Source organism: Amblyomma mixtum, chromosome 3 (assembly GCF_055824585.1).
Source record: "Amblyomma mixtum isolate Tamu chromosome 3, ASM5582458v1, whole genome shotgun sequence".
Taxonomy (NCBI): Eukaryota; Metazoa; Arthropoda; class Arachnida; order Ixodida; family Ixodidae; genus Amblyomma; species Amblyomma mixtum.
The window spans coordinates 289,799,035-289,871,123 of NC_143014.1; positions in this window are offsets into that span (position 1 = coordinate 289,799,035).

Consider the following 72,089-nt stretch of genomic DNA (forward strand, 5'->3'; position numbering starts at 1 on the left):
TTGATAGCTTCTGGCTTTCATAGAACGCCTCAAATCTAACACTACTTATAAACACGATGGCATTGCAGACCATGCTTAATAAAAGTAAAGCAACCCTGCAGTAACTCTCTCGGCCCTTCGCTTTATTTCCGTCATGCCAACAATCTGCAAGATCTACGAATGCATTCTCACCGCTAGGTTGTCGTAGTGGTTGGAATCACATTTTTGTTATCTGGAATTCTAGATTGGTTTCCGTCCACAAATCGGAACGGAAGACTGTCTCAATGCTCTGGCTGCTGACATAGTTCCCTATTGTTCATGCCATCATCGGGATCGACATCAAAAAGGCATAGACAACATTCTTCGTTCTGCGATTCTTGCCTTCCTGGAAACTCTTTACCTCCCCCGCCGGTTTCCCCTCTCCATTCTCGCCTTTTTAACAAACCGAACCTTCAGTGTACGTGTTAATGGGAAATGCTTTCGTTACTTCATCTTCAACGAAGAGTGCCCCAGGGCCATGGACAATCGTTACACCGGCAACCTTTGCGACTATCTTAGCAAAACTGGTCTTCAGTCTTATTTAATTATCTTACATTCCCTCCCCTCCTTTCTCAACGTGTACCTTATGGCACACTTATCGAAAAAAAAGTAAAAAATCAACACCTCCATGCTCCTAGGCCCGCACTGTTGGAAGAAACCGGGTTGAGGGCTCGGCACTGGCACGAAATTCATAGTCTGTCGCTCGTGACTGAAGCGTCAACTGCAGTGAGTCTGTGGCAGCGGCCAAAAACTCATCTCGCAGTGCGTACCGCATTCGCAGATTTTACCTCCTTCGGATAAGTAGCCTCAAAGAGAAGAGGAACAAGGGTCCCAAGGAAAAAAAATATATTGTGAGCAAGTAAGCAGAAGTACGCGGAAGTGACCTCCAGCACAAAAATTTTTATTTTCCTGCTATGGTCAATAGCTGTAAACCCTTCCGAGTCACGAAGAGCTAACCTTTGACATATGCAGGCATGACGGGAAGTCGCGAAATGGTTATTTTCTGTCATAGGCAATTAAAGTTTATTAAAATCGAAAATCATGCAGTGACGTTTTCACAAGACACGGTCTGAAACCATACGTCACAGCGGGCTGCACGGTAGGCCTTTGAGGGCCGCAAGCGTAGGGCCACGCGTTTGAGATGTGTGGTCTAAAGATTCCTAAGCAGCCAGAGTTCGGCGTATGCTATCCGTCGCCGCTCGCGATCCCGTCACTTCAAAAGATCCTTGAATTTCTGAGAAAGCAACATCTCCACACAAAGTGACGCTCCAGGTCTAACGAAAGTCCATGTCTTTGCGATCTCTTCTCGCTCTCCATAATCTTTCTTTTTTGCCTGAGTTCACGCTTTCACTGAAATCTTGTCTTTGTCTGTAAAACGCTCAGTTTTATGTTAACTTTTATCTTCGAAAAGACAGTTTGCGGTTTCCGCAGTTTACAACAGATGGTGCCACCCATCCCCGTTGCGAATGTTCGGATTTCTGACTGGACTTCATCTGGCCAGCATACTACTGAAAATCTGCCTCACTTACTATAACAGTTGACTTTTGGAGTAGAATGAGAGTTCGACCTCCAAAAATGAGCGGATTTAGCGAGCAACTGTTTTAACAACTTCTCCCAAAAATCCTCCTAAATACGGCAATGGCGGCTTTCCATCATAACTTGGACGCTTTGGAGAGTAGGCTGTCTGCCCATCGCGCAACTCGGGCTCCCGTAGAGACACTGCAGAAAGTTCCAGCGGGAGGCGAAAAAACGATGCGAGGACCGGTTTGGAGACTGATGGACAGGCGCACCTGTATTTTGGCGTGCATGCGCAGTGAAGAAAAGCCAACTTTAGATGGCGCTGCCTCGCTCCGACAGCAACTGGAGTCACGCTCTAGACAAATGCTGCTGCCCCCTCTACTAGGATAATATAGAAAGTTAAATATAAAATCAGATAATATAGAATCATTCGCTCCTAATAATTTCCGCAGTGCGGCCACGAGCACCATTGAAACTAAACGAGAGATTCGGCGACACTTGGTGAGCTGATGGACGAGCAAAAGCTCACGTAATATTCAGAAAGCTCTAAAGTAAAATAAAAACAAAGAAATTCAAGAACCTTTCGTCCTCACCCGAAAAAGACAAGTGTAAGCAATAGCTGACAAGTATAATCAGTAGTTCCGTTTATATCTGTATGCTTTTTACAAAAGAAAAAAAAGTTTACTGAACTTTTTTAAAGTGACAGTTAAAGGGACCCTGAACAGATTAGATCGGCACATTGTAGTGCAACAGATCTGTAAAGGTAGTCTTTGCGAGTATTCGAGTCAAATTTGAAAGCTCTGCGCGGACCTTATAATTTAGATTTTTTTTTTAAATTACTGCTCGTAGTAGCTCGGAACCGATTAAGGTGGCACACCTCACCGCGCGTCCCCTACCCCGATGACGTCAGTGGGCAAAACAGCTGGCCTTCAAGCTCGTTTTGTCTACCCTCTGACGTCATCGGGGTAGGAGACGCGCGATGACGTGTGTCGCCCTAATCGGTGGTGAGCAATTTTAAAAATTATTTCTAAATTTTAGGTTGCGCGCAAAGCTTCCAAATTTGCCTGGAATACCCACAAAGACCATCTCTACATATCTGTTTTATTAAAATATGCCCATCCCAAACATTTCGGGATCCATTTAAGACTCTCGTTAAGCAGAGAACCGAGCGGCACCAGCGGCTGCAATTGCGAGAAATTGCGGATTGGTCGAAAAGGTAGTGACATTACTAGCAAGCGGCGGATTTGAAAAGTGATTAAAAGATCACATAAGTTGTGAATAACTGACCTTATTATGACCCAAACAACATTAATATATATGAAAATGTGAATTAAATTAAATGGAATGAAAAGAAAACCGGGGGAGAAATGGGAATCGAAAGAGCGCCTTTTGGATCCGGTTTTATAACGTGACCCTTACGCCACCGAGACGCCTTTGTTCGGATTAAAGGGAGGCCTCGTGTGTATTCTCCAACAGGGATTGTGTCTGCGCAGTGATACACAAAAATGACTCCAGGCCGCTGAAGGGAGTAATTAAGGCTATCGACTGATACCCTTAACGGGCAACCAAAGTGCCCCCGGAATTTTTTTATATTGAGCTGGTACTATTTTTGTATTGAGCCTACGCGGAGCACAAATGCACACTTTTCTAGCCTTTTCCTCCTCAGCTGACCTGATAGCTACTTAGCTTTGTAGCCGCTCTCCGCGCACTGACCATCTTCTCGCCAAACAAGCGGTGGCACCAATATACTTCCGATAACGACGAAAAGGTCACGCCAGCTCTCACGTGCCCTTAAGCATGAGGACATCATCATCAAGAGTGGCTCCCGCTGCGACGTCCACCTGCTACGTGTATCTGCAGCCTAGCTGGCGCGCACCACTACAGAACAGCTTCTGCCGTCCAAAGTGAAACGTTTCCGCGTCGCAGTTTCCGCCTAGCTCGCAGGACATACCGTGCATCGGCACTGCATGGTCGTGACGGAGTCGCAGAGTGTGTCCTGCCTCCTTCCACCACCACAGCACCGCCATCGCACCTGCACTAAGCCTACCGGCCAAGAAGACAAAGGCTACGACGGTCGCGCCATCCAGTGCTGTCTCTAATTGCCGTCCGACTCGGTGTGCCATCGCCACCAGCCATATCACGTAAGCCATCGCCACCGCGCCTGCCTTGTGGTCTTCTGGAAATAATGGAAGCATAATGATGCGCCCTGCTTTCAGCCTGTGGCTGTGAGACATGGTCATGGCACACGACATTCGCCTCTACCCCTACTATATTCGGCGGAAACAGGAGCTTCTTCCCGGTACGCTTGAGGCGCGTCCATCTGACCAGCCTCGAGGACATCCTGACACTGTCTTGGCGGTGGTCGCGGACTTCTTGGACTAGCAGCAGCTGCGCGGGGCTCTTGCTGCCGCTGCCAGCGGTGGCACACAACGGCTCATGCAATCCGACGGCCACAAAATGCACTTCCGAACGGAGGGCTGCGGAAGGCACCGGCGCGGTCATTGTAGCCAGGACATAGGTAAGCAGTCTGTGGGCAACTCTCACATATAGACGACACCGCTGCAAAACACTAATCCTGTATACTATTCTTTTCTGCCGTAACTCCCGATTTTGACGACTGTGCTCCCCTAAAGCAGGAGTGCAAAAAATTCTGGATTATAAGGTCATCGTCGTGAAGCGTATCGAACCGCGCACAATCTCTCACGCACGACGATCTTTTTAAAAGCGACCTTGCTCTGTTTTGCGAGCACTTAACTCCCGTGGCACAAGAACAATTGGAGGGGCACTTAAGCTCCGTCTTGAGGGTGCGACGCCATAGCGTAATGGGTTAATTGATGTCCATATATGCGGAATTAGTCATTCTTGACTTCATATTAACAGATCCCTAAGGTCATAATGGCCGGACCTGCCATCACCGGGCAGTGGTACACCGCCTAACCGCTGCACCACTGCGTCAGGAGTGGTATAAGGACTGCCAAGGATCGATGAATGTAAAGTTGAAAATGAACGCGTGCAGGCGGTCGGTGGATCCGAATGCAACCTGATGCGGCAGCTTGGAGGGTGGAGGCGCGTGCCGTGGCAGGGCGGCTACGGCCTTCACGGAGTTGCGCGTAGATCACAATGGGTGCGGCTGCATCGTGACGGCGGCTACGTCGAGCCGTGCAGAGGAATTTCCAGCTGCTTGGCATCGTGTTAACGCCGCAGCGCGCGGCGCCTGCGCTCACTAAGTCAGTGAACGGGCTGAGGCCTTCTAACGCGTAAGCAGTGTTAGGTGTCTCTGCCTACTTTTCGTTGGCTTCCTTAAGCAATCCGGTAACAAAAAAAATTGACAGAGGCTTAGCTTGCTTAAGCCCGGTAGGTTGCGAAAGCAAACGAGGCTTTGTTGTTGCGTTGTTGTTGCGATTGAGAGAAGAACGAAAAGGAAAGTGCATTGGGTTGAAACACCTTATATATACACATCCACACGTAATCTTCTCTTAGAGAGAGGAAGGGAAGGAGAGAGAGAGAGCAGCAGCGGCGTGGTTACCCTGGGACTGCGGCGACGAGCCCAGCTGGTCTCCAGTTTTCTCTCTGCTTGGTGTGACGTCACCACAGCAAGCGCCTCCTCGAGGCTGCGGCGCGCAGCAGATGTGCGGCGCACCGTGGTTACCCTGGGACCGCGCCGACGAGCCGAGCTGGTCTCCAATTTTCTCTCCGCTTGGTGTGATGGATGGATGGATGGATGGATGGATGGATGGATGGATGGATGGATGGATGGACGGACGGACGGACGGACGGACGGATGGATGGATGGATGGATGGATGGATGGATGGATGGATGGATGGATGGATGGATGGATGGATGGATGGATGGATGGATGGATGGATGGATGGATGGATGGATGGATGGGAGCGCCCCCTTTGAAACGGGGTGGTGGCACTTGCCACCATGCTCAGCTTTTCTTTATTATTTTTTTGTTTACTGTGTTCGCAATTCTCATTAAGATTTGCCATCATCTTCACCTACGGTTTCCTACAATTCTAACCTTATGCCACATCTCTGCTTTTCAGCCACCAATCCTCCAATCGCTTTTTGCTAGCTTCCACTGCAGATCTATTCACATGACCATTGTTATCTTTAAACCCTAGGGCCTCAGGAAGAGTGACTTTGCCTGCACGGACATCCGGATGGATATCATCACATTTGATTATGAGGTGTTCAATTATTTCCACAGAATTGTGACGTCACCACAGCAAGCGCCTCCTCGCGGCTGCGGGGCGCACAGATGCGCGGCGCGCCGTGATTACCCTGGGACCGCGCCGACAAGCCGAGCTGGTCTCCAATTTTCGCTCCGCTTGGTGTGACGTCACCACAGCAAGCGCCTCCTCGCGGCTGCGGCGCGCAACAGATGCGCGGCGAGCCGTGGTTACCCTGGGACCGCGCCGACGAGCCGAGCTGGTCTCCAGTTTTTCCTCCGCTCGGTGTGACGTCGCTACGGGGGTCGTCTAAAGGTCAAATGTGGTTACCGCCGTGACCACGCTGATGGCTCAAAACCTAGCATAGTATTGCTTTCGCAAAAAAAAAAGAAATAGTGAGCTCCATTTGGGAGGAAAGCGCGCGAACCAAGCGTAGTTTGGGAAATTTTAAGATAATATCGCCGCGTATCATGATACTCTAAGCGGCTAGGGATTCTTTTTGTTTACATTGAGAACAGGAAATAGATGGCCATAACTTATGATTAACTGTGATTTTAAAGGGCATAACGGTAATTAAAAAGTATTTTTTTGAGCTGTCACTACAGTAGCCTCCTAAAATGCTTGACTATAGCACCTGTAATGTTTCTACACGCCCGGAAGTTGCAGTGGGCTGTCATTGCAATACCTTTAAGCTAGTGTCTTCAAATGGGATAATTGGCCGTCTAAGTGCGAGGAATAAACGAGAGAGCACAGAAAGGCTGCATAATGTGGATTCGTTTCACTGGACAAAGAGGTAAATTCTTAATTTTGTCCAAGCGGCCATCAGAAACCTTGGGCGCCAAGGCGGCCCCGCGGCTCTTGGTTGCCTACATGGACACTCCTATTTGAGATCTTATTCGCGCAGCTCACGTTCTTCCATCTGGTGTCTGTGCTCATCATCTCGCAATAGTCTGATACAGATGATTGGATGAGTTGCCCCACTGTGCTTTTCCTCGCACGAATTTGTCGTCTTTGCCTACGATCGTCTTTCACCTTGCCGCTTAACGACCGTGTACGTTCCGTTCTTGCTTTAGACAAATGCAGTTCCTTTTGAATCCCTGTGAAGACTTCTATTGCCCCATTACATGGCTTGCTTCAATGCATTTTGTACTCGCTATATTTAGAACAGCTCCGTTGTAGCTGTCTTCTTTCATGAGTCATTTCTATTTTCGTCTCTCTTGTCTTCGTGTTGGGGATTATCGTCTGCAATATCCCTCCTCAGGATACTAGCGACGCTGCTACCTGCCCGCCGAATGAGTATAGGACGAAAAAATGCCAGTTTATTTCTGCCGCATAAATTATGGAACCCCATAGAGTTGCAAAAGAATCTACAACTGCATGCTGTATCATGTGATAAGGAAGCTGCCTGGAAAGATATTTACCAGCTAACAATTTTTCATAGCACCCCCTCTGGTGCGAATAAAAAAAAAATCTTATATTTCCCTATCGAAAAAGTCGGCTGAGATAGTTAAGGCTGCTTACTTGTGAGAAGGCGAAAGCCCGCCCGGTCGCTTTGTGAAGGCACTCGCCGCGCGGGGTGATGTAACCCGATGCCACGTACCTAGCAAATTCTACCTTTATTTCCCTTAAGGGTGTGCTATAAGCGTATGACGCGATACCTAGTGGGTTAATGCCCATATACGCACACACAACGCGCGCGCGTGTTTGTGCGTATACACACACAGGCACATACACACACACACGCACACACACAGTAACGCACGCTAACACGCATGATTGCCTCCACGTACATTTGAAAATAAAACCAGTAAAAAAATCCTCCCGAAGGTTGAGTTCATACGAACATGGCTGCCAGGCAGTGCTCACTGTGATGCTTAATAAGCACGAATTCCTTTATTTTTCCCGACTACATAAAAGCGAGAAATGGCACCGTATGATATATGATGCGCTATGCGGGAATTGTACAAAACACCGATTAAAAATGGGTCACTCAGGAGATAACGTTGCCACAGAAATGAAACGGCCGTTTGTGAACCCCTTGCACAACTTAACGTAGCGTGCCTATGCCTAAAGCGAATATTAAAATTGTTCCGTAACTAATCGCACCAAATACCTTTATTTTAAAAAGAACTCTGAGTGCAGGCACACGGCGGAAAAACACATGTTGTTGATTGCATGTACCTGCGACGTGCCGCTTATTTAAATCCGTGGCTCAAGTAACGGGAAACCTCCTGTGCATGTTATGTCGGTATAGACATATTTGACAGCTAGTCAGCTAACACTAGCCAGATGGAGACAAAAAATTAACTTGAAACGGCAAAGTAACCTTTCAAGCTAACCTTGACATTTAAGCAACACAAAGATTGCACATACTGTGAAGAATTTGAAGTTGAGCTCGAAGCATATGGCGTCTATATTTAAGTGAGGGAACGAGGTATGAACCATTTCTCAGTACATTGTGTAGTATAAAGTTTGCCTTTGGGAGTGAAGTTAGCAAGAATGTCAAAAAATTGATCCTTGTTATTTTGGATTGTTTGGATAGCGACTAATAGGGTGTTTTAAGAGTTCATAGACTGGTGTCAGTGGTATTGATTCAAAAAGGGGCCACAGGTGGGCATTGTTTGAAACGTTAGCAATGATGCGAACAACATTTGTTCCTGCTTTTTCAATTTTACTGTGTTCGAGAATGTTGTTCTGCCTCATACGAGATGACAGTAGTTAGATTGAAATATAATAATTGTAACCATGCAGTAATACCCTAAGCCTCTGGGGTAAAATTATGCTCACCCTGGATATAATTTCCACTACCATTGAAAGTTAGTGATGAGATTATTCCTACCATTTCGAGCATGTTCTCATCAAATGTGACACCAAGGCTTTTTGTTAAAGAAACAATTTCTAATGTCTTCGAGCTAGTGTTAGAATGGGACTAAAACCAAGCGTTTTGTTTTTCTAGCGGAATAGCCTTGGATTTTGTGGCTTTAGTTTTCAAAGATCCCCCTTACGTGCTTTCTAGGCGAAAGGAGTAATTTTTGAATTGATATTTTTTCTTTCATTTCCAATGACACACCTACTGATTAGCATACAGTCGTAAGGTAAAGTATACACCTTTATTTGCGAAGAAGTAACGTGGTTGTATGGCTAATGAGTTGCGTGCTCGCCTCGCAACCCGAAGGCCGTTGGTTCTTTGCTCCGAACCTACGGAAAACATTTTTCCTTTGCTGATGACGGCATTGAAGGTTTTGTGGAACACTTTTCCTGGATGCCGACAATGACACCGGATTTCGTTGCCAATGGGTTACGTAAGGCTTTCTCCTTAAATATTACAGCTGTCCAAACCAGGATTTTCAGGATGAAGAAGTGTTTGTGACTGGGCTAGTAGGAGCGTGATCATATGCAAAACATGCGCTGCTTAAATAGACAAAAGCAGAGTTAAAAGCAACGCGAACGGTTAAGCGCAATCTACCAACTGAGACTGAGAAGACTGCATACACACTTTTGGTGCAGTGAACTTCCAGAACTTGTCCGCTGTTTCAGCGGTTCGCTTTCTGAACATTTTGCAGGCATACCTCCAGTCCCTTTTTGCGAACTTGAAGGCTCATATCTTGGTCGAAGAGATGAAATATGTATAGGTTTATGTATTGAACCTGTGTTAAGTGATCTGCATTTGGTTAGAGGCAGCCGAATGCTCCACCCAAAACTAAATGAGCGCGGAGTCGTAAGGTCTTTCAGGTATGTTGACGACTTCCTGATTTGCTTGCCTCGGAATATTTACTCGGAAGCTAGAACTGAAGCTATCTTGGATCTCTTTCCGCGTGCGCACCAAGGGCTGTAATTCACAACGCAGGCCCCTTTGAATTCCCAGCTCCAGTGTTTAGATCTCAGAATGATGTTTCTCTGCCACCAGACATGCTGGTTTTACAAGAAGAGAGGGCGGCAAGGCATCTTTCCTAATGACTCTCGGAGCTCAAAAGTGCCAAAAAGAGGACAACACTGTCTTTTGTGAAGCAGGCCCTGAATAAACCACGCCCATAAATGACGGACAAAAGCTTGAAATTGCAAATGAACAATCTGAGTGGCTGTGGGTACCCCAGGAGGCTGCTTATTGCTGTGACCGAGACTCGTCTGCAGGATTTAAATACGAAAATCCAGCTTTCAATGCCTAAGAGGAATCAAGAAAAGAAACCCTTTGCGGTCTTGCCCTACGTTCACGGCATCTCACACAGGTTGAAAAAAAATGGCAAGAGGTTAGGTGTGAAGATCATCCTCTCTCTTCCCCACAGGTTCAAAAGTTTCTGTAAAAAATCAATCAGCTAGAAAGAAAGCTATAAAAAGGAAGTGGGAAGGTATGGATGTTAACTAGAAGGGTGTTCCGGTTGGCTGCCTTGTACTGGAGAAGAGAAATGAGGGGATAGAAGAGGGAAGGAGAGAAGGGGTGAGGAGCGGAGTCAGAATCGGTCCCTCAAGGTAGCAAAACAGTGCGGTTTCCTTTGGTAAGGCAGGGCGGTTATGTTTACGCCACAAAATTCCGAGACGAGCTTCACAAACACTTGTTTGGTATCTTTGCACTTTTTCTCTTTTCATCGCTGTTAATGTTTATTTCGTTCATTTTTTTTCATGTGTCATTTTTGCTCTCAGCACAGTGCACTTCCGCGTTGCCTTCTCCTATCCATTTTTTATTAAACTTATGTCATGCGCTCCTGTTTCCTTTTTTCCAATCGAATGGAATAAAGTATCGGTTGGTAGACTGCGCTTAAGCGCTTCCGTTATCGTCTTCAACTCTGTCTTTGTCAGAGTAAGCAGCGAACTTCTTGCACAGGAACTGACCGGTGAACTCAGCCGTTGTGTTAGTGTAGAGCTGGTGGTAACATGCTGAGAAGTCGATGCGGTTGTTGGCTATCATCCGGTAGCCTCCACTCGTCCTCCTCGGCAGTGAATATGTCGGCACGGCTGCGGTAGACTCTCTGCACGGATTTCAATAGCCAAAAGTCAGCGGTAAACGTTGTTCTGTATACAGTACCCAGATGATGTAGCCACGAGGGACGCATTCACAGAGAATATGACCTGGTGTGCGGCCGTAGTCCTTGCCGCCGGTATCTATACGCTGCACATAAAAATATATGCTCAAGAAGACCAAGTAAGTCTAAACACGGCGTTAAACAACGTGTACAGTGGCGAAATAGGGGGTGGGGATAAATCTAGAAAAATAAACGGTCCTGATGACACTCACAAATAAGAAAAAAAAACTCAGCTGCCTCTACGGCTATGACAATGGCGTTGTTTAAGCAGTAGCCAAACGGAAATATTTGGTGCCATTATTTCCGATAACCACTGGTGAAAAACCAAAGTGGAAGCAATGGAGGAAGCAGTCAACAGTAATACTTTATTAGGCACGCCTTGCGTTTTGAAACTACCAGTAAGAAGCTACTCGCATATAAGGTCCTCATCCGTCCAGCTTTAGAACACGCAAACACCATCTGGTTTGGTTTCCATGTGTGCAGAAACATGTAAACATGCTTGATGCCACTGCAACGAAATGCGGTTCCCTTTATCTACAAACGATACCGGCGCGCTGACTCCCGCACAGAACTGCTTTCCCGCTTAGGCCACTACAAATTATCAAGTCACGTAACACTCCATAGCCGGAAACTTTTATACCAATTAATTACTAATGCATCTAGCATGGATGCTGCCTGTAGGAGCCGATGAGTCGGCAGGAGGCACGTTGGACACTCCGTCGCAGTAATGACCTGAATAGGAAGGGTGGCTGCTGACAGAGAGCCCGATTGTACGTGGGAGCCCGATTGTCGGACAAAACACCGCCAGCCGTTGGGAAGACAGGAACCACCGTGTGGCCTGCTGTCAACGGCTCGTCAGAAGGCCAGGGCCATTACTTCTGTGCATGCGAACCGAAGAGCTGCTTCCCTCGACCCTTCAGGAAACCGCCGAAGGCAGCGTATCACAGCAACCCCCCCGCCCCCTCAAAAGGGGAGGTTGCAGGACAGTGATCATTCCAGTTTACCGCAATCTCCTGAGCGTGGGAACCACAAGGGGGTTAATAACTGAGTGTGTTCTAGGAAGGCGCTTGACGTGCATGCAGAAAGGGACTCTGTAGTACGTCTAGATTTTTTTTTTTACTTTGAGAGAGGGTTTCGTGTGCACTATCAAAGTTGTAAGGGCGGGACGCGCGATGCGGAGAGCCAATCGCTTCGACGAGATCGCTCTGTGTATCGCATTTTGTAACTAATTTGGTTTCTTTTTTGAATGGAAAAGTTACTAATACTGTCAGAGCTGAAGGGGGTAGCACGCCGCAAGGTACCAATCGTGTTTTCAACCGAAGACCGAGCCCGGGACCCCATTTCGTAGTGCTGGGCTAATTTTAGATGCTCTGCATCTTTGGCTCTGCCGAAGAGGGAAGACTTCCCTGTTACCCAGTTCTCTCTTATTCGTAACTCCTTTAATATGCTGTACATGTTGTAAATCTCCTGTATAGAAACTTCAGTCCATTTTCGCGCTACCTTCCATGGTTGCAAGTCGTCGTTACACCGTCACCGACGGTGCACCGCAGAGGCAGCGAGCCTTCAAGACAACAAACCATCTCTGACGGCGGACTCCAGGTGCACAGTAATGAATCAGTTAACTTTGCTTTGCCACTTATAATTGGTTTAGCCGGTCTAGAGGAACGCGCTGCAAGCACAAATTCACGGTAAATTAACTCTAGTGCCAACAACATATCATTTTTCCTTCTTCCAACGAGCCCTACGCGAATGGAACGCCTGAGATAAATTCGTAACTTCGTAGGATTATTTAGTTAAAGTTCATTGAAGTCACAGCTGCATTAATTCTGTCAACACGCCAATATAAGATACCATCTTCAGTCTGTTTCTGATTTTCATGTTTTTCCTTGCTTATGTGTACTCCGTGTATGAATGTGTTCTTTGAAACGATTTTGAATGCTTTGCCTTTAGCACCAAAGTTGAAGTCTTTCTTTAGTCTGTTTTCATGTTGCTCCTTGTTCAATGTGTCCGCCTATGAATGTTTTCCTTCGTTTCATGCGTGTCTTTATTATTGATTTTTGATTTGTGCTTTATCACGCATACAAACGCTCTCCTGTAATAGTCTGAACCGGGGCTAGCAGTTTATAGACATAAATATATACATATCCATAGAACGCTCCTAAGACACATGACATGTACCAGCTACTTTTCTCGTTCACCGTTTTGATTCGAGACTGTAAATACCCGGAACAACGTCCACAGAATTACAGCGCTTATACCACAAATATAGCGCAGGAATGACAGCTGTCTCCTTAAAAAGTTATGCTTCTATAACGGCCAGTTTTGGGCAGACACAGACAGCGGGCCAAATTCCGCCAGGCCACTGTCCGTGTTTTATTCCATGGAAAGAGGCGGAAAACATTGTGTTAAGGGAAGACCATGCAGCGCCTTGTTTCATGTTTTCAGCTCACGAAGGAGCGGTGCCACTATCGCAACGTTGAGAGCTCTCGGCCACTGACACCGCTGCACAGCGACCCGGATCTAAGAGCCTGCACCCGTACCAAAGCCATTGGAAGCCAGCTGCCCAGCAACAATTTCAAGCGGGCCGCTCCAGCCGGAAACACTTGCGTGAATGCTGCCTTCAGCGACATGCAGTCGCAGACATGCATCTCGAACACGAGCTGCTGCTGCTGCTGCTGTTGCTGCTGCTGCTGTTGCTGTTGCTGCTGTCAGTTCCTTGTGAGTCTGGGATCAGAAATAGTTAGCGTCTTCTTCTCTGCTCTCCTGTCGCAGCGCTCTTGCACCGCCTACACTCTTAGAACTAAAGGAGTGCAGAGGAGTGCCCAGAACACACTTTGAAGGAGTATTCGCTTGTCCCATATTCCACTCCTTTTTCCAGAATAAAATTACTCCCTCTGGACAAAGAGTGATCCAACACCTACTCAAGGAGTACTGTACTACTCCTGCAATAGAGTACAGGCACTCCTCCGAGGGAGTAAAGCTACCACATTGAAACAGCATCCTACTACTCTTTCAGGTAGAGTTCCAGGACTCCGTTTGTTAGAGTGACTATACTCCTTCAAGGAGTATCAGCCCAGATCTTATATTACTCCTTCCAAAGGAGTTTCACGTGTTTTCAATGTATCGTACTAATTTTCTTATTTCACATATTCTTCAGAGCAAGTTGGTCATATGTTTTGCAGGATCCACCTGCGCTACATCTACAAAAGAGTAATGAGCAAAAGGGATTATAATCTTTGAGTAGAATAATTTTTGCTCATACAACTACTTTATGGCTACACTACAGTTTGCACATTAGTATGGTGCTCTGTCTGCGTTGGGAATAACAATGGTTCAAGAAATAATGACACAAATGTACAACACTGATAACTTTTATTTCTCAAGTCATTGCTGTGATTGCTGTGGCTGCCCAAAACACGCTCGGGAGGCGCTCGCTAGGATCAAGCCCCATTAGTGTCTCAAGCAGCAGACAAGCCCGCTTTGTTTTTGGGGTGTACTTGACATTAAATGCCAAGAACACTGCCAAAAGCAAAGTAAACCCATCTACCAAATCCACCGCAGTGAGCTGTAAGCGCTCAAAAGAAACTAAGATGCTGGATGATGCCGTAGCTTGCTCGGCTGAGTGAAGGAGCTTTGGCTATGAGTGCATTTCACCGGGTGCCTGCAAATATGAATGAAAATAATGCAAGTAAGAGTCAATTCCAATGCCCTTTTCATACTATCCTGCATATAACCCCATGAAAAAAAAGAAAGAATACAACTAGAATGTACTGATCGTGTGTGTCATGTCGCCACTAGTGTGTACCTATATTGTGACCAAGTGCAGACACCTTTCATTGCAAACCTTCATTCAGAGCTACAATTTTATGAAGCCCAATACAATTATCACTATGCTAGTCCTTTCAAAAGCTGTGTGCATGTAAAACAAGCACATATTTACCAAATGAAAATTTTAACATGAGCAAGCTCTTCTGCAAGTATCATGATCAGCCTGACTACGCCCACTGCAAGGCAAAGGCCTCTCCCATGTTCTCCAATTAACCCTGTCCTTCGCCAGCTATGTCCACCGTGTTCCTGCAAACCTTCGCCCATGGAACATTTTGCTGCTTCCTGCTACGCCTGCCTTCTCTTGGAATCCACTCCGTTACCCTTAAGGACCAGCGATTATCTTGCCTTCGTCTTACATGCCCTGCCCAAGCACCCTTCTTTCTCCTGATTTCGACTAGGATGTCTTCAACCCGCGTTTGTTCCCTCACCCACTCCGCCCGCTTCCGATCTCTTAACGTTACGCCTATCATTTCTATTTCCATAGCTCGTTGCGTTGTCCTTAACTTAAGCTGAACCCTCTTCGTTAGCCTCCACGTTTCTGCCCCATAGGTGAATACCGGTAGGATACAGCTGTTGTATACTTTTCTCTTGAGGGGTATTGAAAAACTGCCATTCATGATCTGAGAGAACCTGCCATATGCACTCCACCCCATTCATATTCCTCTAGTTATTACTCTTCATGATCCGGATCAGCGGTCACTACCTGCTCTAAGTAAATGTATTCCCTTATCACTTCCAGTCATTTCTAAAACCACACCTATTGTGCTTGACGGTTCTTGTCACATAATACATTGTGCAGTTTAAAATATAGGGTAACCTTGAATCGGGAAAACACTTAAACCAATGACAGTTTTCTTGCTGAAGAGAAATGGCTGTTACAATTCCTGTTTATCAGATACCATTAACTGAATTTCATGCTCTAAAATAGTGAAGGAAAAATTCAAAATTTTTCATCTCAAAGAGGCAGACAACAAATTTCAGTTTGGCTTGGGTTGGTTTATGGGGTTTAACGTCCCAAAGCGACCCAGGGTATGAGAGACGCCGTAGTGAAGGGCTCCGGAAATTTCGACCACCTGGGGTTCTTTAATTAAACGTGCACTGACATCGCACAGTACACGGGCCTCTAGAATTTCTCCTCCAAAGAAATTCCAGCCGCCGCGGCCGGGATCGAACCCGCGTCTTTTGGGTCAGCAGCCGAGCAAATTTCAGTTGCACATTTTTTTTTGTTTTTAATGATGCATAAGGCATTACTATGCACGGATAACCACACAGTATTCGCCTATGAGTGCTAAATAATTTGTAATTAAATATCTTCTCTCTCCTGCTTCACTTTTAAAAACTGAGCAATGGCAATGGCATCAAAGGTCAGTATAAGCCAGGGGAGGCATGAGGAAAACTGCAATATAATTGCGGCTTCGTCATTCATTGTGATTCCGACTCTTAAGGCAGGCTGGCTTTAGCATTGTAGCTAATTAAAACGATGAAGTAGCGATATAGTAGCTTTTTTGTGCCTTCCATAACCTATACTGAACATTGATGTCATAGCAATTGCTATGCTATTGAAACAGGGAAGAAAAGAAATCTGGTTGTAATTCTTGATGGAACAGCGCAAAACATCGGGACAAGAGACAAGCGCTGACTTACAACTGGTTTTTATTTCGAAGAAACATTGCTTCTTATACCTTCTTCACCCTCTCAAAAAACACATGCGTCGCAACCATATCGTTCAAGCGTCCACAAAAAAGCATAAGACAAATAATCACAGATATTTATAATCACATTTTTAACATGTCAAATTCTTTCTTAGTCAAAGCAACAGACGGCGTGCTGACACAATCGTCGCGCAGACTCGCTATCGAAGCTGCCTCGATTATTTCCCGGACTAACTGGTCTTTGTGATTAGCCAAAGCTTTGCATTTTTGGAAAACCGGTGCACAACTAGTTGAAGGGCAATCTCTGCAATGGATTCCCAGGTTCCTGCAAGCTTGCTCGAAATTATTTTTGTGTTCTAGCAGCCTTTCATTCATGCACCTGCCAGTCTGCCCAATGTACTGTTTACCGCAAGTCACTGGCAACGAATAAACAAGGTTTTCGGTGCACTCCACAAAGGGGGTTCGATGCTTTATCGTGCATCCCTGCTTCTTTTTGGTCGGATCGGAGTTGACTCGTCTGCACAGACTTGAGTTTATTAGGAGCAGTCATCACTACATTCACGCCAGCTTTTCGACCTATGCCTTTCAGGCGATGGGAAATATTGTGAAGATACGGAATTGCTACTACCGGCCTCCTTTCTTTCTGTTTCTGTGCATCATCTTGCTGCTCGGGCCTAGCCTGCATCAGGTGCTTTTTCATCTGCTTGGCAACAGATACCAACAGGTGCGAGGGGTAACCCGAGTTGCCAAGCCGTTCCGCCTGGCGAAGAAAGCTCACATTCATTTTGTGAACACAGGATTTCCTCAAGGCATTCGTGAAGCACAAGTTCACAATAGCCCTCTTGGTCAGCTTAGAGTGAGCTGATTGGAAGGGCATTGGCGCTTTCTCCGCTCTGGGCTCATAGGCCCAGCAGGCGTGCCCTCTAGTGAACTCTAGTCTCAGGTCTAAATACCTGAGTGACCCTTGAGCAGGAAGCTCGTGCGTGATAATAAGTGGCTGCAAAGCCTGCGCAAAGCGACCCACCTCCTCCATTACTGCTTCTAGCGTATTCGCCCTTTGGCCATCACAAAGAACTAGGTAGTCATCAACGTACCTAAAATACCTTTTTAACACTAGTACCTGCAAGGGTTACGTACAGGAACCTGTCTTTTCGCGCCAAGTACAAATCACTGAGTAGAGGCGCGATACATGAACCAATGCAAACACCGCGTTTCTGGAGATACACTTTTTCCTCCCAACAGACGTAAGTTGACCTGAGGTACACTGCTAATAGCTCCAGGAACCCTCTAATAGACATTCCGCAGGCGTTTTGAAATGCAACAGCACCATGCGTATCTATGCATTCTTCTACAGACACCATCAGCTCGTCATGCGGTATGGAATAATACAAATCTTTTACATCAACTGAGCATGCGGCAAAGGCACTGGTAGAATTGTCAGTTAAAAATCTAGCTATATCGTCCGAAGATTTCACCTGAAATGGGTCGTCAATTGTTAGTAGTTTTAATTTTGCTTGCAAGAAGACACCAAGAATCTTTTGCCACGTCCCTCCCTCAGAAATTATTACCCTCAAGGGCCAGTCTGGTTTGTGAGTTTTTACAGTGAAAAACGCGTCGAAGTTAGACTTCTTGCAAGTTTTTATGCCTCGAAGGAGGTAGTCAAGTTTAAGTTCTTTGCATAGCTTCATAGCAGTTACCTTTGCTTTCCTAACAGCTGATGTCTTGTGCTCGTCAAAAACAGAGCTGATGGTTTCTAACGCCTTAGTTTTGTACAAGTCCTTGGAAATCACAGCAAAGCCCCCCTCTTTGTCAGAGGTCAGCAACGCAAGGGAATTGTCTTTCAAGTACCTTACAGTACGTCCCACTGGGAGATTCCTCTCGCAGAGCTGGTAGCGGCCAACGACGTCGGCTCCGTCTGAAATACACCTTGCACTTTCCGACTCAGGGCTTGCCTTGGCAACGCGCCGCACCATGGCAAGAAGCTCCGGTGTTGTCTTCTTCGGTTGGATGGCAAACTTAGGCCCAAGGCTAAGCACCTCGCGGACCGGTTGTGGCAGAACATCCACACCAAGCGTGTGGATCTTGTTTTCTTGGCTTTGTTCGGTCATGCCTCTTCTCCTTTCATTGTAGTCAGCGCGCAGCAAGGTGCAAGGAAAGTGCAAGGTGTATTTCAGACGGAGCCGACGTCGTTGGCCGCTACCAGCTCTGCGAGAGGAATCTCCCAGTTGGACGTACTGTAAGGTACTTGAAAGACAATTCCCTTGCGTTGCTGACCTCTGACAAAGAGGGGGGCTTTGCTGTGATTTCCAAGGACTTGTACAAAACTAAGGCGTTAGAAACCATCAGCTCTGTTTTTGACGAGCACAAGACATCAGCTGTTAGGAAAGCAAAGGTAACTGCTATGAAGCTATGCAAAGAACTTAAACTTGACTACCTCCTTCGAGGCATAAAAACTTGCAAGAAGTCTAACTTCGACGCGTTTTTCACTGTAAAAACTCACAAACCAGACTGGCCCTTGAGGGTAATAATTTCTGAGGGAGGGACGTGGCAAAAGATTCTTGGTGTCTTCTTGCAAGCAAAATTAAAACTACTAACAATTGACGACCCATTTCAGGTGAAATCTTCGGACGATATAGCTAGATTTTTAACTGACAATTCTACCAGTGCCTTTGCCGCATGCTCAGTTGATGTAAAAGATTTGTATTATTCCATACCGCATGACGAGCTGATGGTGTCTGTAGAAGAATGCATAGATACGCATGGGGCTGTTGCATTTTAAAACGCCTGCAGAATGTCTATTAGAGGGTTCCTGGAGCTATTAGCAGTGTACCTCAGGTCAACTTACGTCTGTTGGGAGGAAAAAGTGTATCTCCAGAAACGCGGTGTTTGCATTGGTTCATGTATCGCGCCTCTACTCAGTGATTTGTACTTGGCGCGAAAAGACAGGTTCCTGAACGTAACCCCTGCAGGTACTAGTGTTAAAAAGGTATTTAGGTACGTTGATGACTACCTAGTTCTTTGTGATGGCCAAAGGGCGAATACGCTAGAAGCAGTAATGGAGGAGGTGGGTCGCTTTGCGCAGGCTTTGCAGCCACTTATTATCACGCACGAGCTTCCTGCTCAAGGGTCACTCAGGTTTTTAGACCTGAGACTTGAGTTCACTAGAGGGCACGCCTGCTGGGCCTATGAGCCCAGAGCGGAGAAAGCGCCAATGCCCTTCCAATCAGCTCACTCTAAGCTGACCAAGAGGGCTATTGTGAACTTGTGCTTCACGAATGCCTTGAGGAAATCCTGTGTTCACAAAATGAATGTGAGCTTTCTTCGCCAGGCGGAACGGCTTGGCAACTCGGGTTACCCCTCGCACCTGTTGGTATCTGTTGCCAAGCAGATGAAAAAGCACCTGATGCAGGCTAGGCCCGAGCAGCAAGATGATGCACAGAAACAGAAAGAAAGGAGGCCGGTAGTAGCAATTCCGTATCTTCACAATATTTCCCATCGCCTGAAAGGCATAGGTCGAAAAGCTGGCGTGAATGTAGTGATGACTGCTCCTAATAAACTCAAGTCTGTGCAGACGAGTCAACTCCGATCCGACCAAAAAGAAGCAGGGATGCACGATAAAGCATCGAACCCCCTTTGTGGAGTGCACCGAAAACCTTGTTTATTCGTTGCCAGTGACTTGCGGTAAACAGTACATTGGGCAGACTGGCAGGTGCATGAATGAAAGGCTGCTAGAACACAAAAATAATTTCGAGCAAGCTTGCAGGAACCTGGGAATCCATTGCAGAGATTGCCCTTCAACTAGTTGTGCACCGGTTTTCCAAAAATGCAAAGCTTTGGCTAATCACAAAGACCAGTTAGTCCGGGAAATAATCGAGGCAGCTTCGATAGCGAGTCTGCGCGACGATTGTGTCAGCACGCCGTCTGTTGCTTTGACTAAGAAAGAATTTGACATGTTAAAAATGTGATTATAAATATCTGTGATTATTTGTCTTATGCTTTTTTGTGGACGCTTGAACGATATGGTTGCGACGCATGTGTTTTTTGAGAGGGTGAAGAAGGTATAAGAAGCAATGTTTCTTCGAAATAAAAACCAGTTGTAAGTCAGCGCTTGTCTCTTGTCCCGATGTTTTGCGCTGTTCCATCAAGAATGAATAACCAACATGCCCAAGCTGCTGTCCTGGTTGTAATTATTTAGCGATTGGAGACGAATACTATGCAACAATTCTATGTATACGAATGCCCAGCACGTCACTACAAAGAACACACATAACCAAAAATTTGGTGTTTATACTCATTTAAGGTAATACTACTTCCCACGCAAGAACACGACAGCCATGTGTAAACTTTTTGCTTTCATAGTAATAAAATCTATCCAACGACAAGTTAGGCGCAGCATGCCTGCTCTTTATAAATATGCAATACTGACAATGTTTGACACTAGCATTCGGCATGAACGAGATAACTGTGATTACTTCGCACATTACGTGCCAGTCCATACTATTATGCACAATTTAGATTTGCAAATGTAATGTGTAATTCTCTCTGACTGCCACGTTAGTGCACTGCAAACCAATGAAGTTGCCTTGCATTTGCAATGTTCTCACTACTTTTATGCAACACTGATCACTTCAGTATATCTGCATCGTTCTGTTAGACGGCCACGGGATAGCTAGAATTAAGGCTATTTTATGTGATGGAAACCATTGACTAGACAACAAAGAAGAAAAGCCTCAACTACTGTCCTGGTGCTGGGACGTCTAATAAGAGCTCAGAAAGACTCGGTTTCAATACGCCAAACCCTCCGCATAATATTACCCTGTGCGAAAATACCCCACCCCACCCTAGCTTAATTTCTGTCCACATGCACCAAGGCTCACTGCACCTGTTATAAATATTGCCCTAAATATTGCAATCAAGCTGCCCGTGTATGCATAGGCTATCTGTGCATCGAGAAAGAAAGAAGTTGTTAGGAATGTTTCACACCAAAAACAGAAAAAAAGGCAGCCTGTTTCTCAGAAACAGCTAAGAGCATGAAATGGTGTGTCCAAAAAGATTAGGCTGCTTTGTACTTATTTATGACAATGAGAACTGTCAGAGCTGCGCTTTCAAAAATTCAGGAGCTTTGTGCACAAACGTAGCTTCCGTATGCACGTCTTGCAGCACCAACGCTTCCGAATTGAAACGACCGATGAATATGCACAGGAAAAAGCAAATAGAGAGCGCTTGAATTTAAAAGAAAAGCTACCTTGCACAATCAGAAATTTCACGACAGAACCTTCCAAACAGTGACGTGTACTGGTTGCGGTATACCGAATATATACCTAGCAAATAAGTGTGCGCTTTGTTAACGAGCGGGATTCTGTGGCGGCAATGCTACAGCTCCAATTCCGAAAACCTAATGCTGCAGAAATTGAGTTTTCAAAATACGTGCGAATGCACGATACACTTTTGCACGCATTTAGAACTTTCAGTTGTGAAACACAGACAACGAATCTTGTGTATGCGTCTTCCTTGGCTGGTAAAGAAATTCTATAAGTCTCCAGTTTGCCTGTGTACTCCACAAATTCTAGGATCCCTGTCCGCTACATGTCAAATTTCACTGAAGCGAAAGTAATACAACCGACAGCTGATGATCTGCTAGGGCAACAGGATTTCAAAAGTTTGAGAAGGGCAGTGGGAGTCCAATCCAGGTGGAGTAATGAAATTTGACTAGTAACAGACAGGGATCCTCCAATCTGTGGAGGACACCGGCAAATTGGAGACTTACGGAGGAATTTTTTTACCCGCCAAGGAACACGCATACACAAGAGAGAACCACAGAAGACTACGGCTTTTACCAGCCCTTGTCCTGTGCGGTTCTGTCTTGTGTATGCGTCTTTTTTGGCTGGTAAAAAAATTCTTCCATAAGCCTCCAATTTACCTGTGTACTCAACAAACCGCAGGATCCCTGTCCACTACTAGTCAAATATTTCAACTCCACCTGGCTTGGACTCCCACCGCCCTTCTCTGTGGAGAAAGGGTGACAGCAGCTGGCAAAGGACAAGGTTAACTGCAGATCAACTGGGGAAGCATTATCCTGCACTGATTTTGACGGCAGGTTCACAAGACAAACAAAATCAACTCGAGGAGCGGGGTGCACATCATGCGACTGAATGTCAATGGCCAGTGAAAATGGCACCAGCACTGTGGAATGCACATGCAGAAAACGAGACGCATTTTTTTGTCAACTTTGAGTAGCAGTCTACTGCAATTTTAAAGAGCAAAGCTCTCAAGTATGGCAACACTGGCACTTTTTGTTTTACTGGGGTGAGGGTCGTCGTGAGGGTTGAAGTCCATATTTCTTTTCCATCCACTGTGTTAATTGTGAGCTACGTTTACCTAATAGGGGCTGGGCATCTAACATCACCGTTATTTCTTTGCAGCAGTTAAAACAATACAGCATACATTTTATAACATGCTTAACGAAGTTTTGGGAGCAGCATGCTTTTACCCTTCTACTATTTGTTGCTACTGAATCAGTTTGGCGTTGACAAAAGATCTGTAATAAGGAGTAATTACTCATTGACATCCACTCGAGCACAGCCAAATGGCTACAAAGGAAAGCTATACAGCTTTCACAGAAACTTCGTAGTTAAAGAAAGATTCGTCCTGGTCCGGTGTTCGAACTCAGAACCACCACTTCACAGGAGCAGTCGCTCTATCAATTTGTCCAACCTGGACGGCAAGCTTATGGTAGGGCGAGAGCGAAGTGATCAATAACTCGAGTGGGAACTGTGTTGGTCCAATGTTTTAGGACCCCTAAAACATTGGACAAACTCAGTTCCCGCTTCATGTTACCTCTAAAACATTGGACAAACTGAGTTCCCGCTTCATGTTACAATACTGAGTGACATTTTGGTCTATACACCAGAAATACCGGTAAAGCATCATGATAGAACACAATGTTTTTTAAAGGGATAAAGGAATATGTTCGTCCTTTCAGAGGGCACATATGCATAAGAGGCAACATGTGTGAAATAGTCTCTGCACCTGAAGCAGTGTAAATTCCATTATGTTAACAGCAGCAGTCAAAAGCTTCATGAGCGACTATTTCATACAGATCATGTAATTACATTCATGTAATTCAGGATCAGATTCATGTGATTATACAGGGAGGTACTGCTGCTAAGTGCACGTAGAGCTCTGCATGCATTTCTAAACCCGGCTGTGAGCCTATGTCTACGAAATTTTTCTAAATAGGCAGGTAAGGTATGCATCACTGGAAAACAATACCTACCACAAACAGCTGAGGAGAGATAGCACAGCCAAAAGCTGGAAGCACCAATGGCCCAGTAGATACTGGCAGCTGGCAACTGCAAATAAATATGTCAGAGCAACTGTTGTCAGTGGCCGTAACAATGTCATGAATGACAAGAGAAGAAATTGTCTACTGCTTCATAAATTAGAATAAGGTAGTAACATAGGAACACAAAAAGCAATGAGAGGGCCCATGACAAAAGAAATGAACAGATTGTATGTGATGCACCGATATACATTTTTTCAGTAGATTTACATGACTGTCACACCCGCATAGAAAGATGAGCAGGCTGGAATACCACTATTTTTATGCATGATGAAAAGAGCGTAACTATTCGAATATAGCATGCACAGGATTTTATTACTACTAGGGTGCTTTGCAGCAGCACCGAAGGTATTTTTAAATTGAACGTAGCGACCAGTAGACCCGTCTGCTTTGCACAAATGATGAGAGGATGGAAAAGGCATGCATTCATTAGCAAGAAGCACGATATCTCACATCACAGCATGAAACGAAAATTGGTATTGCATTTAACAAATCTGCACAGAAATAAAAACTGCCTAGTGGCAATGCAAGTAAGAGCAAGGGAAAAAAATACCGAAGAAAACTGGTGAGTGTGGTGCAGGGAGGTCTGTGGGTAGGGTCTCGTGCCTGGGAATAGTTCCGAGCGCGGAGAATCGCCGGGAGCACAGCTGGTGGCAGTCAACCAAGAATAAATAAGAGAAAGTGAAAATCAATAACAAATCATCACCGATATAGCGAACGACTTGAAAGCGGGCCGCACAAACGAGGGATATAGCAAAAAGCTTGAAATCCTAAATAAGTGCGCAGTTGCATCCCAAACAGTTCTCAAAATCTGAAGGCGAGGAAGCATCGACACCTACACCTCAGGGCAGACGCAAGAACGATCTAACTTTGACATAATACTGTGTCAAATTATGTTCCATGGGGAAGCACAGATAAAAATTTACAAATGACTAGGCAAGGGATATGCCCCAGCCTTTTACACGCGATCATTGTCCCCGAAAAAATTGTATGACAAATATTAAGGCGTAAGCACTAATCCCACGAGTACACACACTGAGCACTGTCTGTTGGCAGCTGGCCTAGCGCGAGTGCTCTGTCGCGCGGCACTGCCGCTCATCGTCATCTTCTAAGTAGCACAAATCAATCCGACGGGCACCAGCCGCGAGGCAACTCGACCGTTGTCAGTTCCCTTGTCTGTCCGCAGCTGGCCTAGCAAGAGCGCTCTCTAACGTGGCACTGCACGCTCATCATCCTCTCCTACGTAGCACAAATCTATGCTATTGGAATGTAGTAAACTTTGTCTGTTGTTTTTCGCAGCGCTAGCAAGCGACCGCATAACTCTGTTGTGATAACTGGTGGCATTTTTATTTACCGCGGCACCCGAGTACTAAACGCAGATAGAGACTATGGAGCAACAGTTGCCATGCGGCCTATACGCCCGTTCTTTTCTGGTAAAGGCCGATTCACACGATTTTCCGTTCGCCCGCTGCCGCGGCCGACAGCGCGCCTCTCAATGTGGTGACGCATGAATACGTAGTGCGCGGGCCGCGGGCGAACGGACCGTCGTGTGAATCGGCGTTAACGCATTATAGCTGAGGCAACCGCACGCAGACTGCCTGCACTGCCATCCCTATATAGGCGCACACTAATAACGCGTGCGAATAGAGATCAGAAGTAAAGAAACGTACACGGGACTCACCGTTCAGACGGCTCATCAAGGCTTAGCAAAACCGCACATTCTTCTTCGTTGCCTCTCCAGATGACAAGAAGTCGTAGCGCTACCTTTCTTCAGGGCTTTACCCGTTCAAAATCACCAGTGTTGATAGGGCGTAATTCTCGTCGTTGGTTTCCAAAACACACTTCTGTTCTTCATACACGTCCACCGCACGAGCACTCAAACAATGCTACGAAAACCCAAATAACACAAAACGTGACGACGGCTGCAGTTTTGCTTCGTTGAAAAAACCTACAAATGCGCTTTTTTTATTACTAATATTTGAATTGTGTTCGCAACAAAAACAAATTATATTTTTTCATTTTATTTCTTTATTAAATGCGAATACCAAAGCGTTTTTAGATACTTTTGCTGACATGTCGTTTGTAGAAGCTGCGATCCTGTGATCCCATCCCCGGGTGTCCTAGCAGACGACGGCGCAGACGACGCTGTTGACGGAATGCAATTTCGATTGACGGCAGCGAAAATCCCTTAAATGCGACAAAAAAGGCAAAGAAACGCACCGTATCGCAAACTGGTCCATATCAAGGATATGTTCGACGCGAGCGGTAGGACAAAGAGCAGCTGCGATGCATTACTCTACGCGACACTGGCATGGTCGACGGAGATCTACATGAAACAGAGCTTAAATGTGACCCGTACAAGCGGATTACTGTGATATCAACTGCGTTACGGAACTACGACGATACTTGCTTCACACTTTAGCTTGTATGCAACAGCGGCCCGCACTCGCCGCATCCTGTTCGAGTGTACTTTCACTAGCAAGAGCCCACATGCATGGAAGCCGACAGAAGCAACTGTCTTTTCGAGTTCAGATTGTTCCGAATAATACGAGCAGCTTACTTTAGCACGTACTCGAATTCAAGTTCTCAGCCTGTGTGTCACGTATGGTGACGATGGCGTCGAGGACGAGCTTAAGAATCGCCTTAACGTGGCCGCAACGCAGCCGGTATCCCAAGCATTCGCGCGCTAATTGTTGTTCACCTGTACTGCGAACGTGCGCTCAGTCGCAGGCCAGCCGCTAGCTGCTCGATTTGCCAGCCTTGCGAGTACAATTCGCAAGTTTCTGAGCCAATCTTTGAGCGAGCCGAGCTTTCAGCTATGACGCTGCTCGCGAGCGCGCCGCGCGACGAGCTTCGGCCTGCTCCCTGGCTGCCGTATTCGTAGCTAAGCCTAGGAGGTTTCACTTCGATGCCAGAGCTGAGAGCGCTTTGAAACTGGCTAGCGCTGAGGTGCTACTCTTTGCATTGTAAGTACGTTTTATTGTGAACTATGTCTCGTAGTGAAATAAAGATATGTTCGGGTCCACCCGAACGGTGATGATGGCGTCGAGGACGAGCTTAAGAATCGCCGCAACGCCGCCGATATTCCATGCATACATGTGTGCTAAATTTGTTCACCTGTGCTGCAAACGTGGGCATAAAGGCTCGCTCAATCGCAGGCCAGTCGCTGCTCGATTTTCCAGCCTTGCGTGCGCGATTCGCAAGCTACGGAGCGAATCATTGAGCGAGCCGAGCTTTCGGCAACGACGGCGCCTGCGATCGCGCCGGGCGACGAACTGTGCGCTGCTCGCTGGCTGCCCTTGTCGTCGCTAAACCTAGCCGATTTCACATAGATGCTGTAGCTGAATGCGCTTCGAAACTGGCCAGCACTTAGGTGCTACCCTCGGCACCGTTTTACTCTGAACCCCGCGTCATAGGGAAATAAATATATGCTCGGTTTCCGCGACCCCTTCAGGAGCGGAGCTATAGCAGAGGCCAGGCGAACTCCAGAGCAGCAGCAAAGCGGCTATGGCAGGAAATTTGTATGGCTGTTATCGCTTCTACCAACAACTCGACATTGGCTAATGATACTCTATCCCAGAGCTTTGGTCGTGAACAAACAATACCAGTGCATTTTTCTGACGCCGGCATCCAGGCTGGCAGGCCGGCCCCGAGAAGCTAGCGCGCCCTTACGATTGTATGGCCGTAAGGGCGGAGGAGTAAAACAAGCACTGAACTCCCTTGGGGTATGCAGGAGTGGAAATGCCATTTTACTCTTTTGTCAAGAGGAGTGAACAGGACCTTTCACTCTTTCTCGTTTGTAGAGAGAGTAGATTGAGACCTGCAGGAGTAGCGAGGCTCTTTTACTCTTAATGGAGGAGTAGCAGTTCTTAGAGTGTATTACGTTTAGTGGTGTTCTATCTCCGCTTGATAGTGCAGAATAGAATACTGACTTAGCGAAACATTTGACGCGAAAGCTGTTGCGCTCATTTTGAAACCACTTCAACAGAACACAGCCTTTAAATCCTGATTTGAGGTGCCAAACAACTATTGAATTCTGAAATTCACCACACTGCAATATTCTGAGTAGAGTTGCAGCACCGGCTGGATGCGCATTTGAAGCCCAGGTCTTTCCCTCCTTTTTGCCACAATTCTATCCGCTCCTGCGGTCCACAAGTCATTTCTTCTCTCTTTTGACATGTTGTGATTAGGCTTGGTCTCGCATATCAAGCGCAGGAAGCGGACCATTTCTTCGTAGTTGGAAAGGTTAGAACTAAATTTAGCCACAACTATAACTAACCCTAACATGTAAAAGCGGACAATTAGTTTAGAGGAAATATCGGCAGATTTCCTCGGCAGTATGTTTTCGAGGGAAAGTGCCTTGTCATTCCTTTTCATTTTCAGCAGAGATGGGGACTAGGTAGTACATCGAGCTCCATGCAGCTAAAATCGCCGGCGCAGTCGATGAAGTGTTAGGGACGGGTTGTTGCTGTTTTGCTTGTTTCAATCCCAGAGGTAACTGTCACATGCAACTTCAAGGATTTCATGGAGAATTGTGAGAGGCAATCATTGCTTTGGCTGCTCACACACAGAAGTTGGCATGTCGTTTAACCTAGAAAATGGCCATTTAGTGAAAGATAGCAGATAAATAAGCACGAAATCCACTATGCCTTTTTTTGAGGGGCTGTGCGGGCACCCTTCAATGATTTCAGCGGTTATGGTGACTGCTAACATGAAGTTCCCGCCGTAATGGTCGACGCGCTTGAAGGATGGCACGTCACTTCTTGATAATCACCCGTACAGAAGCTGACCAGTTTAAAAACGAGAACGCTGCCACTTTTTTTTTTTTGGTGTCGAAAAATCCAGTGTTAAAACAAGACGCAGAACGGGAGGAGACAGGACAGGAGCTGCTTTTTTCATGTCGTCACGGCAGCTTTAAGTCAAAAAGCACGAGTGGTGGCAGAAATACAGAACGTTTTGTCGCTTAGTCGAAAACAAAGACCTTTCTGAAGTGCTGTATTTTTGATTAGTTGTGCAGTAAGTTTCTGTATTTTATCGCTGCAACAGGAGACCGCCCGAAACTACAGAAAATTTGTTGTGACAACAGAGAATTTTCTGTTGCGTTTTTCGGTGGGGGAAATATGCACAATGTGCATATTGCTCACGCAACGGACGAGACCATTTAAAAGAGTCAAATCTAAACGAAATCACCGTTAACTAAGATATGCGGGGCCAGACACTAAAACAGAGCTCTTGAACGCAGAATGTAGCGTTCAAACGATACGTTTAAACGGCAAAGATAGTGCGAGCATTACATAGAGATAGCAATAGGGCCCCCTATTGCCACCCCCACCTTTTCTACGTGTAGCGCTACATCATTCCTTCAGATCACATCACTGACCAACTGGCTCCTCAGTCTGTTTTTTTAACCTGTTCCTGCTGTGTTAGCTGAATAGTGAGGTGGAAATCCCTGCGAATTGTTATTTCCGGATGTGAGCAGCACTGGATCTCTCAACGGTATATTCTTTTGCTCAAGGTCCGCTAAAAAAATCTATATTGCAGGAGAAAGGGGGTATTCGACTGTTATTGAAACTACTGCATAAATGTTTTGGTGAGCTTTGCGGACAATTGAGCAATTCCTGCTGCACTTATCATGCAGCAAACTCAACGACTTGCAGCCCTTACCGCACCGACGCGTAGATCCTTGTCTACTCTGTTAACTGTACGCAGCTTTGGCCTGGTAACTTTCGAGACAGCTAAAAGTTTGCATTTATCCGACCCAGTAAAAATAATCCGCAGTTACATTTTTAAGTTCTGAAATTAAACGAAGAGTGTGGACATTAGATAATTCAGTCATGTTTATCGTGCGTTGTGGATGAGTAAAAAATTAGCCGGGGTTTAACTATACTGATGTGCGACGCGCGAAAGCGCAGTGACGTGAATAGTGACGCCACAAACGACACCATAGCAACGACATGGCGAAAATATCAAAGCTGTGAAATACATTTCCGAGGGTGGCCCGGAAACATCCTTTTTTTAAATCACCCGCGTCAAACCTGGAGGGGACCATCGCGTCGGGCATGGCCATTTATGGATGCACACTGGTTTTCGTCCAAATGGCGTCCAATTGTCGCTTGGCGTCACAGTTGTTATGGCAACGAGCCTGCACACGCAATATGCAAAATGCACAAGCAAGATTTCTGCTAGGCTCTATGGCAATATAGTTGCAAGTGCAAGGTACACTTACTGTCACACCTAATACATAGTTTGTTCAGATGCTCACAATGGTATCGTATTTACTCACTAAAATAGTTTCGCACATTAATTCTCTTAATTTCTTTGTCTTTTCAGTGTCGTTCTCTAACAATAACCGCGCAGTTAAGTAACACTTTCAACTAGCGCCATTTATGGTTGTTTAGATCTTTCCGGTACTTTTGATTTCTTACTTGACACGCAAAAGGTTCAGGTCACAGTAATGTCTCATTGTCAAGACAGCGCTGGAACGGTGCTGAAACGGGGAGAAAAATGACGTGATCCTGTTTGAATTAACACAAATATTCTAAAGAAACTGCAGGTCAGACTGGCAAGACTGCATAAGACAGCGCGATTTTCTTTCTAGTGCCCGCAAAAACATTTACTAAATGGCGTCATTAGAGAACGCACTTTTTTCCAGATTGTCAACCTGGCCTTGGCAGCATGATATCTTCAGATGGATCAGCCAGAGAGGGACAGTGCCGGCAAGCAGCCCGACTGCACTCCCTAGCTTGCTCAGCTGCACTTGGGGTGCCGGGCCGAGGCAGCTTGCTCTTCAAGCAGGAGGTGGATGGGTCGAGCTACATGAAGGCACCCCTGCTCAGCTGCTCGCGCCTGCTACGAAGTCAGGGCGAGAACCCGGCCTAGGCAGCTTAGACATCAGCTGCTTCTCAACAACGGCGCTGGCTGCTGCTGGAGCTGGGCGCGAGCAGGGAGTTCCGCTGAGTAGTTATTATTTGTTTTACGGTTAACGATTTTATTATCATCAACATACATAAATTGAAGAACAAGAACAAAATAAACACATCAGTTATAAAGCGACGATGATGCTAGTGGCCTCAGTGATTGGTATCCACGAAGCTGGTTTCATTGGATGCATTTTTTGAGGATGTAAGACTCTTTTAGAGTTCTTGCAGTCTGAATGCTAAAGCCTGATTGGCACACTTGGTTAGTGTTAGACATGTAATAATGAGGTGAAGTCACAAGCAGACTTTCGTCAAAATTAAAATGTGATTTTTTTATACAAAAAGGGTGGGCACAAATCTGCTCGCTTGTGAGCAGCACGTATGAGGACTGCTTCCTTAGCTTTCATGCTGCCTGTGTTGAATCCACGGCATATTGCGTGCTCGCACCTTCCGCCTGTATTCAGCGTCCGAAAGACGTTTCAAAGCATTTGCTAGCCACTTACGCCCGTTAACTCAAGTGACGATTATAATGGCCGCACTATGCTCGAGGCTCTCAGAGTCAGCGCAGGGGGTAGTCAAGTAATAACGGGCGAGCACGGGCCTACCAGAACGCTGGGGACAACATAATTGTTACCATCCCTGCATTTCAATTGTTTGCTGTCTTTCTCTCCCCAGATGTAAATCTAATAAAGATAGCAGCTATGAGGTTGTAAAACGGGCTTGCTGTCTACTTGATGCCAATGATAATAGGAAAGAACTAGGGATGGCACTACGACTCGAAATTAAGGAACTAAAACATATTTTCCCATGATAAAGCAAAAATAGCAAAATAACGCATAAAGTTCAATCTGAAAACACAGTGCGAGTAAAAGGTACAAAAAATTCTCAAAAACGAGACACACGTGTCTTGACTACCAATTAAATTGTTTCGTACTCCAAGCAATTATACTGCCATACTAGAAACGACTTATTGACTTAAGGTATAATTGTTTGTGCTGAACAAAATTCAGTTTGCAATCAGCATTCGCGTGTGTCTCCTGCTCTTTGTATTAGGCTTTGTCCTTGTTACTTGCACTTTCTTTGCACGATAGAGCACCAACTTACCCGTCAACTCTCCGTGATAAATTCTGAGCAAGGTGCCCGTGTGACACGTGAGAAACTCATCTCAACGAATTTCTGCCAGTACCAAAGAATCCTCATAGAAACGAGCGAGGTTTGCTCTTCTCCGTAGGAATGTAGTGGCTACGAGAGTATGCGCGATCAACACGCTTGAAAGGTCTTCACTGCTTGAGCACATTCCAGAGACCTTCGCAAATGCCCTGTATTTTGAGCCTGCCTCTCATCAGTCTCATATGCAGGCTTTTTTGCCTTGAGTGGGCAATCTTGTGCGAGAACAGGAACGGGGTAGCATTGAGTTGAACAGACCGTAAACCACGAGCTTAGAGAAAAGCACACTATAATAGATCAGGCTGCTGGAACAACCATATAAACACTAAAGGGTCACAGCAGCCACTGACTCGCAAAGCACCTGCAGAACTTTGGCAAAAAGAATGGGGACCCCTTACACATACCTGACTTCGCATCATTAACTTCTACCGTGTTACACACGGTGCACAATGTCTCGACACGTGTACACGCCTCTGTCCATGATAATGAAAGCGTTGATGCGACAGCCGGGCATCATTGCAAGAGCTGTTCGACCCCGACGAGGCACCAGCAGCACCACTGAACTACACCGAAGCCCTCGAACAATACAGGTACAGCAGAAGACACTTCCCCGCACCACACCCTTCTCTTAACCGAAAAGCCGTCGCTTGGCGCCGACTGCAAACTACACTCTTCCCCTGTCTCTTCACCCTTCACATGTTCTCGCCTACACAATATCTCCCCTCCTGCACCTTCCATGGAGGAAACCTACATTTTACCGTTCTAGCTCAAAATCCCTGTGCCGTCCTGACTGCCCCCAAACCCCTATCCACAAATTCCTCCCGGAAGACTGCGCTGAGTAGCTCAGACCTGCAAGAGCAGCGATGGCTGATCCAAGAGGCAAGCGGCGTGGCGCGAGCCAATAAGGCCCTGAATAAAGCCCTCCCCTCCCCCCTTCTCCCAACTAGGAAGACACAGAAACACGCTGAAATTAGTTTCTTCTCCCTCATGAAGAAGGACTGTCTCAACTGTGCATTCAGAAGAAGATAGCTTCGTCGCATTACCTGCTGGCATTCACTAGCAAAAAAAAAAAGGTGTTAATCGGCCTGGTCTTACTGCGCCCTGAGAGATGAGCTGTATGATCAGTTTCTAGGACGTATCAACTTTGAAACTAACGCTGCTGTGATGGCTGACATTGGTTTCTGTAGGCATTTTTTACTGGCAAAACCAACTTCCCTGAAAGATTCACATTTGTCTACTGACCAACCGAGACAATATTATCAAATTTATATATTGTCTGGTAGATCCGATAGCGTCGTGCAGTGCTGGAGTAGAAAGTGAGTGGACAGTTTCTTCTTCATGCACAGTCTCTTCCAAAAGTTACCAGGATGCTGAGTTTGCGAAACAGCCTGCAGTCCATCAAGCTTCATCGCTGCGGTCGCCAGCCATTGTTGGCTTCGAGGATAACATCTTAGATGTGAACCTGCTCTATCGCTACCCTTCTCTGGACTCTAATAAGCCTCCTGATGGAATCAGAAGCAGTAAGGGTAGTCTCGTTACTTCTGTCAATGTAACAGGCTTCTCCACATACGGGCTTCTTCAAGCCCAAGGCCTTGCACCGTAGCGTGAATACCTGAGCGCATAGCCGCGCTCTTCAAAGCGCCATTGCATCCATCGAGGCCACGAATCGAAGCAAAATGCAAGTAGACGGGGAACAACACTTCCGAGTCCTGCGCCTGCACCACTCTGATTAGATGCATGGCCGTGTCGCACGTGCTGCCGCTTCGAAGAGCTTTGCAACGCGTTCGTGTGTTGACCCCATGTGTGGCCGAATCTGTTTACTAAAGATGTTTTGTATTTGGTTGTGGGTGATTCTTTGTTCGTCACACCTAAAGAAAGACACAAACAATCGCTAAAGTGTTGCAAAATACAGCAGACGTGAGCACAGTACACTACTCGCGTTTGGTTTTCGCTTGAATTCAACGACGTCACTAACTCAATACTTCCTTCTCGACACTCTTAATTTTATTGCGAAAGCAATACTACTCGCACTTTCAAGCCTTCGCGTGACCCGGCCGCAGTTACGTTTGACCTTTAGCGGAGTGAATATGGGCGACCAACTCGCTCCTTCAGATAGCTTGGCCGCAGTTACGCCGCGCCGCGCACCTGTGGCGCTACTGCCGCGGTGACGTCATACCAGCTGTAGATTATGGGCGACCAACTCGCTCCTTCAGAGAGCCCGGCTGCAGTTTCGGTGTGTGTGTGCCGCGCTGCGCACCTGTGGCGCTACTGCCGCTGTGACGTCATACCAGCTGTAGATTGTTTTGTTACTCTCAGTCGCAACAACATCAAAACAAAATATAAAAAAATACCGAAAACTCTGAGTCGTCGCGCAGCGGCGGCCGGTAGCCACGCGTGACCTGTAGACGCGGCGCACTGCGTTCCAAGACGTTTTGAGTCGTCGCGGCTCACTGTAGACGCGGCTCACTGCATTCCTTCAGTTGGAGGCGCTGCGCTTTTGCTTTCACAACCTACCAGTCTTAACCAAAGCTAAGCCCTCATCAATTTTTTTGCCACACTTTTCTGCTTGCTTTGTAATACCCCTTCTTTTTTCCTCTGTACAGCGCAGATACAGCATCCTTTCTTCTGAAAATCGGTGCATTTCAATATCTACTGACTCTTTTCCTCTCTTTCTGCAATCTTATATTAGGAAGGCTTCTGTATTGATAAGGCCGGCTCCGTCATAGGCTTCTAATATGCGCCGGTCCTGAACGGTCTTTTTGTCAGGTATTGACTGTTGTGTCGGTATCTGGGGCGCGGCACGTGCGTGTACCGCTGTGGGATAAGATATATCATCAACATGTCTGTTCTGCGCATGTGCCGGGCTTCTGAGTATATGTATATATGCGAGTGTCATGTGCTGTACTCTGGGGGAGTTTCTTTCGAGCTGCCAGTATGCAGCACTGTGAATAAAGCCGTTTCTTGAAGCCTACGCCTACTTACTGGGAATGCAACAAATTGGCAACGAGGATGGGATCCAACCCGAACTGAGGATGGCATGCGCAGTCGGCAAGCTACCCGAGTTTGATCCTGACAGCGGCAACTTGGACGTCTTCATCGAACGCTTCGAGTTGTACTTCACAGGGAATGGAGTGGCCGAGGAAAAGAAACTGCATCTGTTCCTCAGCGCCATAGGAGAAAAAGCGTATGTGACGTTCCGAAGCCTGCTTCTTCCAAAGTCGCCCAGCAGCTCAACTTACAAGGAAGTCGTGTCGGCTCTACAGAAGCACTACAGTCCGAAGCGGTTCGTGGTGAGCGAAAGATATGATTTTAATCGAAGGAAGCAAGGACCTCAAGAATGTGTCGCGGAATTTGTGGTGAAGCTCAAGCAAGCGGCAGCCTCATGCGACTTCGGCAGCTTCCTGGAACAAGCCGTTCGGGACCGCCTGATTGCTGGTCTACACTCGGAGGCGATACGTTGCCGGCTGTTGGCCATGACCGACACCGAGCTCACCTGGGACCGTGTTTGCAGCTTCGCTACGGCCATGGAAACGGCAGCGAGAGACACAGTGGCAATAATGTCGGAAACCAGTAGGCAGCACTCGTCAAGCGGCAGTGATGTCCTCTGGCAGAGCAAGTCGTCGACGGCGTACAGCTGTCACGCCTCGGATCAACCAAAACGGAAGGATGCGACTCAAAGGACTAAATCGAATTGTCATCGATGCGGTGAGCGGCACGCATTTGTAAGTTGTCCGTTCTTGAACAGTGTTTGTTTCAAATGTCAAAAGAAAGGCCATGTTGCTAAAATGTGCAAAACTAGAATTGTGCATCAACTAGAGCAGGAATCGTCGGACAGTGAACTTCTTACCCTTTGCCACATCGACAACCGTGCGGCCAGTCCTGCCATTGTAGTCAGTTTGCAGTTAAATGGGGAAAACGTACCCATGGAGTTAGACACAGGAGCAGCGGTTTCCGTAATGTCGGAGGCAGAGTGTGCGAAGCACTTTCCAAACACCGAGCTCAGGCCAGCAGACGTCGAACTGGTTACGTACAATGGCACGCCTATTGATATCAATGGGATAATTGATGTTGTAGTGAAGTACTACGATCAGTGTTTTCACTTGCCTCTAGTAATTGTTAGAGATGAAAGGCGCCAGAATGCCTGCGTTGTTTGGCAGGAACTGGCTGAGTAAAATCAAAATCCGGTGCAATGAAGTGATGCATGTGCAGCCACTGACGAAAGAACTGCCCTTGATGACCTTGACCGAGAAATATCGCGAAGTGTTCGAGCCTGGCTACGGTTCGATAAAAGGCTTCAAGGCGAGCATTGTAGTTATGGAGAACGCGTCCCCTGTATTTGGTAAGGCGCGATCAGTGCCGTATGCGCTGCTAGAACGGGTTGAGCACGTATTGGCTAATTTGGAAAAAGCTGGAGTCATATATAAGGTGCGCCACAGTGCTTGGGCGACACCACTGGTGATTGTTCCAAAGAAAAACGGTGAGGAGCTTCGGCTGTGCGGTGATTACCGAGTCACGGTAAATCCTGCAATTCAGGTTGACCAGTACCCGCTCCCTCTACCAGAGGACATTTTTGCAATGTTACAAGGCGGGTCCGTTTTTTCAGTTTTAGATTTGTCTAAGGCGTACTTGCAGCTGGAATTAGACGAGCGAGCGCAAGAACTGCTCACCGTCAATACACACCTCGGCCTTTACCGGTTCCGACGCTTGCCATACGGCGTAGCCTGCGCGCCAGGAGTATTTCAAGCCGTTATGGACACAGTCTTACACGGACTGACTGGCACAGCCTGCTACTTAGATGACATTGTCATCGCGGGCAAAGATCAAAAGCAGTGTCATGACTGATTGGAGCAGGTGCTCATACGCCTAAGAGAACATGGCATAAGGGTCAACACTGCGAAATGTAAGCTGTTCCAGCAACGAATATGATATCTGGGCCATGAAATCGACAGAGATGGATTACATCCCACAGCTGATAAAGTAGCAGCCGTAAAGAACGCACCAAAACCTGGAAACGTGACCCAGATAAAGGCTTTTTTGGGCTTGATTAATTTTTATTCAAAATTTTTGCCTAATATGGCTACAGTTCTCGAGCCCCTGCACAACTTGTTGCGCAAAGAAACTGCATGGCACTGGTCGCGTCAACGTGATACTGCCTTTAAGACTTCTAAAGAGATGCTGACTAACGAGCATGCTCTGGAGTTGTACGATGTCAAAAAAGAAATACAACTAACATGTGACGCATCCAAATATGGTCTTGGTGCTGTACTGTCGCACGTTGTGGACGGGAAAGATAAACCAATTGCATTTGCATCCCGGTCACTGTCACCTGCAGAGCGCAAATATGGCCAAATTGAAAAAGAAACTTTGAGCATTGTTTTTGGTGTGAAACGGTTTCATAACTACCTTTATGGTAGAACATTTAAGGTGTTGACAGACCACTAACCGTACTCTTCGACCCGAAAAGAAAAAGCAGTGCTGTGGCAACTGCTAGGGTGCACCGTTGGTTTGTGTTCCTCTCAAACTACAGCTATAAGATAGCGCACAATCCCGGTACGGAAATTGGCCAAGCCGATGCCTTATCTAGACTTCCTTTTCCAGAAACGTCAGAGCACACTGAAGACATTTTTTATTTTTCTACACTTGACGAGCTTCCTTTGACGGCAAAAGACATTGAACGCGAAACAACGCGCAATACGCTGCTAACTGCGGTTCGCGACATATGGCATGGTTGGCCAAAATCTGTTTCTCAGGAACTGCAGCCTTTCTGGGCTCGAAGTTTTGAACTTTCTATTGAAGCGGGCTGCATTATTTGGACAAACAGAGTAATCATTCCGGAGTGTTTGCGCAGTGTTGTACTAAACTTGCTGCACGAGCAGCACCTTGGAATCACGAAGATGAAAATGGTCGCAAGGTCAATGGTGTGGTGGCCAGGTATCGACGAAGCATTAGAACGAACGGTGCGAACTTGCCGCATTTGTCAAAGTGTTCAACCTGCAGCACAATCAGCGCCTTTGGCTCCCTGGAAAGTGTGCGAGCACCGTTGGGAAAGGGTTCATCTCGATTTCGCGGAGAAGGAAGGAAAAATGTTCCTTTTAGCAGTTGATGCCTATAGCAAGTGGTTGGAAGTGAAGGTGTGTACAACGACGACGGCAGCTAGAACCGTTGAAGTTGTAAGATCCATGTTTGCTGCTCATGGTCTACCTCTTGAAGTTGTAACTGATAATGGGCCGCAATTCCGTGCCGCTGAGTTTGAAAACTTCCTGAAAGCAAATGGAGTAAAGCACACATGCACCCCTCCGTACCACCCACAGTCGAATGGGTCGGCGGAACGGGCTGTACAGACTACCAAGACAGCACTGTTCAAGCAGTTGCTGGAGGACAGAGAAAAGGGAACTACAAAAACCTTGCAGCACAGAATAGACAACTTCATATTTTGTTATCGAACAACGCCGCACACCTTCACCGGAAAGACACCGGCTGAATTGTTTTTAAGAAGACAGTTACGAACCAGATTTTCCTTGTTGAGACCAAAAGTGTCCAGTGCAATGACAGAGAAAAGCGAAAGGGTGAAACAGGCTGCAGATGAGCGAAGCCGCGATTCTTTGCGACTGGTGACCGGGTACTAGTGCGCTCTGTGCGTGGTGATTCGGTGAACTGGCGTCCTGGCAAAATTGTGCGTGTAAAGTCTCCCACTACGTATTTGGTTGTCATTGGAAACAAAGTGCGTTTTGTGCATGCTGATCATTTGCGAAATTCCGTTCTTGATGATGAAAAAACAACTGCAAATGAAATATGCCTGCCACACGCATCAGAAGTCTCCTCTCCTCCGATGCCTTCAGCGCAGCCTCAGGTGGCATCCAGTCCACTGGGACAGTTGCCATCTGATAATGAACCCATTTCATTAAGAAGGAGCAATCGGGAAAGGCGACCTCCTGAGCGTTGGGGCTATGACCGTTTTTGATCTAGTAGGGATGGAGATGTTGTGTCGTTATCTGGGGCGCGGCACGTGCGTGTACCACTGTGCGATAAGATATATCATCAACATGTCTGTTCTGTGCATGTGCCGGGCTGCTGAGTATATGTATATATGCGAGTGTCATGTGCTGTACTCGGGGGGAGTTTCTTTAGAGCTGCCAGTATGCAGCACTGTGAATAAAGCCGTTTCTTCAAGCCTACGCCTACTTACTGGGAATGCAACATTGACCAGTCGGTGGAAGAAAGAATTACATGGTGGCCAATTTTGGTTTTCGATGGTTTAGATTGTCACGTGTGGCGAAACTTAATCTGTCGCAAATAGATAACATTGCACTATCATTGCTGATAACGTCACCACCACTATAGATAAGCAAAAAGGTATCACATACTTCAAGAATACTGCGTCAGTGCCTTGACTTAAAGCGTGCATTGATACACATTAGGTACACATATAACGGTGAAAAATAAAGGCTTTTGCCGTCCAGATGTGCGGGCGTATTGATTATTAAAGTGCAATCTTTCATGATATGAAAAATTTGCGTTCATGAAAGGGTTCCAGCTCAAAGAGTCTTTTGTCCAGAATTGTTGGGGATGAACGGAGCTAAAAAAAATTGTGGTCGTTTTGTGTAGTTAGGCCGAATGCGAATTCGGTGCTCCAACTGCTCCAATTTCACTACGCCTGCGTTGCTCAGATCCAGTGTTCACGTATGGCAGTTCTTCGGATAGCGATAATGGGTTAGTGTCCACATATGCGGAATCTGTCTTTCTCTCCATTCATCGATCCCTGAGAGTCTTTCTACCACTCTTTGCGCAGTGGTGCAGCGGTCAAGCGATGCGCCACTGCCCTTGTATGATAGGTGCTGCCATCGGTGGGAATTCGGTTACTTTGGTTTTGTTGCGATCAAGGTTGCTCTTCCAGGGCAGCTTCTCACTATTAATTTTGCCGCCGCCTGGCACAGTGGGCAGGCGCTCACCTGCCCACTGAATGGTGAGCAACCTGACACAATACTGACTTCAGACGAATCGGAAAATACACAAAGGCTAACTACGCGAGGAATGGCCACTAAAGTTCGAACGCACTTTTAAAATTTTATTGCTCGGAAGCTTGCAGAGAATCTTAGAAAAAGGCAAGATCATGCTGCCAAAAAAAAGCAAATTGCAGTCCACAAGTGCAGAGCTCTGTGTCACTGGTTCTTCTCCAAGTGTAATCACCATTCCACGCTGAAGTCTGCTGCAAAAGACGAAGGAAGAACCTGCGCGTGGACGAAAAAACGGTGCAGATGATAGCCTTCCTGGGTGTACGAAAAAACGTCCCACGGAAAAATTATCACCAGAAGATGTTTCCGCAAGAAATCTCCGGAGAGGAAGCGCCATGTAGCATAAATGTCCCCAAGTGAAAAACTGCCCAAAGAATTAAGTCTTTCCGAAATCCCTTGGAAAAAAAATTGCTCTCTTTATTACATTCTTCCTTGAATTTGAGAATAGATGTAAGATTGAAGTGTTTTTCAGAACCAGACCATACCACGGCTAAGCAGTCTCCATTCTGAAAATGAATACCACAACATTGAAATCAATCCTTGGACAAGTATCCAACTTTTAGAAGCTCCTCTTTCCAGCTGCAATGCGTGCAACGCTGGGCCAGGAAGTGAGCGGACAGTTTCTTATCGAAGTACTGTCTTTAGCAAAAGTGAGTAGCCAGCGGTTGCGCTTCGGTCGCCGGCCCTCGTCGGCTACGAGGATGACATCAGTGACGTAAAAGTGCGTCATCACTACCATCCTCTAAAATGTCATAATCCTCCAGACGGAATTGGAAACGGTAAGCGTGACGTCGTTTCGTTTTTCAAAAACAGAACATTAATGTTCTCCATGGACAGAGTTCCCTATACACCGGCTTCTTCATGTACACGGTCGTGCACTCTTAGCGTGAACACGCGAGCGCATGGCCGCGCTCTTCACAGCGCCAGTGCGTCCGTCGAGGCCACGCATCGCAGCAAAATGCACGACGACAAGAAGCACCATTTCCAGGTCCTTCACCGGCTATGCCATTCTGTTTAGATCCGCGGCCGCGTCGAACATATTGGCGTTCCGAAGAGTTCGGAGACGCGCTCCCATGTTCGCCCTGTGTGTGGACGGACCTGTTTACTGAATATGTTTTATGCTCGGCTGTGCGTGATGATTTGTTTGTAACACCCAAAGAAAGATACAAGGAATTGGTAAAGTGTTCCAGAATACTGCACACGAGACAACAGAACACTATGTGTGGTTTGTTTTCACCTGAGTTCAACCACGTTACTAAGTCCATACTTCCTCACTTGAGAACCTCAATTTTTATCTTACTTCTTTTCTCTTTTCTTTGTAATCCCTCTTTCTTGGTCCTCCATATAGGACCGAAAAAAAGATCATTTTCTTCGAAAAATCATTGCCTTTCAACTTCCACACGCTCTCTTCCTCTCTTTCTGCCATCTTATGTCAGGAAGTCTTTACGATTGAGAAGGCCGGCATCATCGCTGGCGTCTAATCTGCGATCGGGATCGGCTGAAGTAGCGGAAGCGGTTTTGAGGCACAGTTGCAACACAAACTGCTGTGACACTGTCCCGCCATGGCTGCGTCCTAGGAATTGAGACATTTAACTTCGGCACAGTTGAGTTAAACTCGTCGTCTGTATGAAAACAAGAAGGTAAAAAAAACAAACGAGATATGTCAAAATAATCTTCACCTGTTGAGTAAACCATGTCTCGATAATATATTTGTTATTATTGTTAGTGGTAAAAAAGCATATTGATAGGCTTTTCAGCGCGGTCACTATGATAAATTGAATGTATTCCATTTGCTTTGACTCCAAAAGCAACTGTTCCACAGCAGGCAGGCCTTCTTAAAGAGCAGGGTGCCTTCTTGCAGAGAAGATAGGAAATCAATTTGTAGTCAGCACAACAATAGGCACTAAAGATATCAGTGGCAGATCGCACCAACGGTAGCGGTTCAACCTTTCGTTGCGAGGACAGCCATCGTCGTCTCTGTGCTTGCTGCGGGTTCAAGGTCGCTTGAGAGCCAGGAGACCGCACATTTAGAGGCAATTTTTGACAAGTAGCATTTCCTGTACTGGAGAAAATTAGTATTTCATTACAGATATGAACTTTGAATTAAATGTAGCATTCTGCTCTTATATATCAACAAAAAATTGCGCATAAAGTTGCGCAAAAAGTTGCGCCTTTCAGATACGGTACCTCGCGGGGCAACAGGGGCCACAGGGGCCACAGCGGCACGCCCTCTGCGCAAGGGACTGGGAAGGGGAGCTCTGGACGAAAACCGTGTGCTGCCCTCTGGCTTGAGTCAGAGCACACACCCAGGTTGCACTTCTTGTTCTTATCCGGCAGGCAGCAGGATGCGCTGGCATCACCCTGCGTGTGGCTGGTCTCTAGCGGGGGGCTCTTGCCGTGGGGGGGACGTGGAGCGGAGACGAGGAGGCGGCCTGTTATGCTTGGACCATCCGCCCTTCGGTCGCCAGCGCGGACCAGCAACGAAGCCTGCGCCAACGAAGTGTGGCGGCGGCGCAGCAGGTGCGGTGGTGGCGTAATTGAGGCGAGTTGGAGTAGCCGTCGGCTGTTGTTCAGGCTGCTGCTGCTACGGCTGCTCCTCCAAACGGTCCAACACGTTTTCACGCAGTGGAGAGGGGCGTACCACAGGGAGCGGTGCTCAGACCTCTCCTGTTCAATATTGTCCTTATACACATAAGAAGAAACCTTCCGCGAGGGGTCCGCATAACAATTTATGCTGATGATATCTGCATCTGGACCGCATCACGTTCGTGCTATATTACCCAGCAACGTCTTCAGAGAGCGCTATTGCACATTTCGATGTACCTGGCTTCCAGAGGTCTTCGTCTCTCGCCAAAAAAGAGTGTTGCAATGGCGTTTACAAGAAAAACGATGACCCGATATCCGCTGCTCCTAGACGGACGATCGCTACCATATGTACGATCTCAGCGATTCCTGGGTGTTGTAATCGACTATAATCTGTCATGGTGACCTCAGATAAAAAAAAACTCCGCGAGAGGATCACTACAGCATCGCAAGTGTTCAGGTTAAGGGCGGGAACAAGGTGGGGTAGCAACTGCCGATCAATGCTTCTGCTTGAAAAAGCGTACATTGAAGGAACCTTGCGCTACTCTCTACCAGTGCTGCAAAGATTATCTACATCAAGCAATAATACTCTCGTTGCCGCACGGAAAAACTGCCTGCGAATATGCCTTGGCCTCCCAAAGGGTTCTTCTGCATCAGGAACAGTAGCGGAGGCAGGATGTCTCCTACTACAGGTGATTGCCGCCCAGGAAACTATGCGTACCCATCTCCGCCATGTCCTGCAAGGGAATAAGCACTTCCTGCATCGTGTCCACCTAACTCACAGCAACTCTAGCTTGGGCCAGGCAGTGCAGCTCCTGCCCCTGCCTACTATTAATTAGCCACAGAAACTACTACCTCTGGCCTTTCCCCCATGGACACTCCCCTCTAAAGGTGAGGAAGTTTGTCCCAGGTGTGAATGCAAAGAGCCGCATGCCACAGGCAGCGCTTCTGCAAGCTACTCTCGCCTACTTAACAGAGGAATATAGGCAGCACACCCATATCTTCACCGATGGTTCAACTACTAACGAAACCTCTTCTTTTGGCCTTTATGTGCCCTCAACAGGCCATGCCCTTTCTTACCGGCTGCAGCGGAGGACATCTTCTACGACAGCTGAGCTTCATGGCATTAAGGAAGCTGTTTCTTACATCCGGCGCCGAACCGCCGGCCGTTGGGTTATCTTCACCGATTCAAAGGCATCTCTGCAGATCCTGGCCAACCTGCTGAAGAAAGCGAATCACCAGCCAGTTTCCCTGGACATCGGGTATCTACACCATTTAGGTATTGCCGCAGGCCACTGCATAACATTTCAGTGGGTACCTGCTCACTGTGGCATTAAGGCTAATGAAAAAGCAGATGAAGCGGCCCGTAAGGGCCATCAACATCGGAGATACATTCGAACTTTTTTCACGAAATCTGATGCGTCCCAAATCGTTAAAAGTTTTGCTTCCGAAGAAACGTATCGGCTTTGGAGTTTGCCGACACATCAGTACCAATTTCTTCACTCAATCGACCCACATCTTAGATCAAGACTCTCACCCAGAATTCCTCGACATCTGGAAACACTTTATCACCGACCTCATCTGAATGCTGCATATGCTTGCGAATGCTGCTTGCGATACCGTTTTAGACAAATGAACAGTCCGGATTGTGACAACTGTGCCTCAATAGAAACAGTGGAACATATCTTGCTTGAGTGCCCTGCGTATGCTAACGAGCGTGCGTACTATGAACATTGCATGTAGAAGGTCTGCCCAGTGCCCCTAACAATGGACAAAGTTTTAGGTCCCTTAGCCTGCCTTAGGCAACAGAGACTTGCAATGAACTTTCTATTTACATATTTAAAAGACATTGGACATCTCGGTAAGCTTTAAATTCACTTGCACGTTACCTTCATGCATTCTTCATGCAGTGAACGTCGTCAGCCCATTTGCCGGACTATGCACTCCATCATTCTATAGGTTACATCAATAGTCGCCATTGCATCCTTAGTACCTATTTCATGGGCGCATTTTATCTTCGTTTTTTTAACCTCTTTCACACTGCTCTTCTTCTTTATTTATCTCCGAAATTCTTCTCCCTATGCAGAGTAGCATGCCAGCGATTTTTAAACGCCGGCTAGATTGTCTGTATTTGATTAAAGAGTCTCTCCTCTCTCTCTGCTCCTGGACCTGTGTTTGTACAGCGAGCGCGATTTTTTGTGTATGTATTTCTTTATATCAAATTTGTGGTGAACTCCCATTAACATGTGTGCAACGACGAGTAAAAACGATGAAAAAGCATTCCGAATCTCTGATATCTAAAACGGTCGCGTCTGGAATGGTAGCAATCTAGCCGCGAATGGAGTTCCACTCTCATTCAATAGTGGAGGCTTTGTTTGAGGTGTTTAGGGTCGAACTTGAACAGGAGTAAATTTCAGAGATAGAGCAGGCTAGATAGCAATGATAAAAAAAAGTTGCAAGCTTCTAGTGAACAACCTTATGAAAATTTATGAATGAAAATTTACTTGAAAACAGAAACGGTATTTCGTTTTTGGTTTCTTTCAGAGGTGAGTCCAATAACGGAAGTATGTTGTTGAGATATAATGAGTTTCATAGACAGCAAATTTTATGTGACGAAGGTCTTGCACTTTCGAATGGCACTTTTAGCAGAAGCTAGTCAGGTGACGTGAAGCTGAATTTGCTCAGAAGAAAAGTGACCAGCAGGTCGCGACTCTCAAAAAACCATGATTATAGTTATGTAGTCTCCTTTACGTTTGTGAGATCGTATATCTTTTGCTGCTAGCTCCAGGAACTACTTGTTCGAGAAACTACTTGCGCCAGCGAAGCGACAGCCCGTTCTTAAGCACAAGCGACGGCTTTGCAAGCTCCGAGCAGCGCGGGATGAATTGCCTGCAGAACGCAACCATCTCCAAAACATCTGCAAGCTTTTCACATCCATCGGGCAGGGGTAGTTCAGAATTGCCTGCAGTTTGTCATCATTCGGTCTCAGTGTGCCATCATCGACGACAACGCCCTGGAGGTTCACTTTCTTCCATGCCAATTGCACTTTCTTTAGATTGATGGTTAGACCGGCACGTCTCATTCTATCGAGAATGAAATTCAGGTGAATGAGGTGGTCCTCGAATGGCTGTGAGAATATCACCACGTCGTCGAGGTACGCCATGGCGCAGTTAAAACCGTGCATCGCCCAGCACGATGTCCATCAGTCACATGAGCGTCCTCGGGGCGTTAGACAAACCAAACGGGAGTCGAGTAAATTCGAAGTGCCCGCGGGGGAAGGTGAATGCGGTTTTCTCAATGTCACCTGCAGCCACCTCAATCTGCAGGTACCGTCTGCTTGCATCTAGGACTATGAAGAATCTCACGTTCCCTAACGCGCACATCACAACCTCGATCGACTGGAAAGGGTACGCAACCTTAGGCGTCAGCGAGTTGAGCTTTCGATAATGAACACACAGCCTGACTGATCCATCTTTCTTCGGTGCTAGAACCACTGGTGACGCCCAGAGACTTTGCGAGGGCCTCACCGCATCGGTAGCAACCTTCTCGTCACGGGCACTGTCGAGAAGCTCTCTCTTATGCGCACTTAACAGCTTCGGGTTACACCTGAAAGGGCACGCATTACCAATCTCGTGCTGAAGCAGGTCGGTTCTGCCCGGTTTTTCCGTGAAGCATTCTGGAAACGGGAGTGAATTTTCAGCGAGCCTTCGGCGCTGACTATAGGGTCCTGAGAAAGACGCGATAATTGCTTCTAAGGGGTCACCGTCTTTCAGCATCTCGAGGGAGCCCCTCTGCCTTTTTGTGGCACAGGCGTGGACACCCGCCTTTTGTACAGGACAGTCGGGCAAGGGTGCGCTTTCGAAGGGAATGAGGGGGGCGAGCGGGCTGCAACGATAGCCATTCTCCCCCATGTCGAGCACAATGCCTTCACTCGAGAGGAAATCCCTTCCCACTGGTATCGACAAGCCAGACAGATAGATGAAGCGATGTCTCCGCTTTCTGCCATGAAAGCTCCTCTGCTCCCTCCGCCTTTGCCGCCCCAGCTGCTAAGCTTGAAGGGGTTTCGGCTGGTCTGACACGAACGTTACCTATCCGGCAGGCCCCGTACACCCCGTCACCGACCAGCGACTGCGTTGAGCCCGCGTCTAACTGCGCTAGCATAAATGGGCTTGAGCGCGGGACAACTCCCTACGCTCTACAGGCGAGCGGCACAAAGGCCTCTAGCGCCTTGACTAGCACCTTGACTTTTGCAGAATTCTCCTGCCGATGGCGAAAGGTCGGTGCGACCACTTATCGCTGCCAGCGTTTGGCGTTTCCCTGACCACGCCTAGCTTGGCACTCGTGTGCCATGTTCAAGTTCAAGTTTATTACACAGAAAAAATATATAAAGTTCACGGTGACTGAGGCATCTGGATCCTTTGCCAGGGTTACCAGGCTGGTTGCAATTCCAGCAGAGCCGGTCGTTCAACCGCCGTGTGGACGGGGGACCTCTCGTTCCACGGATCGGTTCGGGACGACTCTCCCCTTTGTGCGCGCCTCCTTGGCGCTCGCCCGGCGCGCGGCCTGTGAGGCCCGCGCGACTGCGGGGCTCGAAAGCGTACGGGTCAAGCGCGAGGGACAGCAAGCGGTTTCGCCTTCCTTTCCACGGCCATTACATCTGCGCCCCGGCCCCTCATCGCGGAGTCTCGGCCTCCATCCTAGGCGCATCCCGGTTCTAGCGATTCGGCTGGCCTGGGGTGGCTGGTAGCGCAGTTCGGCAAGTAAATCCACCTGCACGGTCTTGGCCTCCAGTGCTAAGATCTCGAGCTTTGTAAAGCCGCGGCCCCGAAAACACGGCTTGAAGCGTCGGTGGCACTGCCTGATCACACATTCGACCTGATCTTGGTCGGTTACCTTCGAATCTTCCCTCCTGTAGAGCTCCTTCATTGCGCGTATGTACTCGAGAAGGCTTTCCTCTGGGATTTGGGCGCGCAACGCAAGCTCCTCCAGCAGCCGGCGTTCGTAGTTAGGCGGCAGCAACTCGGCGCATAAACGGTCTTTAAAGTCCGCCATGGTCTGTAAGATCGGCTGGCAAGGCCTCCATTGCGCCGCGCTCTCGACGAGTGTTACACCCAGGACCTGCCCTAGCATCTCGTCGTCTGGGGCGCCCAGAGCCGTCTGGTAGTCCCAGAGTTGTTGCAAAAACTCGTGGACTGATTTCACGTTCGTGTACCCAGAAAAGGAGGGGACCTCCTTATTTATCCGCGGACGCGATGCTGTCGCCGATGCTACCGCTGCTGAGGCCTGGTTGGCGCCAGCCACCGAACCAAGCTGACAGGCCAATGCGGCAAATATCTGTTACTTGCACTATTACGGCCGCCGCGTCGGCAATTTGCGCGGGCTCTGCCGTGTTCCTCGCCTCACTCCCGGCTGCCCCGGAATCCTAGGCCGCGGCTGAGAGATCCTTTTTGGGAGGCATAATTCGCTGAAACTGTATCGACATTACGTGGAATGGGTTGACCGACGAGACCAGCTTGAGCACAGTGCCACGGAACGAATCCCGCTAAGTGTGCATAGCACTTTATTCTAAAAATGCAATCACTCCGCTGCTTGGTGACATTATACACAACGTAACAATAGCCATAGCTCAAGGATAAAACATAAAACTGTGCTGAGTACCAAGTCATATCGGAGTTAAACGCAACGAAAGAGCGGACTTGTGCGCTGCTCAAGCCCGTTGCAAGCAAATAAATAAACTAAATATACCCTTTAATGATTGCATGCACATAGTACACAGTAAATTAAGGAAAAAATAGCAGTTAGCTTGGAACAATGAGATAAACAACAAGCCACATGTGATAAAGCCCGTTTTAGGTGAATGGAGGTCTTGCACACGCCAGTAACGTTTCAAGGAAGTAATTCTCTGCCGGCTTCGCATAGAACACACCCACCTTATACTCATAACTTTATACTTACAAAACAAGGGAAACCTCGTTGTGAAAAGTGTGGTGAAGAATTAATAGTAAATCACATTTTAATCTCATGCAGAAAAGTCGAAAAACGAAGTACAAAGCTTTTTACACTGTTTTACAATGACCACATTCCTTTACATCCAGTTTTACTCTTGGTTGAAGACGCAACTGTTGACATGTCTTGTGTGTTTGGCTTTTTAAGTGAAGCAGGCTTGCTCGGTAAACTCTAAATTTATACCCACTGCCTCGCTTCATTCTTTGATGCACCTCAGCCACCTTCTCCTTCCTGAGAGGGCAGGGGTATTTATTTGGTTGATAAGGCGGCTCAACGTCCTTGCCCAGCGAAGGACGGCTGCTGAGGCTACCTGACCTTCAATCAATCAATCAATCAATCAATCAATCAATCAATCAATCAATCAATCAATCAATCAATCAATCAATCAATCAATCAATCAATCAATCAATCAATCAATCAGGTTTATTTTCACATCAAGGATGTGGGGAGCGGGGACAAAGCCTATAGAGGCTTGACGGAGGTCCCCGCCCTCTAAAGCAACTACATTGTGCACAAAAACCCACAATCACACAACGGTACATTATATGTTATGCCTGTGACATATTTAAAACAAAAGCACATTGCATCGAAAACAAACACTTTCAAGGCATCAAAAAACACATAACCATCAAACATATCATGTAAAGAGGGAAGGCATAAAAGCAGGCTGAGTTAGTACACTAAAGAAAGAAACTATATGCTGTTACTCTTCACTAATTGCAGTTTTTCACAAATTGTTTAAAATGGACGGGATATTATAGGACAGCATTTGTCTGGCATAATTAGTTCGCGTTCGAGGTAAATACCAGTTGTCTCCGATGCGCGTATTGTAGGGGCGTTCTCTGCATTTAGTCTGGACAAATCAGCGAGGAATGCAGTTCCTTGATTAATATTTGATGTGTACTTTTTGCGCAGCAGGACAGAGTACAATTGCACAATAGGTACAATGTGTAATGCCTCAAAGACAGGTTTGGTGTGTGCATCATTTGGAATGTTGTTAATTGCACGAACTGCTTTTTTCTGTAGTATATGGAGTTTTGTAATATTGGAGATAGTGGTTGTACCCCAGACTAAGAAACAATAAGTTATAACACTGGTGAACAAAGAGTCGTACAAAAGTTTTTTTTTATGCAAAGCTTTAAAGCTTTGCATAAAAAAAGCTTTCGCTTTAAAGCTTTCGCTATTAGCCAATTATAAAATTTGTTTCCTCTGTCATCAATATTTAATACATACCAATTTCATTGGCTCCCTACACCAACGATGATTTTAATATTCCTGTAAAACTCTGCAGAAAACAATTTGCCTTTACTTTGAGACTGGCGCACGATGGCCTTAGCTGCCGATGTGCCATAAAGCTCCACAACAAACAAACAAATCGGCAGCCTTCGGAACAAAATCGCAAGGCGCCTTAGGTGAGGCAGCTTAGCGCGCAATTTCGGGTTCCCGCGATAAGAAAACTGCAACGCGCGCTGCCAGGCGTGCAAGGCAGCATCCGCGAGCAAAAAGCGGACAAACGAGCAATCTATCCACGCGGCGATCGGGAACGAGGGAAAAAGCAGTCAAGGCGAGCTGCGCACCAGCTATCGTCAGCCGCCGTAAACGCACAGATAGCGCTCTCGGACCCGATGACTATCGCCTATAGTGCCCCTGCATGGGGGCAGTCGAAGCTACACTTTCCATCATTTGTGTTAAGTCTGCGGGCGCCCGTACGTTCCCGCGTATTTATGTTCTGTGCCATTTTTGTGCCTTTCATCAATTATCTTTCTGCACGCCTTCAGTAAAAAATGTGTTCCGTACGTCGCTAAACCTCTTTGGTAGCGCTAAACGCAAAAGACTGACAATGTCTTCAATAATTCTCAATTCCTTTAGCAACTTTGATGAAATGGAGGTAGGGGTGTCGTTTAAGATTATTCTTGTGCCTTTCTAGGTGCCATCACATTACGCTAAGTAGCGCACTGTTGCTCAACGTTTATTGCTTTAAAACGTACTCTTCGCTGATTTAAAACAATAAAAAATAAAATACGGGTAGCACGATCCCGGGACACGGCTCTAACTTTAGTTCTAAGTTATGAAATAAGCTCAACATTTTGTTCAGTAAGAATGAAGAATGTCCATCTGATTATAAGGTCCACCTGATTAATAGGGAGTTGCGAGGATTACTTGCGAAAACATTTGAAATCTCACGTTTGCTCTGCGGCTTCTATGGTTTTGAGAGAAGGAAGAGACACGGAAAAAGAGTTAAACTGGGATGACAACGTGGCAAAAGCTTTCATTGATGAAATCAACGTCTGTTCCCCCATGCCTCTCCGTAAGCTGAGCCATAAGTCCAGGCTCGAAACGAAGAAGCTAACGGTGGCATCCCACTGTAGCGAACAATGACGTTATGAGACGTTGTGCAGTGGCCTCGCCCATGCCAGGCGCTGTGTCCAAACAAAATCGTCCCAAGTTGTCCTTCGTAGCCTAGCCAGCGAGCGCCTCAGTTCACTTCTGTACGAGTAGTCGCCTGTGCGTAATAAGCGCTTTTTTTAAGCACTTCTTCACGCCACTGGTCATAATTAACGGCAGTCAATACGCTTACCGCACTTGGTCGTTCTGCACAGGAATCTTTTTATACCCTCTAGGACCCCAAATGTTAACAGGAATCTATACATTCAACGCTTCCGTTCGCCCACGGGACACTGCGCGTATGCAAACAGGCAGAACGCCTCCCAAACAAAAATTATAATGAAACGAGTTCTTTCTGCTTCTATATCAATCGAAAATTCCGAATGAACATATCAGTCGCTGTTTCCAAAGATACACAATTGAAATTTCTTCTGAAATCAGCATTACCTTGGATTTATTTTTTAGTTCTGCGCTCTGCTTCTGTTTGCGGCGACCTTTGAATAATTGCTTCAGGAGTGGCCTGGTTGGGACTTCGGCGCATTATTCAGGTGCTATAAAATCTATGAGAGGAAAAAAAAACTAGTTTCTCATTGTTTGAGTAGGGAAGATAATCCGAATAACTGCTTTCCCTAAGTAGTGGGGTGAAGTTTTCTAGCCTGCATATAAAAAAAATAATTGAAAACGAAGATCTGCGAGAGAGAAATCAACGAAAAAGCTGTGACAGAATTAGGTTGGAGGAAAGCCTATTCCCGCTTATAGCGGTGATAAAAGCTCTAAGAATCGACGGCTGGTCCAGCGAGCTGCACATGGGAACCAACGCGTGATTTAGCGCTGCCTGCCCGGAATGTCCGCTGCCCGTGCTGCCTGGACGCTTAAGCGTGAACATAAGCGCCGGTAGAGTGGCCAGAACGACAGAAGGGGAGAAGAAAGAAAGATGAGAGAGAACGGCGGCTCCCTCTGCGGCCGCTTCCCGCCGACGAAGGGAAGCCTCGGGAAGGAGGCGAGCGGCGGCGCATATCTGCACGGTTCTCTTCGGTGCGGTTTATTATTCCGCGGCGGAGCGAGATTTGTGGCCCAAGCGGCACGTCTGTTTCTGGTGCTTGGGAAGCAGCCGCCTCGCGGAATGGTGGGAGTATGGCGCGCTATCGCGACGCCACAGCCGAGGCGGAAAACAGGCGCCGCGTGGATCGGCTGACCGCGGATTAGGAGAGTGAAGTCGCATATACGCGGGCGGCACCGACCACGGCTGCTCTTTCCCTTCCTCTGCCCATCTTCGCCGCTTCGCTGGGGCAGCGTGGCTGGAATGGTGGTGAAGCATGTATGGGCGCCGGCCATCGCCGCCGGCGCATAAATCAAGAGCCCCTCGATGGCGATAAACGATGGACGCAGCTTCTTGACCCGTCCTCGTCCGCACACGAGTGCCGGAGCCATACTGAGCCGAGCAGACGCTGTAGCCGAGTGCCAAAAGCAGCGAGAGGGAGGGAGATAAAGAAATGACCTTTATTTTATTCACTCATGTTCGAATTAATTGTAGGTAAGAAGAAAAGTAGCGGATTTAATAGGGTCTCCTTCTCGTACTTCTGAGAATGCAGGCATCATTTCTAGAAGCTATGGGGAGGGGTCTGTCATTTTTTCCGGTAGATTGTTAGCTACTTTGGCAATGCGTCAATCTCCTTTTCTATTCTCTTGTTGTTCCCACTGCGAGGCTGCGTTGGAAGCTCCGCAAGTGGATCCTCTGGAGTTTTGACTATGCCATGGTGGAGGGGTGGACCTTTCACTTTCTCATTTCTGCTCTACCATCATTTCTCCGCACGTGAGGTAAAAGGTGGGCTCTGGTTTTTAGTGCAAGCTGCGTGGAGAATCGTGGCTGTGCCATCGGTGAGGTCCGGTTTGTGGAGTTATCCCGGCCTGAGTGCCGCTTGGGAATCTGTGACAGTATGTAGGTATCAGTCTGTGGACCCAGGTTCATAGCAATGGTTGAATGCAACATAAGTATCTAGAGAAGTTACGCCAACATTTTTCAGTGTCCCATACTGTTCTACCGCAAGAGGAACATAGTTCTCTTCTCCGTCTACTTGGGCGCCGCTCCAGACGAGAGGCCAAGATAGCGGCTGACGCCCCGGCAACCACCGAAAATGCTACCCGCCAAGTTCCCGCCTCGCAAGCGGCGAAGGACTACGGCCGTAAGGGCCGCAACCCAGTGACCAAGTGGAGGCCCAAGCCTTTACCAAAGTTTCAACAGGACGACTTTGTCATCGTGATCAAGCCCCGGAAATCGTTGGCCATCCGGGACGCCTTCCAACATGGCGAGCTCGGTGCCGCGTTCGGCGCTTTCCTCGAGGCGCCTAAGGCGGCCTAGTTGAGCCTCCTTTTAAGCAAGGAACAAATTTGATCCTCACAAGCACCCCGAACGCCCACGTCGCAGACCGTCTGCTAGGCGACTTTTCTATCAAATCGGCCAAAGGAGATGTGCCTCTCGCCGGCCATCTCAAAGAACATGAAGCGGACGTCTGCTATGGGGTCATTACGGTGGCCAACCATGAGACCTCTGAATCTCTTCAACCTTGCGTCTAGTGGAGGAATGGCACTCTGCTTGACATCCGCAAGTTCGGCAACTCAAACAAGGCCCGGCTCACCTTCGCTGGCATGGTTAAGCCTAGGTATGTCCACTAAAACTCCGAGATCGTCTCCGTGCATTCATATTTGCGCACTATTCCGGCCTGCAGCTTGTGTGGAACTGTCGGCCATCGAGCGTACTCTTGCCCCAACCCAACCCAAGATAAGTGTGGCCTGTGTGGAAAACAAGCGCCCATACAAGAGGGGGTGTGGGCCCCTCACGAGTGTATGCCCAAATGTGCTGTTTGTGGTGGTGGCCATGCCACGAACTCGCGGGACTGCACAGCAAAATATCGCCATACCAAGTCAGCCGCCACTAAGGGTGGGAAATCCAGAGTGACGGGCAGGCAGCCACGTCACCCCGGCAGCGTCGGCAGCGATGCTTCAAATCAACAGACGCTTACTAACGGTAAGGACGTCAAGAGCTGTCAAGTGGCACCACCGCCTCCACACGGTGGTGGTGCCCGCTCTCACGACAAGGAAGCTCTCACGAGAGCAAGCCCGCTCTCACGACAAGAATGGCGCGGCCGGTTCCTGGGCCAGCGTCGTCAAAAATGGCAAACAGGTGAGCGGTTCAGGCAGCGTTGCCTCCTCCTCCCACCCCCTCTCCCCTCTTCCTCGCTCGGCGGCTGACGCTGAGCTCCACAACCTTGTAGCTTCTCTCCGGGCACAAAACGAGATGCTACTTGCCAAAATTGAAGCCTTAGAAGCTAAAACAACTCTTCCTCCCCCTAGTACCCCCGACACGGACGCTATGGAGAGCGAGACGGCGGCGGCGCCGGCTCTGGAACCTTCCCTTGCTGAACTCGAAGCCCGTCTTAATGCCAAATTTAACACCCTGTTGGAGACAGCGATGGAACGCCTCATCGCTCCAGTCATGGAGGGTGTCCCCTCTATGATCGCTCAACACATCGCCACTAACACCCGCCTTTCTCGCAGAGCCGGTTCCCTTAAGGACGTATCTGGTCGGCCCTCCAGAGTGTCCCGACGAGTCAATGACGTCGACGATGACGAAGACAGCTGCCCCCTTCGAGGTGCTGAGCTTCAGCCCCTGGTATCTGGCTCGGGGGCAGCCTCACTTCCACCTCTCACCTCTAAATCTGAGCATGGCGGGACACCCTCGGTGTAGGCGCTCCCCCCTTTCCAAATCGGCTTCCCCCATTACGATTACTCAATGGAACTGTCGGGGGCTCCGGTCCCGTTCCAAGCGGGCCGACCTCCGGCTTTTCCTTTCAACCTTTGAGCATTTGCCAGCCATGGTTGCCCTCCAAGAGCCAGGGAAAGGCGCCGCACTAACAAATTACACGACATTCCAGCAGGACCCTTCGTCTTGTCTATGCGTCCATAGAAATTATACAGCCAACCAGGTCGGCTTAGACATGCAACTTGAATACTCCTATGTAATGGTGACCCTCCTCCCACTCCGTAAGCAGTACCCACCGTTACACATACTCAATGTATACTGCAATCCGAAATTGCCGAATATATCATTCGCGGACCTCTTTAGCCGGGCGCTGAGAGTTGCGGGTCGGGACCCCCTCCTGATTGTGGGCGATTTCAACGCTCCCCCTCGGATGTGGGGTTACTTTCGTGAAGAGAAGCGAGGACGCAAGTTGGCGGAGCTTGCGTCAAAGCTGGGCCTCACTCTTCACACTGACCCAGTTTACCCAACTCGTATAGGCAACTCCGTGACTAGGGATACATGTCCGGATTAGCCTTCACCTGCAACGTTCAGTATGCAGACTGGGTCAACACCGAGGAAACCCTCGGCAGCGATCACTGCCTCCTCAACACTACGATTAGCACCTGTCCTTTCGCGCGACCAACAACACAAGCCCGACTCCCAGATTGGATCAAGTTCAGGCAAAATTATAACTCTGCGACACCCATACATGAGCAAGGCTACCAATCTTGGTCAGAACTATGTGTCCCTGGCCTTCGCTCCTCCGAAACTCAAATTCAGCTCTCAGAGGTGGTCTCGGATGTGGACAACCACCTGCTCCACCTCTGGGAGGCCCGGCATTGCCTTGTCCGTCGGTGGCGCCGGCAAAAGCACAACCGGAAACTTAAAGCTCGCATCGCCGAGCTCACTCAACGAGCGGCTGAGCATGCGGCCTAACTCGCCGACTCCAACTGGGTGGTCCGATGCAATACGGCCGAGCGGCAAATGTCAAGCCGGAACACGTGGCGACTCTTTCGCGCACTAATTGATACAGCGCAAACACGCACGGAAGCTCAAAAGCACCTCCAGAGAGCAATACACAGCTTTCAGGGCAACACAACTCAGTTGGCGCACAAGCTCTGGGACCAGTACTTGTGCACCACCCAGGACCCCCGCGGGCCGGCGTACTCTTATGCAGGCTGAGAGGACGTTGAGCTGGATCAACCGTTCTAGCTCCATGGCCTGAGGGCGGCCCTGGCAAAAACGAAACGTGGCACCGCTCCGGGTCGGGACAAAATTAGTCAAATTGTTAGGCAACCTCCCTGACCCGGCTTACCTGTCTTTATTGAATTACATTAACTCAATCTGGCTTGGGGAAGTGCCACTCCCCATCGACTGGAAGACCGCCCTGGTCACCTTCATCCCTAAAGCTGGCAAGGCCATCAACACGGACAACCTCTGTCCCATCTCTTTAACTTCCTGTGTGGGCAAACTCTTGGAGACGATGGTATGCGACATGTTGTCCGAGTTCACGGAATCCAAACACCTTTTCGCAGACACCATGTTTGGGTTTGGTCCACACAGATCTGCTCAGGATGCCCTGCTACAACTCAATTGGGCTGTTCTCGACCCCGTCGAATGCCCTCACAATGACAAGGTAATACTCGCCTTGGATTTGAAGGGAGCATTCGACAACCTTACCCACGAGATCATTCTCACCCATCTCTCTCAAACTAACTGCGGCAGAAATGCCTTTCAATACATTCGGCAATTTTAAACCGACAGACAATCTTACATTCGAATCCAGGATAAGGAACATGGTCTTTTTCATTTAGGAACAAGGGGTACACCACAGGGCGCGGTGCTCTCTCCCCTGTTATTCAATCTGGCTATGATGCACCTACCGGCCCAGCTGGGCGCTGTCGCCGGTGTGCAGCATGCGCTGTACGCCGATGACATCACCCTGTGGGCCACACATGGTTCCCTCGGAGACATTGAGGCCAACCTGCAGGAGGCGGCGACCATAGTGGACCGTTATGCTCGCCGCTGCGGCTTCCAATGCTCCAGCCAAAAGTCTGAATTTGTGCACATACGCCCCTCACCAAAGCGCGCAGCCAAAACTTCCTTGTCTCTTGAGACAGGTTCAATCCCTGAAAAGCTGAAGTCCGGGTACTGGGGCTCTTTATACATCAAGACAGACGGTCAGAAACAACATTGGCCAAACTCCGTAGGTAGGGGCCCAGGTGGGCCGCTTGGTCCGCCGGGTTTCTAACAAGCGCGGGGGGTTACGATGTAAGGACGCCTTGCGGCTGGCGCATGCATTTCTAACCAGTCGAATTCTATATTCGACTCCATACCTCCACCTGCGGAAACAAGACGAGGATTCACTCGAAGTCATCCTCCGCAAAAATTACGAGGAACTTTAGCGGCTAAAGTGGTGAAAGGCGAAAGCCTGAGTGCTGCATTCTGCTACGCGATTGTTCACTGCACATTTTGTTTTTGCATCAATTAGCTTCCAATTAATTACGCTTAAGCTTCGCCTTTAGGAGTGGAACGCGCAAGCGTGCTGTAGCGCTGCCACGGAGTCCAAAGAACGCCACCACCCGTTCGGCGCGATGCGTTGCCCTTTGAACGCAACGCTTTTTGAGGAAAGGAAATGGGGCTGTAATTCTCTGTCATCTCGGTGGACACCTGAGCCGCACCGTACAGGAAGGGAGGAAGTCTGAATGAAAGAAGAAAGAGGGGCCGTAATGAAGAAAATGAAATTGTATTTGAGGAAAGGAAATTACGCATTAACTGTCTCACATATCTCAGTAGACACTAGTCGAAAATTGTATTTGAGGAAAGGAAGTTGCGCAGTAACTGTCTCACATATTTCAGTGGACACCCGTCAAAATTCGCGCGCGGCGACGTCACGACATTTTGGACCAATCTGAAACGCGGAAAAATACGAATTGCTAGTCGGTAAATTCGTTTTTGAGGAAAGGAAATGTATCTGTCTCTCATATCTCGGTGGACACCTAAACTTCGCAGTAACGGAAAGGGAGGAAGATGGGAGTGAACGAAGACATCGTATTCACTAGACGCACCTTTATTCATTCGAAACCATCGAGCTGGCAAGGCGGAGTGGTAGCGTGCTCGACTCGCACTCCGGAGGCCGGGGTTCGATTCCCAAGCTCGGCCAATTTCTTACTCGGTTTTATTTATTTATGTATTCTTGCTAGAAAGGTTAATTAGACTAATTCGTTAAGTAAGCAATTAACTAAACTCAGTCAAACTTACTTGGAACATCACTATACGGTCCCTTTAATTAGTTGCATGGTTAGTAGCCAAAGTACAATTGGCCCCGTTTGAAATTCGCGCACTGTGACGTCACAACCGTTTCGACCAATTGAAAAGCGTGACATTTCTGTCGACAGCTCCTGCTTACAACGATGAGGCATTAAAGGCTTCCGCCTTAAAATTATTAAGCGGGCTCTGGACCTCTCCGTGAACACCTTTAACAAGCGCCTCCTGGGGCTGGGCATGGTGAACACGTGTCGGGAGCTCCGGGAGGCCCACTTGACCAACCAATACACACGTCTCTCGAAGATATCGTCGGGTAGCCGCCTCCTTGCCCGACTACACATCCAACACACCACTCTCATGGAAGAGCGCGTACGTATTCCATCCCAGTGGAGATGCGCCCTCCACGTGCGCCCTCTTCCGACGAACATGAACCGTGAGCACCATAATGGCCGGCGCCTGGCGCGGGCGGAAGCCCTGGCCCGCCACTATGGATCGAAACCCGGCGTATTCTACGTGGATGCCTCCGGGCCCCACCATGGGGGATGGTACACGGCCGCAGTCGTCCACCAATCCAAAACAGTGAACGGCCTTATTTTCCGAGCCCGTGACATAACACACGCGGAGGTGGTTTCCATTGCGTTGGCTGCATCTGATCCGACTTCAAAAACAATTATTTCCGACTCGCGAGGGGCCTGTAGGAACGACGTCGATCAGGGCTGGGTACCGTACCTAGCCTACCGCATTCTCCAAAACAGCGTCTACACCGGGGACCCCGCTCACCGGCGTATCGTTTAGGCTCCTGCTCACATGGGCCTTGAGGGAAATGAGGTAGCTGACGCCGCCGCCCGCGCGCTCTCTCACCGGACATTCCCCTCCGACCCCGACGATCAGGAACTCGAATTTATTCCAGCTTACACCTTCAAAGATATTGTTATACTCTATCAATCTGGCCACGGTCTTTATCCCCGCCCGTGTAAAAGTCTCTCAAAGGCGGAGAAGCGGCTTCTGCTCCGCCTGTATACTAATACTTTGCTGTGCCCGGCAGCTCTGAAACATTTCTACCCTTCTTTCTCGGGCAGCTTTCCGCACTGTGCGGAGAAGTCTTCGGACATCTACCAAATGGTGTGGGCCTGCCCCTCCAACCCTGCTATCCCCCCTCACCTCATCCCCAACCCGGGAGGACTGGTAGGCGACCCTGCTCGGCTGCTCTGACCTGCAGGCCCAACGGGCCTTGGTCGCGCGAGCCCGGGCAGCGGCCGACGCCACTGGGGTCCCGAACTAGGGACCTCCACCTAGTACTTGTAAGGGTTGGCCTCCTCTGGGCGAGCTCGCACATAACCTCTTTGAGTGTATCTGCATATAAATGTTTTTCATCACCGGTTAAAGCTTTTCTTGTTACCTATGCAGGACGCTGATCAGAAGACGAAACGACAAGCGCAAGAATTTTGATTGCTCGGACCTTTAGTAAAAGAGCGAAACATTACAATGTTGCTTTTCCTGCTACAATTGGCCTCTGCAATAATGCAGCACGCTTCGCGTCATGGTCTTTTGTTACCAACTGCCAACAACCAAACCCCCTACCCTCATGTAGAAACCATACGGGCTGCAATGGCAAATAAAATGAAAAAAAAAGATTACCAACGTTCAAAAAGGTGCTTGAGTACCATAACTTTCACTGGCATTGTGTACTGGAATTCACATCATATTGGCTGGCTATATTCCAACAAATCTCGAAACCTTGAGCGGGTTATTGTACGCTGCCTGGTTGCAGGACCCATTCCAGCTATCGCCGCCGCGGTGGTTCAGCGGTTATGGTGCTTGGCTGCTGACCCAAAAGACGCGGGTTCGATCCCTGCCACGGCGGCTAGAATTTCTTTGGAGGAGAAATTCTAGAGGCCCGTGTACTGTGCGATGTCAGTGCACGTTAAAAAACCCCAGGTGGTCGAAATTTCCGGAGCCCTCCACTACGGCGTCTCTCATAGCCTGAGTCGCTTTGGGACGTTAAACCCCATAAACCAAACCGAACCATTCCGGCTATCACAAGCTAAGTTTATGCACCACATCTAGAACACGCGACTCCGGTACACACTATCGGTCACCAGACATAAACTGGGAAGTGTTCTATTTCTGCTTTTACCTTGTCCTCAATAGAATATCTGCTCTTGTTCTTGTTTTACATACTGGTAGCTGGAAGTCCAGAATCATGGAAAAGGTGAATCACAAAGCACACTGACTATGACCGCAAAAGGGACGGCAGATGAGGAGGATCGCATCCCCAAAATTTAAGAGGACGGCTGGCATAAATCAAGCCGCGCTGCCCGGCGCGACTGGAAGCGATCTCTCAGCGATAGGCGAAGCGGGTAGAACAGGCCTGAAGGAAGTTTTGAAGAGGGCGTGCGTACTTACTCACTCATGAATTATATATATATAAAAGGAAGAGAGGGAGATCGGCGCAAACATCCCGCCTAGAACCACTACCTCCCCCCCCCCCAGCCCATGCTGGGCAGCAACAGCAGCGCCACGTGTTCTGGGTTGAGTGCAGCCTTGCATGTAGCTGGCTGCCGTTTTCGCCCAAAGACGGTCGTCCTACGCAGCTATATGGATGCCGAGAAAATGTATGCGCGCCACGTGGGCTTCGTGCGGGCAAATCTCGCGATTTCTGTTCGCTCGGCTGAGGAGCTGTCCGTCGCCCATTCTTCATGCTTATACGCAAGCATCGCTTCCAGGCTGCACTGACGGGTGGCTCGCTTTGCCACAGTGCACCGGCACCGAATTCTATCCCACTGCGGAGCCTCGCGGTGGTATTTTCGTTTGACAGCTGTTTTCACTTTTTTTTTTCCAACGAAGTCTGGGGCGATGACACCGTTGGCTTACGAGCAGAAATCGCAACGCGCAAGTCTCAGTGAGCACTGTTACACAACCGTTCGTAGCCAAGCATATTAAGGCACTGAATGGTGCGCGAAACACGGCGCGGGAAGTGTCGCAGCCCGCGTGGCACCACCAATTCTTGCGAAATGGAAGAGAGGCCACTCTGTATCCTCGTCACAGAGTACAAACTCGCGAGCCTCAAGCAGCACTTTGAGTCGTGAATATTTAGATCATCCTGACTTCATCTAAGCTTGACTGAAAGCACTAACACGCCTTTGCACAAGGCGCAAAAACTATGGAGACGCCTGTGTCGCCAAACGAGTGCAATGAGATAGGATTAGAGTTCCCATTTGTCGCAGCTTTTCTTGAAACTTCTTAGTGTGCGTGCGTCAGTTTGTTTGCAATTGCCGGTCCATCAACCACCGTATTTGAACCGTTAGCTACAGAAGCAGGCATCTCCTTTGCTGTGACGATGCTGACGTTTGCATATATCACATTTTTTTCAGCGTTTTATTTTGATTTTTTTCACTAAATTTTGTTACCCAGGACAGCTCCGGGTTGCTCGTGACGTCATCTGTAGTGCCGTCTAGGTTAATATCGAGGTACTAGTTTGATAAAAGCCGATGAGTGGTGACGTCACAAGATCACGTGATCTCTCTTGGCCGATCATTAATTCAATGGCCACCTGCCACGGTGGGCAGGCGGCTCAGAATCCGGTGGCCAGGTTGCCACCTGCCGCAGTTGGCAGGTTGTGATGACGTCACAAGGTCAAGTGACATCTCTCGACCAATAAGTTAATTAGGTGACATCGGAGAGCGGATTTCGCCCCTGACGTGAACTCCAATGGTATCGCAGTGATACGAGGCAGAGTGCGCATCGTCTTTATGGGAGTGGCTGAAATTTAACTCCGCGCATGATTTTCTCGCTTTTCATAACCTACATACCACGAGTCACTACGAGCTCTTTACTTGGGTTCGGATCGTAGGGAATACCACTCGTCCGTCATCTATCAGGATATCGACATCATCGCCAGAGGAGTGTAATGGATGTTAAAAGAAAAAATTTTCTCGCTCTCCTGCTCGAATTCAGTTCAGTTAATTTCGCATTCGGCAAAACAAAAATATGGCCATGCTTAAGGCACCTTTAAGGGGATCTGAAAAGGGCTGTCAATAAAGTTGCGGCATGCCTAGGATGTTAAAGATCCTTTCTTCACGAATATCCTCCTTGAAGAATGTTTTCCATGCGTGTGTTAGAAGCTGAAGTAAAACACGTTTTTGGGCAAGTTGGTAACATTCTTGATTCATATTGCAGCGAAGAAGCAGAAACACACGTAGAAGGAACACGCAAAAAACACGGACGAAGTTAGAAGCTGAGTTATGTGCAGTCAGATTTTGAACTTCAGTGTTTTCGCAGCCTTCCTTCTCTTGTAGATTTGTGCAAGCTGAAATGTCGGCGCTCCTCCGCTGGCCCCACCTACTCGGCACCACCGATGGCTGCCGATGCGCGTGGCGTTCCCCCGTGGGGAGGGGGCAGCGCTTTCTGACCCGCCGGAGCGACGCGGCTGACTGGCTGTGGCCGTGGTAGCAGCGCGACGTCTGAAAGATAGCAGCCATCTCTCAACCCAACCGACATACGCAGGAGGGCGAAATGGAGGAGGGCGTGAATACGAAAAAGTCGGCGGCAACGACTATCCAAATTTCGCGCGCTATTGTGGGTTCTCCTCTGCCTGTAGAAATGTACTAATCGGATCAGGTAGGTGTTCATGATAGCGCAGTGTAGTCACTGATTGAGTTTACGTACTCCCCTCAACAGGTGTTTCAGGTGCACTTTAAGAGTGGAATGAGACTCCATTAGAACCGCTGCAGTAGAAGTACTTGGGAGCGAGTCTGTAACCCCACTTATAATACACTGGCGGATCCAATTCCAACAAGGAGCTGCTCGACGCACGTCCAAACTCAAAGACGAGTATCTGCGCGCTGACGACGGGTCCGCCACGACCGCCGAGAACATGTTGCAACGTGCTTGTCTTGCACTTTGCCGGTTGCGCGCTCCCCCTTGTGTTTCAGTTTGGAATTTTTAAACAGCAGGCTGCCCACGCTTTCTTATCTCCAGCCGAAAACAGGTTCTAACGCCCTTTCTTGGTTGCGCTCTCTCCGCTTGTGTTTTATGCGAAGCATACTAGCCGCACAACCGAGCTCTTCCTTGCTGCGCCGCGCGCGGCCGCGTAGCTACCACTTGACCTACATCGGCGCACCACGTGATATGAGGTCACAACAGCTGTTAAAGCTGGGGTTCAACTCGTGCGCTCGCTTGCGGACGCGCAGCCTCCACCGGCGGCCTAACTCCCGCTCCTTCCGCTAGGGGCGCTGACGTCACAACAGCTGTGAAAGCTGGGGCTCAACTCGTGCGCTCGCTTGCGGACGCGCAGCCTCCGCCGGCGGTGTGCTTCGCATCCTAGGCTTAACCATAAGCTAAGCCAGGCCATTTTTTTTAGTTTTGGATCTTCGCATCGGGGTCACGTGACCTTGTGACGCCATTGTCCTCCCGACCAATCAGCGACTTCTGTGATTAAAGCAGGACGTGTGGTCACATGATGTAATTAGTAATTCGCAACTGCTATGCGCGCCGATCACGTGCAGTCTAGTTGACAATTTATTCTCACTTCTTACCTATGCTACAGCTGTTCAGCGCGCAAGGGCAGGGAAATGAGGGGCTCGTTATGATGTACCGCTTTTGTTAAAAATAACCGGGCTACTCTAGCGCTGCTCTCGGAGACCTTTCTTCACCCAGAGGAGGGTAGCGAGGGCGCGTCTTCACCCCACGCAGGCGTGGCGACCGCAGCCTGGGCGCTCTGCCACCAGCCCGCTTTTTCCACGGTCGCGGCAGCCTGATTGCTTCTGGCAAAGACGGTATACTAAAGACGCTAACAACCATCAAAATCATGTAAAGCGTAGGCAAGCGTTTCTGTTAATTTTTATTGATCAAAATAGGAAAACAGTAGCGTGATCATCTGCCACAGGGAAGATATTGCGGCAGAGAGCAGAAGAAAAGACAACCGCATGTCGAATCCACGAACCTCTCCTATCAAGTGTGGCTCTCTATCAAATGAGCTACGACGGTCGCGGTCTAAGCTTCTGCTTTCAAGTGTACTTGTATTGCGTGTAGCCTAACCTTGAGAATATTCATGAGTGCTACCGATGGAGGGGAGGGGGGGGGGGGCAGGGGGATAGGCTATTGAATAGAAAACGCACGTACGTACACACACACACACACCCGCGGCGGCTAAGCCAAGAAATCGGTTACGTCCATCGTAAAGTGGCGTGCGCATTTTTGTTAACGACTGCACATGCAAGGCCACATTTTTATCTTTCACACAAGCCGAATATACTACGAAAGTTTTACGACAGGGGCCGTCTGGTTTCTGTGTTGTTTTTCGACTCTTACAGAACACTTCACTCCTGTCGCTATCTTCATTGTCTCTCTTTGGTTTCAGTGAAGCGTCACTGCCACCTCCACATATGCGGCATTGTCCTTCATCCCTTCCACGCGCGTCCACATCGTCATCGGTGAACGGAATTTTCAGGGCAGATTCATCCGCTCCTCGAGTCAAGCCACACGAACCAAGCAGCCAGGGCAGCAGCCGACGGAGATCAGTTAACGCATCGCGAGCAGAGAGGACACCACGAGCACAGATTGACGCGCATCTATGCGTGCACGAGGAAATTGTTCTAGGGGCCCCCTTGCCGACAGAATGCTGCCACAGAGAAAGCAACATTCTTCTTCTATGGTGCTGCCGAGCTGTTCCGTGCGCCGCGCAGCTCGCCCTCTTCCTCTCGCACGCACGCAGATCTCTCTCAGATATATTTTCTTTGTCTTCTTCGCCGTTCGTAGTCTCCGAGTGATCGCCGCCTGTCCTCCTCAGGCTTTGTGCTCAGATTTTTCTTTACTGCCTTTTCTTCTATCTGCGCTTCGTTGGTTACGTATCGATGTAGTATGCTCCCCCTCGTCTCGAGGCATTATACAGCCGCTCTGTCCCCGGGCAGCTCCGCTCGCCGGCTTTCTCTGCCATCGCCGGAACGAATGCGGTTTCTCGTGCAGCTCCATAGCTCCATAGCGGGATCTGCATAACGCGAGAAGGAGGACAGAATCTGGTCTTCTTCCCGCGATATGGAATGCTGTGTTTGCCGCTGGGTAGTGAACCGGGGAGAAAGTGGTCTACAGCGTGAGGGGCCCAGCAACCATGTCCGACAATCGTCTCTCGGAATGGGATGGCGAGTATCACTGCCTGACAAGAAATGAGAGAACAAGCCGAGCGTGAACTTGCAGGATTTGCTCAGTTCACCACACATGTGGACCGGATTTGGGTATTTGAGGCTGTTCGCAATGTACGGACGCACAGGACCTATATCATTATGTTTTCAACCGCAGTTTGCAGCGAGCCAGTAAATCCTCAGGTTGACGTAAATTTGTCCTCGCAGCGACGCCACAGCCTCAGCCCCTCTTATTACGCTAAGTCTTCAACCACTCATTTTACACTTTTTTGTTTCTCTAAACCCAACAAATTAAAATAGAAGACGTCTTAAAAGCAGGTATACAAAACTAAACAAACAGCTAGAAAACGTGCGAGGAAATTTTGTGTTCAGCTGCCAGACCTCTTAAATAGGTTATAAATCTTGTCTAATATATGGGCGATGCACAATCCGTCTTCTAGGCGTCTCCAAGCAACTTCTAAACATGCACTACAGCAGGACCTCGTCCAGACATTGTTAAAAAACGTCTAGAAATGAGCTACCCAAGGCATTTCCTTTATGAATGCGGGTAGTTTCGAACCTGCCTGAAGTACGATTTCTATCGCCCATTATGTACCCACGAATTTTGTTCGTTTTTCTCAGCGAAAGAGAAGCTCTATATTCATCAAGCTTGTCCTGAGCACTGCCCAACAATCCTGCTACACGCTTCACGCTTGATGTTAGCATCAATGCTACTTTTCCAAATAAGTTAAAATTGAACAAAAAACAATCATCATTACTATTTTAATAAAAGATCACATCCAAAATGAATGGCACAAGCGGCATCTCAGCTGGATGCATCGAGTGGTCAAACAGAGAAAAATAGAGCATGCCTACAAACGCATATTAATGGTCCAGCAGAGAGAAGAGGCAGCATTGCGACACCACCAGCTTAAATACCACTCGCAATCTCCTTACACCAGCTTTACCATTACTGCACCTGTGTTGACGCCTGTGCATGCACTGCCGCGAAACAGGCATCACGCGACTTTTCCCGCCTCATTGCACAGCCTGCTTGACACACTGGTAATCCGCAACAGCTTCTTTATAAGTCGCAAAGTTCGGGACGAATAGGCTGCGACACCCAAATAAAAAAGTTAAGCAGCCGCCGCAGTGGCTCAGTGGTTATGGCGCTTGGCTGCTGACCCGAACGACGCGGGTTCGATATCCCGGCCGCGGCGGTCGAATTTCGATGGAGGCGAAATTATAGAGGGCCGTGTACTGTGCGAAGTCAGTGCACGTTGAAGAACCCCAGGTGATAGATATTTCAGGAGCCCTTCACTACAGCGTCCCTTATAGACTGAGTCGCTTTGGGACGTTAGGACCCCGTAAACCAAACCAAAACAGCTAAGCGAAATGCCCGCAAGGAAGCGTGTAGGAATTGTTTTGAATTAGACGTTGGTTGCCATTACGCTCTAAGACATTGGTGGCCTGTGGGCCCGCGAGCTCCTGGAACTCTGTGCTGCGGGCCCTGCGGCCTACCTACCGCGCCACAGGGTGCCTGCCTCGTCGCAGATGCGGTGCTCTCGTTACCAGAAAGCGCACCATTCACGGACAATTCACTGTAAAAAATATCACACCTTTAAAGCGAACATGTTGACACGCTGACACTTGCCCGGGGAAAAATAGGAGCTTCTTTTAGCCATGCACCCGTCCTGCACCCCGGAATTATGTAATCACGCAGGTGGGCGGTTGTATTTGGCTCAAATATCCGTGAAGGAGCACGGGTGTTCGTTTCAGAAATGTAAAGCTGGCTTCACCATAATGTTAAATACCCGACCAAATGGCGAAAGAAAAATTGTAAAAACAGAATATATAGCCCTGGAATGTGTGTTTCATGGAACAAATTGTGTTAGTGCAGCTCCTCTGACAACACCAGGTGCACGTATAAAGAAGAGACATGCATGTTCAGCACTTTATTCGCGTAGTTAATGATGGCCATCGAGGCGATTATTAAGGCAACATGCCATATGGCTACCGTAATTTACCGAATGATGAAAGCATGTGCAAATGCTCTGGCGGTGCCGATGGCATTCGCTCTTGAGGAATGCACATTTAGGCGTGCTGTAAAAACATCGCAGACAAAAACGTGCATGCGACGGAGAAAATAATATGGGTTCATTTACAGCTGAAAAAAAAAGCTGCTTCTTCATTTTGTTGCAGATGCCAGTACAGAATGTTAGCAATCACAGCTATGCCGTCTATTTCGCTTTGCTTGGCTCTTTTTGATAATTACGTGCTCCTGCACTGAATCCAGGTCAAGATAAAGCAGACGCGAGCAACTGCACTGTTACAGTGTATAACAAAATCGCTTCGTTGATGTCGTGTGAAGATATATTTAAGTGGCGTAAATTATATGCCGACAGACACACATGACAACCTTATGACTTTACGCACAGAACGTTCTGTTTTGAACACCGAATTAAGCGCATGTAATACGGGTGAAACTGAGCTATTTCTTGAAGCGACCATACTGTGCCAACAGGGAGAAAGAAACGAAGTGCAAAATTAAGGAAAAAAATGCAAATTTTACTTTGCACCGGCGTAGCTCCACACAACTAAAAAAAAAGTAGTAGTAGTTACCTGTACAGTGGTTCAACTGATTGCAAGCAAGTAAGCAGTGTATTATGCATGCTTTGAAGCTTAGATGTCCCAAAGTTACATATTAGGAGACGCCTTAGTGGAGGGCTCCGTATTGATATCGTCCATCCGAAGCTGTTTAACGTGCACTGGCAACGCAGAGCACACGTGTACTTTAAACATTCAGTGCTTGTGGCTCCCGTACTCGGCAAACTCAGAACATTGCCTGATCACCGCACACAAGCTAGAACCTGAAACGAAATTTTCTGTCCGCCCACTGAAGGAACCGGCGGGCAGCGAGCGGATGCACACTGTGCGGGCCCAGTAAGGGCCGTTGTACGATCGCTTTTGGGCGGATCCGCCAGGCAGGCGGACTGGCGGACCGCCCGACCAGACAATAGGCATCCGCCCCGTCCGGCGGGCGGTTGGAAAGTTGGTCAACTTCAACTTTCGGGCGGATGAGCGGATCCGCCTGGCGACCAGATTGCAGCGTTGGCTGCTTTTTACGTGACGTCTGCCTCCGCTTCTGGCGGTGCAGATGGCCGTCCGTCGATTGAACTGGGGATCGAGGCATAGGTGGTGGTTATAGCGGTGGCAGCTATGCCGCGATGCATATTATATTGGTCACATGTGGATATTACGAGTGTTCAGAGCGACTGTGAACTTCTCCGCGTGCAGCAGCGGCGAGCGACAGTTTTCTGAGTTGAATTCTGTAATCATCGACGCTGATGGAGTTGACAGTGCGCCTCTTCAAACCGACGCAAGACCTACGCGTTGGTGGTGTCACGAAGTGTTTATATGGAGCTGTTTGTGGTTGCTGCAAGCGTTCCTAATTCCTGCGAGGATCATCACGCACAGCGGCGAGCAACAGCTGCTCACGGTGAACTTCTGTGCGTGCATGAGCTGCCTAGCACAACATTCATTGAGCATTTGAGCATTCATTGACTGCACGCGGGCTCCCGGAACTCAGGTACCGGTATCGGGAACACGATACACGGTATGCTAAAAGTGTCTAATAACTTCGGCCTGCACTTCAGCGACCTCAGCCCCACAGAGCGTGAAGTAGCTGGAAGTTGACTAGCGCAACCGGGAACGTTTCGCCGGGCGAGCGTACGAAGACTCAAGGTACTCTTTACACTGCAAACTGCCTTGTACGATCACCGAAAATTATGCCATCATAGTTTTTCATCGACCGTGGCGATCATCTGACAAACCTTAACAGGCACCTTCAAAAGTTAACTAGTATTTAGGGCGGCACTTGGAGTTCCTCTGCTGTTCCGCGCTTGCAAATCGAGGCGCGTCAAAAACGAAACCACGCGGGCATTGATATGTTTTGCCGTGCTTGTAGCGTGTCCCACCAGGCATCGGATCCAGGATCACCGCCGCATTGCCGAAGGAGGAAGGAAACGTGGGCCGGAGACGGGGAGTAGGGGAAGTGAAGGAAAAAACTGTATATACATTATTACATGATTAATTACATTATTTACAAGAGCGGGACTGAGAATGGCTCTCAGTGGAAGGGGAACGTCTTCGTCAACCGTAGTCGACTGGAGCTAGCAGGCTTCTCTCGGCCACACTCACGGCCGAGTTAAATATCGTTCGGTTTCCCCAGATCCCTGGCTGGGGAATAATGGTCGACGAGCACTGTCCAATCGGATGGACCGAAGGGGACGTTCTTGTTACCACCCACGGCTGGGCAGGTGCGAGCTTTTCCACTCTCTCGCAGCTGGGTCGATGAGAGGGGGAGATGCCGACTCATCCAGCCCTGCGGGAAAGGATTCTCCCGAAGTCTTCCAGCAGGTGAATGAACTTGCTTCCCCGCCGATTGCCCAGAACGCGAGTCGGGGACACAGAATTCTGCAATTAACCGCCAGCGTGACCGGCGCCGGCACGTCGCCTCCGCTGTGGTCGCTCGGACAATACCTCCGGCGCGTCTCCGGCCTTCGCCGCTGGTGGTCACCTCCGCTCAAGGAATTTCGCTGGGGTTACTGCTGACAATGGCCCTTGAAATTCCTGCTACACTAATCCGCTCAAGGAATTTCGCTGGGGTTACTGCTGACAATGGCCCTTGAAATTCCTGCTACACTAATCCGCTGAGGCTCGGAGGGGCATTCCAAGCATCCCACTTCCCACCGCCGTCGCGAGGTTGTCGGCCTTGTTGATTGTTCACGGTAGCTGCTTGATCGGGCCCACGTGGTCAGAAGTACGGTCACAACAGCATGCAGAGCGCTTAGACGCGAAGCGCCATGATATACCGAAATTCATCTGGCCGCCTGTGGCGCCGCTAAGTATTGATTTTCTTCGCTTACAACATTCAGGTTGTCTTTTGTCGGTCTTCCTTGTGCGATAAAAGCGCACTATTGGTTTCAAAACAAAACTTACTTCAGTATTCAACCGCGCACCCTTCGTTTGCCAGCCTCACTGATTCGTGACTTCTCGGGTCCCAGTGCTGCTAGAACCATTGGTTCTAGCAACACTGTCTTGTCCTATGACGTCATCACGCTTGTACTTGCGAGTTTGGCGTGTGGCGGCGATACCTGTATTTTGGTTCTTGCTCTTTTCTACGTTACAAGAGCTTTGTTGTCAGTATGAGTGGCGTTTTTGTAATCAGGAGCGGGTCATTTATCGATACATGCCAACTTCAATTTCTCCTCAGTGTCCCTTTAATGCTGCCACATACTGTCATCAGCAGTTTTTAATTTTTGCTAATGATAAGCTGTTTTAATGGATGGACAAAGACTGTTTCATTCTCTAATTGTTAGTGGGAAAAGGACTATTTTTATCACTCAGTATGGAAAGGATATTCACTTAACCTTTTCTGGCCCAAATTAAAATTCTTCAGTATAAAAAATTGATATCCACAAACTAGCATATGTAGGAGGAGGATAATAATATAACAGAAAATCGAGGTTTCGTCAGTTCTTTGTTTTTTTGCCTGATTCCAATTGGAATCATTGGGCTTTAGGCAGTGCGAAGTACTTAGTTTTTTGTGCGTTTTGTTTTTAAACTTTAACTATCAACTTCTTTGAAACTTCGCTAGTCTATTGGAGTAGAGGATGTCACTGTTCTAAGCAAGAATATGCAATAATGGCATGACACACAGCTTGTACCTCTGTTGTTACTTTCTCATTGTCTGCGGGCCGGTGTCCCACCCTATGCAAGCGGAATTCTTGGGTTGGTTGAAGACAAGCACTGGTTCTTTTCAGACATGATTTGTAAGAGGCGGCAATCACGATGCCATTATCCAGATTTCCAGCCTGGAACTCGCGGCATCTACTAACTAGAAAACTAAAAATTGTTAATGCTAATATCTCAAAGATATAGTCGATGCAGAAGCATTCGAAGTATTTGTACAGCAAATATGCTCGTTTCAGTGGGGGTTCCTCTTCATGATTTCTCCCTTGTTCAGCTGTATCGTGCTGCTTCCACAATACAGATTTTTCTGTAATGACTTTTTTGATTGCACAATACAAACTGTTGGTTGAGTTGGTCGGCTTTTCGAAGGTTAAAAGCTGTATGGCTTTCAACCATCGGTGTAGTTGCACTACCATTTGGTCCTGCATCGTTCTCTAGTCTTCAGCATGGACGGTATTCTACAGTGGTTTAATTGTTTTGTGTTTTGCGTAGCCTTTGATTTATTGTTGTTGTAGGCTTTTTGCAAAATATCTCTCATTCCGCCGCAGCTGCCAGATGCCTCACCCTTCTTGCTCAGGCAAGGACTCTTGCTTAGGCTACTTGGCTTCATCTTTTATGTGTAACGCTTCTTACCCCAATTTTTTAGGTGCTATACTCCACTTTAGTCCCTTCCACCTAACTTGTACATCCTCTTTACACACTATAGTCATGCACATGCTAACTACTCGTAGGTCCTATACACTATGCACCTGGTGCTTATTTTAACACGTGGCATATCTTAGCCTGAGAAGACCAAAAAGATTGTGTCTGCTGTTCTTTGGCCTTAGATGTCCTTCCGCCAAAAAAAACCTAGCGTCATCATCAGAAAATTTACGAAGAGTTTCGCGATTGCTAGTGATGATTTGAGCCATGACTCCGCTCACACCTGCTGAACTCTAAAGAAAGTGAGAGACTGGGTGGATGACAACCTTCCGGTGTACTCGAAGGGGACATATGTCAGTGATGGTGCCGCCAGTTACTTAAAAAATAGATACCAGCTTTTTAAGTCTGGAAATAGCGATTGTCCCAATACCAAATCGATATTCTCAGCAAGCAGACACGGGAAAAACTATGTTGGAGGACTTCTCAAGCACCAAGTATTGCTGAACAACCTGAGAAAAAACCCTGAAAGCTCAGCTTGGGCAGCGGGACGTTTTGTGTTTTATCGCAAAAACTGGGGTGTGCATCTAATACTCATTGTGAGCAAAAGAAGTTGCCTTCCCCGAGTTAAAGGAAAAGTGGATGACAGTGCGCACCTTCCATGGCATTCAATCTTGGCATATGTGGCAAAGTCACCAACAGAGGCATCCTCCGAATTGTATGGGGCTCGCACAGCCGGGTCTGCGTGGAAGAAACTAAGTAGACAGGAATCGAAACATTGTGCACTGTCGTGCAGTTCATGCAGAACTGCATGGCCTGACCACCAGCATTCCTTTTCCTAATATGTTGCTTTTTAGCTGAATTGCCATTTAGGGCCATTTTTTTTAAAT